Source organism: Hyla sarda, chromosome 1 (genome assembly GCF_029499605.1).
Source record: "Hyla sarda isolate aHylSar1 chromosome 1, aHylSar1.hap1, whole genome shotgun sequence".
Lineage (NCBI taxonomy): Eukaryota > Metazoa > Chordata > Amphibia > Anura > Hylidae > Hyla > Hyla sarda.
The window spans coordinates 402,286,564-402,358,652 of NC_079189.1; the positions used below are offsets into that span (position 1 = coordinate 402,286,564).

Sequence of the window (72,089 nt, forward strand, 5' to 3'; positions counted from 1 at the left end):
ACGGTCCGCAACTCACCCTCCTAAGGAAGGGATCGATCGCGAACACATATAACAGCGGGCTCAAAGGACAACCCTGACGGACTCCAGACCCCACTCCAAAAGAGTGGCCAGACCACCCGTTCACCAGTGGGAAACTCTCTGCCCCTGCATACAAGATCTTAAGCCAATTAACAAAAGTACTCGGTAAGCCATATCTCAGGAGGACGGACCAGAGGTACTCGTGGTTCACCCGATCAAATGCTTTGGCCTGATCCAAGGACAGCAAGTACCCCTTCCAGAAACCCGCACTACTCCGCTCCACTGCCTCCCTGACACTAAGGACAGCACTTAAGGTGCTTCGGCCTGGAACAGTGCAGTGCTGGGCCTCCGAAAGGAGCCGGGGTGCAAACTTCACCAGCCGATTAAACAGTATCTTGGCCAGAAGCTTCCTGTCCGTATTGAGAAGAGCTATGGGTCTCCAATTCTCAATACGGCTGGGATCTTTACCCTTTGAGAGAAGAATCAGGGCTGACCTCCTCATTGACTTTGGCAGAGTGCCCGAGGAGAGACACTCATTGAATACCTCAGTCAAGAGGGGAGCTAAAGACTCCTTAAAGGTCCTGTACCACTCAGATGTTAAGCCATCCGGACCTGGTGACTTCTTGGGGGCAAGCCCCTCGATCGCCAGTCTCACTTCCTCTTCCCTGATCTCTTCTGCCAAAACGCCAAGAGAGGGGTCTACCCCTGGCTCAGGAATGGTTTCAGCCAGGAAACCCGACATCACATCCCGATCCAGATCCTTCCTTCCCAAGAGGTGAGAGTAGAAGGATCTGACGATCTCCAAGATCCCTGATCTGGACCGATTCAGAGATCCTGTACTATCAATCAGTCCTGAAATGACTTTACTACTCACTGACATCTTACAGTTTCTGTAAGGGTCGGGCGAGCGGTACTTCCCGAAATCCCTCTCAAAAACCAAAGATGCGTGCCTATCGTACTGACACCTCATCAGCAAGGACTTCACTCTGGAGATATCCTCTTGGCTACCTCCAGTCGAGACAAGAAGCTCGAGTTTCCTCCTCAGACCCTGATACAGGCGATACCTGTTCAGGGACCTGAGGCTCGAGAGCTGGCGGAAGAACCCCGCAACCCGCTTCTTGAATATCTCCCACCACTCTGACTTACTACTACATAGGCCCAGTAAAGGTACCTGACTCTGAAGAAAATCCTCAAAGGACTGTCTTATCTCCGCTTCCTCCAGGAGGGACGAATTCAGCTTCCAATAACCTTTTCCCATCCGGGGGGTTTCTGAAACATTCAGGGAAAACAAAATCATACAGTGATCGGAGAACTCCACCTCAACCACGGACACTGCAGAAGAGACGGCTTCCTCCTTTAAATAAAACCTATCTATCCTAGACCTGCGACTACCTTGATGATAGGTGAAACCCGCGTGGCCCGAGGGGCTCCGGATGTGGGCATCCTCTAGGCGAGCTTCTCTAGCTATGCTAATCAGCGCCACACTATCGCAAGTCAGCGGACTATTGGAGCCTCTCCTATCTTGGGACCTCGTGACATTATTGAAGTCCCCTCCAAAGATCACCTGCCGACTCGTAAAAAGAAAGGGCTTAATCCTCATAAAGAGATCTTTACGGCCCCGCTTACTTTGCGGGGCGTATATGTTAATGAGCCGGAGCTCTTGTCCCTTCATGAAGACATCTAAGATCAGGCACCTCCCCATTTCTAATTCAATAACCCGTCGGCATTCAACAGGAGCGGTAAAAAGGACCGCCACCCCACTATACGGCTCAGCCGCAAGAGACCAGTTGGAGGGACCGCGCCTCCACTCTCTTCTGGCTTTTACCAGAGAGGCTAGATCTGACAACCTGGTCTCCTGTAAAAAGAAAATGTCGGCTTCAACGCGGCCAAGAAAATCAAAGGCTGCGAATCTAGCCGTATCCGACTTTATGCTGGCACAATTAATAGATGCCAGCGTCAATGGGGTGAGTGCCGCCATACAGGGTGATTAAATTAGACGGCCACACCCTTTACTTTTGTTTTCCCTTCTTTTTTGCCCCCTCATCCCCCGAAGAAGACGAGAGGGCAGGACCACTCTTGGATCTTTTTTTCGATTCAGATAGATCCATATTATCCCCGTCTCCGTCCGGCCCCGGTCTAGCCCTGCCCTCTGAGGAAGGTGCCTCAATAGGACAGGGCCCAGTTCCTCCCAGAGGCTCTTTCTCCCTAGGCACCTCGCCCTCACCCCCCCCAGCCAAGGAGGGGGAGGAGATGGTATCGAGGACGAGGTACCGGTTTGACAGGTCAACCAGAGGGGGGGCAGTCAGGCTTCCGTTTTGAACCTGGCCCGTAGTACAAGGAACAGAGGGCTCTGACCTCTTCTTTCTCCCTTTCCTTTTGCCCTTGTCTTTCTTTTTAGGCCTCTCCCCACTCTCCTCATCCACACTTTCATAGTGGGAGGAATCGGAAGGGTCGGCCATATTGCCTTCCTCTCTGTGAAGCCTCCTGATCTCCCCATCCAGCACATCCTCCTCCAGGGCTTCAGCGGTTACAGGGCCGCATTCAGGAGCAGAGGCCAGAGCTACCCCCGTCACCTGGGCACTCTCCAGCTCCCTACTCCTTCTACGATTTTCCTCCCGCCTTAGTTTGGCGGGGCCCTTTTTCCTCCTCACGAGCCCTGTTGCACCCCCATCCCTGCCCATACCCTCCCCGGCCGAGGCAACTTCACAGCTCTCCTCAGCCGGAGCGGCCGCTGCACGGGCGAAGGCGCTAGGACAACGGCTAAATGGGTGCCCAAGGACACCACACAGGTGGCACCGGATCTGCCTACAGGATGCGGCCAGATGTCCCACCCCACCACACAAAGCGCAGACCTGTACAGTACAGGCTGCACTAAAGTGGGTGGGGCTGCCACACCTGTGACAGACCTTAGGCTGCCCCTGGTAGAAGACCTGGATCCTATCACGTCCAAGGAAGGCGGCTGACGGAATGTGGGCAACCGTACTCCCTGAACGCTTGAGTTTGACGGAAAACGTCCAGGCCCCGGACCAGATCCCGTGCTCATCCAAGTTTTTCTTGGGCATGTCCGTCACATCCCCATACCGTCCGAGCCAGGTCATGATGTCATAACAAGAAAGTGACTCGTTACGGGTCAAAACGGTCACCTTCTTGACAGCATTCTGACGGGAAATCGCCTTTACGGCGAAATCCCGCCAGCCGGGCTCGTTTTTTGCCACTTCGTAATTCGACCAGAAGAGTTCGAGCCCCTCCGGCCGAACGAAACTGACGTCAAACTCAGACGATCCGTAGGGGTGAATCAGGGCAAAGATGTCACTCGCCCTGAATTCCATCTGAAGGAGGAGCTCAACCACTTTAGCGCGAGGTGGGCACGCATCCTCGCCCCTCCAAATCAGACGGACCACATTCCTACGGTTATTGTCCTGCCCGGTTGTCGGGAGGGACCAGACCACCTCCCCATTCCGCTCTCGGAAAGCCCCCAAACCGTGCCTCTCTATCCAGAAAGACAGGTCGACCTCACCCCTTCCCTCTACCTGGATCGACCTGTCACCCCTGCGTAGAGCCTCCAGGAGGCGCTGTTGCAAATGGCCCCCAGGGCCGGACGGAGACGGGGACCCCCCTGAACCCCCGGCAGCGACATTAGCATAGCTCCTGGGAGCAGTCACTGCCGGGGGGGCAGCCGGACCAGACCCAGAGCCAGAACCACTTACAACACCATTCACACCACAACTCTCAACCTCTTTATTTCCAGCCATACTATTACCACTCCCATCAACATTCACTCCACTGACACTCCCACATACACTCCTCTCACCCACAACACTACTACACCCATCAATATCACATCCTACATTCTTGTCCTGACTAACAAATTCTGGGCTGGCTGGGACTTGTAGTATGGCTGGCTTTAGTAAAGCCCTTTGTGCTGGCTTAGCCGCTGCTGGGGTCGACGCCGATGGCTTCTCCTTCATGGCTGCTATCACATCCTGATTCTGGGACTGCCCCACCGGGCGCACCCCAGCTCCTCCCACAGCGCCAGCACCTGCTTCACCCGACTTCACAGGCTCTGTGGATAATCCCGGCGCCCGGACACTCCCCCCCCTCACAGGGGAGTGCCTTGCAGTGCCGGTAATGCCCACAGTACTCGGGGAACCGCCCCCCGAGCACCCAGGGGCATAACTCGCGCTGCCCACCATGAGCCCATCCTGCCCCTCCCTACCAGCAGGATGGGCGGGCTTCACATCTATTGCGTCTGCAGCTTTTACTGACGCCATGCTGTATCCCCCATGCTGGCTCCGTTCCACCACAGAAACGGAGTCTGGCAGTTTAGAGGACCCAGCAGCCTGAACCAGCTTTGCAGCTGGCCCAGACTGCTGGAAAGGACGGAACACATAATGCACAGTTTCCTGGGTCTTCTGTTTTTTTGCCTTTCTTTTTACTAATGTGTCATCACACTGGTCATCACCAAATGTAAAATTCTGGAGGTGGGCTGGGGACTCCTGCATCACTATAGCCCTCAGCAATCCCCCAGCCTCACTCTCCACATCATCATCCTCACTATCGCTTAGCGGTAGTGCCACCTGAGCCGGCTCTATGTAGCTGTCCTGAGTCTTAGTGGTCTGGGTGTCACAGGGAGTAGGGTCAGGCAATACATCATCCTCCACAACCTGTACACTTTCCTCCAACTTCTTCTCCTCCACCTCCTCCTCCTTTACACCAACACCACCATCCTCTCTTTCTTCACCGCCACTACTCTCCCCATCATCCACCTCCACCTTACCTGGGGATTTCATGGCGGCAAACCGATCCCGGTTCTCCATCTTCTCCCTGAAGAGACCGCTTCCCTCCAGGATCTCTGCTCTCCTCTCCTCCATCTTTGCAATGTCTTTCTTCAGGGCTGCAATCCTCTTTTTCTGTTCCAGTTTATTCTTTTTGGACCCAGAGCATGCCAGATTCTGGGCTCCACGCAGGTCCTCTCTCATCAACCTAAGCTCCCTACCGCAGCGGTCGTATTCCGCAAACCGTGCGGTCATGCGGGAGCAGTAGGTCTCGCTGGATTCTTCGGGCCCTCTCTCAGCCCACAACTCAATACTTTGCCTCCTCGCCTTCCTTCCACTGGATCTCTGGCTGGCACCCATTGCCGGAGGAGCCGAGCCTGCATTGCTGCAGACTCTGCCAGATCTTCTTCCTCCGGCCGGAAAAATGGCTGTCGCTGTTTTCTCTCCACCCCCCGCCAGCCTGGAAGAACGGGGAGTGGAGGCCAGGGGCTCCATGCAGGGAAAACTCTCCCAAGGAGCCTGCCACACCCCTGGGAAAGGTTGGTGAATCACCTGCTCTGCCTCTGGAACTCTGGAGAAACACAAAAAGGGACACACCCAAAGCTGCTTCACACACAACTGCTCCTGGCTACTGTGTTCCACAGGAAGCGCTCTCTGCTGACACCTCTGTCTATGTCAGGAACTGTCCAGAGCAGGAGAAAATCCCCATAGCAAACATATGCTGCTCTGAACAGTTCCTAAAATGGAGCCAGGAGAGAGCACTGTGAACAGACAGAAAAGGAATCTAAAAAGAAAATAATTTCCTCTGTAGTATACAGCAGCTAATAAGTATTGGAAGGATTAAGATTTTTTGATCAAAGTGATTCACAAATCTGTTAAACTCTTTGGCACCAGTTGTTTAAAAAAAAAAAAAAAAAAAAAAAAGGTTTCCACCGGAGTACCCCTTTAAATCTATTGCATCATTCTGGAGTTATGGAGAGAAATCCTCATATGTCAATGAGGTTCTTTGTGCACTCTTCTGCCCACATGCACTGGCCCTGTCATACACCCCCTTTCTAAATATGTATTTTCTTTTCTCCAGCATGTATGTTGCCGATACGTGCCATGATCTCCTCATCACGTAAGGCCACGAACCGTAAGACTTTCCGGCAATAAAGCATGTGTTGGTTTTACACACATAACTTGTTATTTAAAAATTCAAGGCAATAATGATGTCCGATATGAACATGTTTAACAGAAATGATAGTTTTCGTTTAATGGACTTTCACTATTCTCCAGCGGTAAAAATGACATTTTTCTCTATTCTCCTCAATGCCTACTCCATCACCGTGCTTGGAAACATTGTCATCATTTTCATCATTTCTACAGATAAACATCTACATACACCAATGTATTTTTTTCTCATCAATTTGTCTATCTTAGATATTTTGGTAACCAGCACAATAACGCCAAAGTTCCTTTCCCTCCTGGCAAATGGAAATGGAGTCATCAGTTATGCGGGCTGCATGATACAATGCTACAGCTTCTTCTTCTTGGGTTCTACTCAGGTAATAATTCTAGCAGTTATGTCTTTCGACAGGTTTATGGCTATTTGCCATCCTTTACGTTACATGGCTGTGTTGAGCCCTAAACTCTGTCTGTATCTAGCGTTAGGTTCTTGGGCATTTGCTTTCATGGACACCATAGCCCCAACTATACTAGTAGTTCAGCTTACCTTCTGTGGCTCTAACAGAATTAACCATTTTTTTTGTGATGTAGAACAACTCTTAAAACTAGCCTGCACGGACACCCAATATCTAAATCTTCTAAATTTCATGTTGTCTGCAGTCATTGTGTTTGGATCACTTATATTTATCATTGTATCCTATGTAAATATAATAATTGCAATATTAAAGATTTCCTCATCAGGTGGGCGAGGGAAATCTTTCACAACCTGTTCCTCTCACCTCTTAGTTGTGTTTATATTCTATGTTAGCACAGCGTTTATGAGCTCCCGATCTATTAAGAGTTACTATGTCGATTTTAATAAATTGGCCATAATTCTGAATTCTATAGTGACACCGCTCTTGAATCCATTTATCTACACCCTAAGAAATGAACAGGTAAAACGTGCTGTAAAGAGTTTCTTGTGCAGACAAATATACAGTAATGAGACCTAAATATTAAAGGGGTTCTCCAGTGGAAAACATTTTTTTTTTTATCAACTGGTGCCAGAAAGTTAAACAGATTTGTAAATTGTGTATAACAGAGAAATAGAAAAACGGAGCAACTCACCACACCGACCCAGGTATTCTTATGCAAGTGGTTCTTTATTCCATGTCTTCAGCCATAGAAAACAACAGGGAAGAGTGAACATAGGTTGCAGGGGTATCCTCTCGGTGACGGGAACGTTTGGCGCTTCGTCAGACCGGGATAGTGAGGTCACAGGAAGGGGTGTGCTTTAAAACAGGTAAGGCCCAGTGACGCTGCAGGTAAATTGCAGGTCATTGGCTCTCTACTCAGGTACAAAAATATATTACAAAAATTGTTGTACAAACATTAAAAACAGCTTCCTATCATGCGAATAAACAGTACGGTATCATTACATATTATAATAGCGCTCCATACTCCGGTTTCTCATTGAGCCCAAGCGGGCCAGTGGCATCCGTCCGAATAATCCACCTGGCTTCGCTTCTCAGGAGTTGTTGGTGTCTATTCACACCTCTAGGGGCATTGTCAACACGTTCTATCCCTGCATATTTTATATCCTCAGGGTTATCATTATGATAAGCTCGCATGTGGGCGATTAGGCGGGGTGCCTCTATTCCGGTGGATAATGACTTGAGGTGTTCTCTAACTCTATGATAAAGGGGTGGATAGTTTTCCCCACATAAAATCGCCCGCATGTGCAGACTAAACAATAGACTACATAACTTGTCTTACAGGTAAAAAATTTTTTAACTGGATGTTACACCCACCTAGCTTGATCATATTGCCTTTTAGATTATTTCTGCATTGTTTACAGGAACCACAAGAAAAAATTCCTACAGGTCTGGAATCTGTTAGCCAGTTTGTGTTGAGTTTTTTTCTTTTTTTTCTTTTTATTATAAAAATCCTGAAAAGTTATGTTTTTACGATGTGTAATAATTGGGTTTACTGCTGTTAATGATTGAAGATCCTCGTCCTGCTGTAACATGTACCAATGTTTGCGGATCGATTTCTTAATTATCTCATTCATATTAGTATTTTTGAAAGTGAAAGTAAACCTATTATTAACTTTTATACTTTTATGTGAGTTAGTAAGGGTATGTCTAGGGATTTGGTCTACAGTTTGTCTAGCATCTTTGAGTACTTTCTCTGGATACCCTCTTTTCTTTAGTCTATCCTATAGAGCATCTGCTTGTTCCTTGTATTTGTCTGGATTATTATTGATTCTCTTGAGTCTAATAAATTAACTCTTTGGAATCGCATTTTTTGTATGTATGGGATGGGAGGAGGCATAGTGTCTTATAGAGTTTCTGGATGTAGATTTTCTAAATCCTGACGTGATAATACAATTATCAATGATGTCTATTTGTACATCCAGGAACTCAAGTGACTTATTACCAAAAATAGATGTGAATGTCATGTTCATGTCGTTTTCATGGTTAAGATACTGAACAAATGAATCGAACTGTGCCTCTGTCCCATCCCATACTACGAAGATATCATCAACAAAATGAAGGAAAAGTTTAATGTATTTCACATAGGCATTATTAACAGTAAACACATAATTTGACTCCAAGATGGCTAGATATATGTTCGCAAAGGAACAAGAGATGGGCGTGCCCATGGCTGTTCCGAGCCTTTGTTTAAACCACTGTTCTCCATGTTGGAAGCAATTATTGTTTAAAATAAATGAGGTAGCTTCTGTAACGAAATCTATAAGGGCTGGATATTTGTCAGAGATGGCCAGAAACTGACGAAGAGCCTGCACACCCGCACCCTGTGGGATGCGGGTGTACAGGCTCTCTACGTCAATTGATGCCAGAGTGTAAGTTTCCTGCAAGTGAAAAGTATCCAATGCTGAAATGAGTTCTCCGGTATCTTTTAGGTGTAACGCCGAGTGCTCCGGGTCCCGCGGCTTCCCCGGAGTGCTCGCAGCATCTTGTTAACAGCAGCGCTCCGGTCTCTGTCTATGACCGCGAGCGCTGCTGTGTTCATACCGGCGGGGACACGATCCGTGTGGCGGGTCAGGCCCGCTCACGGATCGCGCCCCGTTCCACTCACCCTCCTCCGTCTGTCTCGCCCCGGCGCGCGCGGCTTCGCTCCCTAGGGCGCGCGCGCCGGCTTTCTAAGATTTAAAGGGCCAGCTCACCGCTAATTGGTGCCTGGTCCAATCAGTTCAATCACCTCCCTACACTATATAAACTCACTTCCCCTTCCTATCCCTGCCGGATCTTGTTGCCTTGTGCCCTGAGAAAGCGTATAGTGTGTTCCCTAGCCTGTGTACCCAGACCTACTGCTGTTGCCCCTGACTACGAACCTTGCTGCCTGCCCTGACCTTCTGCTACGTCTGACCTCGCCTCTGTCTAGTCCTTGTGTACCACGCCATATCAGCTATCAGTGCGGTCGAGTTGCTACTGGAGGATACGACCTGGTGGTTACCGCCGCAGCAAGTCCATCCCGCCTTGCGGCGGGCTCTGGTGAAAACCAGTAACCACTTAGAAGTGGTCCTCTGGTACAACCTGCGTCATCGCCTCACTGGTCCAGAGGATCCACTACCAGTCCTGCCGGTACGTGACATTAGGTATGATGGAATGTGAGGGAGAAGTGGAGATATAAACCAATCTATATAACCAGACAGATATGAAGTGGGAAACCCTATTCCGGCTACTATGGGACGGCCGGGAGGAGGTGTAACGGCTTTGTGAGTTTAAGTTAGAATGTACCATTTGGGTTTGGATGGGGTTTCAGGTAAAAGCTTCTCTGCTGTCTTATCTGTTAGAACATTGAGGCTAACATATTTGTGTAGTAAAGTGCGCAGATTATCCATGATTTTGCGAGTGGGATCACTCTTCAACTTTTCATAGACCGTTATGTTTCCAAGCTGGAGCTCAGCCTCGGAATCATAATCTTTTTTATACCAGAGGACAACGGAGCCCCTTTTGTCATCTCGTGACATAACTATGTCCTCTCTTTCAGCTAGCAAATTTAGGGCTACTCTCTTTCTTAGAGATGTTATGTTTAATCGGGGGATATATCAGAGACTTGACATCTTGACACACTGCTCTGTGAAAAAGATCCAAAGAGCTACCTGGAAACACTGGTGGGTTGAAATGGGAGGGGTTTCCCTCTAAAAAGGGGTCCTCCTCTCCCACATCATTACCATCTGCCTGTTCATTTTCCTCGGTTAGTGACAATAAAGTGTGTATGACATTCTCATCTTGTACGGAGTGTCCTGAGATTACTCTGAACCCTAATGGACCTATCGCGCATTGTGCCTCTTCCTCTTTTTTTCTTACGTTGTCTGGTTTTCTACCGCTTTTATTTTGCAAAGAAAAAAAAATTTCAAAGCTAATCTACGAATGGCTTTAGCCATATGCTCCTCAAAATCACAATAATTAAATGATTCCTGCAAACCGAAATTTAACCCTTTGCTTAACACTAATATAAGATCTTCACTCAAAGTCATGTTCGTTAGGTTGACTATAGTATTTTCATTTTTTATCGTCTCCAAGTCACAGTCTTTCTCTTTACTGCCTTTCCTCTTTCTTCTTCTGCCCCCTCTCCTGGTACGTGATCCAAAGGGGATTTCTGCACAGTGGTATTTTTGGCCGGAGGTTGTAGCCTCATCGAACAGGCTTGAGTCAGACTCCGTAGTGAGAAAGTCACTTTTTTTAGGGACTTTCTTTTTTTGTTTATTGAAGTTTTTCTTTCTACTGTTATATGTTTTTTTCTCAGACGGATTTGTTTGCTGACGTCCCTTATTCCATGTAAATTACTGTTGAGATTCAAAATCCAGTTTATCAATGAGGAACTTGTCCCTTTTCACATCTTTAATATTAGATTGTAATGTAGAGATTTTTTTATTTAATGCAGTAATACATTTCTTGTATGCTTCCTCAGTCTGGTTCTCAATTCACTTTTCATTGTGCAAAGTAGTTCTGTTACTTCAGTGTATTCGCTTCTATTTTTGATTAGGACCATCTGTTGAAGGTTTAATGCGTGTTGTAGGTGTTGGTCATTCCATTGTTTCACAAAGTCTGCATCTTGCAGGAACTGTGTAGGAGATTTGTAAACTCTTAACCCTCTCGGGGTCCTCTTGTTGTCTGTGTAAGCTTGTAGAGAGCTTATCGTCCAGAAGAGACGTGTTTCACGTTCTGCCATGGAGGTGACTTTATATTCTAAAGTCTTAGTACTGTAGACTTTAATGATGTCTTTAGTTTCGCATGTGGTGAAAAACACCCCCGCGTCAGCTCTCCCTGCTGTAACAGTACAGGTTTGATCCGAGTCTGCAGTGTCTGTATCCATAGTTTATGTGCGTTTTAGTCTGCTGGACAATCTCAGGTGTGCACTAGAGTCAAGAAACAGACCAACAATAACACTCAAGTAAAGAAAGACTCGGCACCACCTCTATTCGCACTTGGGATATAGCAATATACTCGGTTTTCCTATATCTTCCCTTGCAACTGCTGGAGGGACTTCAGTGGTGCTCTACGTTTAAGGCAAGTCCATTCATATGTGTATAACAGAGAAATAGAAAAACGGAGCAACTCACCACACCGACCCAGGTATTCCTATGCAAGTGGTTCTTTATTCCATGTCTTCAGCCATAGAAAACAAACAGGGGAGAGTGAACATAGGACGCGGGGGTATCCTCTCGGTGACGGGACCGTTTGGCGCCGAGGCGCTTCGTCAGACCGGGATAGTGAGGTCACAGGAAGGGGTGTGCTTTAAAACAGGTGAGGCCCATTGACGCTGCAGGTAAATTGCAGGTCATTGGCTCTCTACTCAGGTACAAAAATATATTACAAAAATTGTTGTACAAACAGTAAAAACAGCTTCCTATCATGCGAATAAACAGTACGGTATCATTACATATTATAGCGCTCCATATTCCTGTTTCTCATTGAGCCAAAGCGGGCCAGTGGCATCCGTCCAGATGATCTACCTGGCATCGCTTCTCAGGAGTTGTTGGTATCTATTCACACCTCTAGGGGCATTGTCAACACGTTCTATCCCTGCAAATTTTATATCCTCAGGGTTATTATTATGATAATCTCGCATGTGGGCGATTAGGCGGGGTGCCTCTATTCCGGTGGATAACGACTGTAGCATACAGCTGCTACTTTTTAGCAGTTGTATGCTACAGAGTAAATTCTTTTCTTTTTGAATTTCTTTTTTTCTTGTCCACAGTGCTCTCTGCTGACACCTGATGCCCATATCAGGAACTGTCCAGAGTAGGAGAAAATCCCCATTACAAACCTATGCTGCTCTGGACAGTTCCTGACACGGACAGAGGTGTCAGCAGGGAGCACTGTGGACAAGACAAAAAAGAGATTAAAAAAGTATTTCCTCTGTAGCATACAGTTGCTAAAAAGTACTGGAAGGGTAAAGATTTTTTTAATAGAAGTAATTTACAAATCTGTTTAACTTTCTGGCACTAGTTGATTAAAAAAAAAATGTTTTCCACTGCAGTACCCCTTTAAGTAGCAGGGAACACTGAATAAACATATCACATACACAGAAGTAAACGCTCTTAGAATTCCTTAGCTTTTGTCTAACTTGTTTGTGTACGTTAGAATTGCTCTAGCATGTTGTATATTCATACTGCACAAAGCTACAGTACTTTTCTTTTTGTTTTAGTTTGGTTGTTTGGTTGTATTTGGATAATTTCATGTATTTGCATTAATAATTATAATATTGTTGGTTTGCTGTCATATAGGGGCCCATGGATGCCCAAACCACTAATCATCTTAAAAAAAACTAAGTTTGGAAAATTTAAATCAAGGCACTGAAGTGACAGGTACAGAAAAGTGGAGCAGGGATGGATAACTGCATCTATACATGGATTACAGGGCAAAAGATAGTCCACATAAAAATAGCAGCACCATCTTCAAGGATATATCCAGGAATAAATGGTGTAACCACATACACATTACAATAAGGTAATATAAGAGATATACATGCTTAAATTGACAGTGGACAGACAACTAAATACATAAGAGAAATAAGCTGAAAACAAACATCCTGCCATGTGTGCTGCCAACCTACCAGCTCCATCCCCAACGTACGTTTTGCCTCGTCACGGGGCGTGTGCTTCAATTGTTTTTAATAAGATTCTCTTGCACCCTTTACACTGCAGAATTTCTGCGTAGGACGTTCCTCCATGGGAATTCCTTATTCCCCACTACAGCAAACATGTACATTCTATTTGGAGAGGTCCTAGTGCCAGCATCTGCTGTCCACGGGCAGAGATTCCATGTGAAGCTGTTGTCAAATGTACCCAGCATCTTTCAACTATACTTAGTTTGGATCCCAGCTCTTCTTGTCCCACCTCTCTTAGTTCTGCAAGTGCCCTGTCCACTATGTCTGGTTGCTAATAGCTACTGCTAGTTAGTGCTTACCCAGCTTGAAATTGCCCCTTGCCTCTCCTTTGTTTTTCAAATACAATTGCTCTGTCCCTCTGTTAGCATACTACGTTCGGCCTGTACTATATGTCCCCTTTGCTCTGACTGTTTAAATTCTTCAGCATCTACTTTGTGGACCAGTCAGTTTCTTAATGCATTTCAATGAGAAATTTGATGTGAGTCTCAGAGAAGTACGTGTTGTATAGATAGTGACTTCCAATCCACATATTGCAGGCAGTCAGAATGCATGTCATGTGGTATAGCTCATATAAGAGATAATAAGTGTGCCTATTTAATTAAAAGACATTACTAAAGGTAAAAAAACAAACAAAACAAAAAACGTTTTGGATATACTATGGTCACCTGTTAAATATTTATATCATATTTGGGTCTGGTAAAGATGAACAGGAAGATCCGCTTACCGATGTTAATCTGGATGGCCCAGCCTTCAGCAGCAATAGACAGAACAAAAGTTAGGCCAGCAATGAGTAAAATCTTTCAGTTTATTGAGGAACTTCTACAAGTCACATACAAGTGACTACCAGGATAGAAGCAACAAACTTGCATACTTGCATAGTGATATCTCTACGGAACAAGGTAACATAGACCGCATCGATCTATTTATAGTGGACTTCATAAGTGTGTAGAGGTGGGGGTGTGCCTAGCTTCACCACTATTGAACGTCCTCAAAACTGCAGATTTGAAACAAACAAATCGCATAATATGAATACAATCATAGATCTAAAAAATGTTAGTTTACCTTAGGTGGAGAAACAATAGATACATGTTAGCCATAGATATTTGAGAATAGGACATAAATGTGTATATAAACACTATTAAATACTATAGTAAATCCCAGAGAATGCTAGAGTCAGCATTAAGGCATAGGAAGATCACAATTATATAAACACAATAAATGTGCTAAAAATATTGCAAAAAAATATATATTACAAAAAATGTGGATTGCAATAAACCATACCGATTGTCCATTGCTAATAGGGGAGGGGGAAAACATGACATAAACCAGAATGACATGTAATACATGTATAACATTAAGTTGCTCAGTATTAGTACCATTCAGTAAAGATGCATATTATTGAATAAGACATCTAAATTGACCTTCAGAGGAAAATCTGTCTTGAATCCATATTTCAGTAGCCATGTATTATATGTTGCCATATTACCAGATATCTGAGATTGGTTTATAGTTTTGGGCAGAGCAAACACTTGTGTGTGTGTAAAATATTACTATTGTTTCACTGGTTGTAATTGATTACAAGTATAATATTTCCTGACCATCTACAGGGGGGGGGGGGGGGGGGGTTCTGCCCTCCTTTGTTTAAAGGTGATAGGGATAGTTGTGTTTTTTTTTGGGCTAAATGTTTGTACCATGTGTCACGTATGGGCAGGGAAGGCGTGCTCGCTAAGCCCACCTTTCCCCTGTCCCTGCCTACTTGTCCGCCTATCCTAAATGATAGGCCGGCAACTGGTCGACAATCCCTTCCTAAATAAGTGAGGGGAGTCAAATGTCAACACAATAAAATACAATCCTGCCAGTTGTCAGGAGCAACAGGGAAACAAGCAACTAACAAAGACAAACTAAACATACACACATAAAGTCAATGTCAGTCAAACCGAGTATAGCCAGGAGTGGGAAGAGGTGCCAAATCGCTATAACAAAAGAGAAGTCAGATAGGAAGCCAGAAGTCAAGTTGCCGGGTATACAAGGGAATAAGGAAATGCTAGCTTCTCAGGTAATGACCAGTTTCACAGGCATCTTCCCAGTGTCTGATGCCTGGTAATATAAGGAGAGGCACATGTGGTCAATCAGTAGCTAGCCACTCAGACAGCAGGACGTAACCCGGCAACCTTGCGACAACACCTTGTCAGCACCTGTTAACCCTGCTGGTGCTGACAGTACCCCCCTTTTAGGAGGGGCCACCGGACCCTTAAAACTGGGTCTAGGCTTGTCTGGGTGAGAATCGTGGAATTTCTAAATTAGAGTGGCCGCATGGACAAAAGAGGCCGGAACCCACGATCTCTCCTCCGGACCATAACCTTTCCAATGAACTAAGGAGTCTTAGCTCGGGCACACACATCACAAGAAGCAACAAAAGCTTTCACATCTCTGTTCAGGGTTGACCGCCAAAATCTCTTTTGAAGCAATCTCCTTGTACCATGGATACCAGGATGACCTGCTAACGGCGAACAATGAGATTCCTCGATTATACGGAGGCGAAACTGATTAGGTACAAAGATTTTGCCTCTAGGAATCTCTGGAGGAACCAAACCTTGATTACTCAAAATTTCCGATGTTAAATCGGCAGATACTGCAGAGATAACCACACCTTCTGGAAGAATAGTCTCAGGATTAGAGTCTATAGGCTGAGAAGCACTGAAACTTCGAGACAAGGCATAAGGTAAAAGTTCAATAGCACAGACATAATCTCGGTGTGGGGGCAAAGCAGAGGAGGCCTCCTCAGAAAAAACGTCACAAAAATCAAATAAATTCAGGTTGAATACTTTTACTCACACCGAGAGTAGCAAGAGAGACAGTAATGCATTTGCTAGAACACTCATATCCCCACTTGATAAGTTTCCCTGAGGTCCAATCAAAAACAGGGTTATGATTTCTTAACCAGGGTAAACCCAGAATCATATCTACAGACAAATTTTTAAGTACAAAAAAGGTGTTTTTTTTCAAAATGCATAGAACCGACCAATAATCCCACTTCGGGTGCAGAAAAACTGACACAACCCCCTGACAAGGGTGTATAATCCACTCCAGAAATGGGAATCGGGTCCTCCAACCGTCTCAAACGTAAATTTAAAGACTTAATAAACTTTAGATCCACAAAATTAGCAGCAGAACCAGAATCAACAAAAGCTTTACCAAATATTTTTCTCTTTTGAAAACATATTTGCACTGGTAACAAAATTTTTGAAGATAAATTCGGAGGTACCTGTGCGCCTAAATGACCTCACTGATTATTTAGGCGCTGAAGTTGGCGTTTGACGCAATTATGGAACCGATGTCCTTCGTCTCCACAAAAGAAAAATCTTCCGAATGGATTTTCTCTGCTGAGGGGAAAATTTCCCTATCTGCATAGGTTCCTCGGCAGAGACATGAGGGACAGGAAAATATGGAAACATGGAGGAAGGAGAGTGAGGAACAGAATTAAAAGTCTGCTCTCGATTTCTTTCTTTCATACGTCTGTCAAGTCGTATAGCTAATGTCATGGCTTGTTATAATGAGTCAAGTGATGGATAACTTACAAAAGCATCCTTAATAGCGGCAGACAATCCTAGTCTGAACTGACACCTAAGGGCTGGATCATTCCAACCTGAAGCCGTGCACCACTTCCGAAAATTCGCACAGTACTCCTCTGCTGTTCTCTTTCCCTGCTTAAGATTGACTAGCTGCGATTCTGCAAAGGCTGCACGGTCTGGCTCATCATAAAGAAGGCCCAAAGCAGAAAAGAAAGCATCCACTGAACTTAATTCAGGAGCTGAGGAAGGTAAGGAGAAAGCCCACTCTTGAGGGTCTCCTTGCAACAAAGACAATATAAGTCCTACTCTCTGATCCTCTGTGCTAGTACACTGTGGTCTCATGTGAAAATATAACTTACAACTCTCTCTGAAGACAACAAATGTCTTTCGGTCACCTGAAAAACGGTCAGGAAGATTAATTTTAGGGTCACTTGAAACAGCTGGAGGACAGACCACTGACTGACCATTAGCTGTCTCCTGAGCCTGAACCCTCTTAGCAAGAGAATGCACTAACTGGTTTAATCCCTGCATTTGCTCTACTAAAGCAGTCATTGCTTCTATCATAGCAGATGCAGATAGTAGTTTGGGCCTGTGAAAATGTCACGTATGGGCAGGGAAGGAGTGCTCACTAAGCTCACCCGCGCCCCTGTCCCTGCCTACTTGTCCGCCTATCCTAAATGATAGGCGGGCAACTGGTCGACAATCCCTTCCTAAATAAGTGAGGGGAGTCAAATGTCAACACAATAAAATACAATCCTGTCAGTTGTCAGGAGCAACAGGGAAACAAGCAACTAACAAAGACAAACTAAACATACACACATAAAGTCATTGTCAGTCAAACCGAGTCTAGCCAGGAGTGGGAAGAGGTGCCGAATCGCTATAACAAAAGAGAAGTCAGATAGGAAGCCAGAAGTCAAGTTGCCGGGTATACAAGGGAATAAGGAAATGCTAGCTACTCAGGTAATTACCAGTTTCACAGGCATCTCCCCAGTGTCTGATGCCTGGTGATATAGCGAGATGCACATGTGGCCAATCAGTAGCTAGCCACTCAGACAGCAGGGCGTAACCCGGCAACCTTGCAACAACACCTTGTCAGCACCTGTTAACCCTGCTGGTGCTGACACCATGTTTTACTAATTGCACAACATAATTTGACCGACCCATGATCTCTTTTTGAGGTGTTTTACATGTCCACCTCATAGGATCAACCCTGTTTATAGTGTTTTTTTTATCCTTCTTTTTTATATGTAAAGCGTTTGCATTTAGGGATGAGCGAATCAAATCTGACAAATCCGAATTCATTACGAATTTCAGGAAAAATTCAATTCACAGTGAATGTGAATATCGCCGTAATTTGATTGCTCCAGGGCATCTAAAATTGTGGATAAACACGTGAGTGTAAATGAAGACTTGGTACACTGTTTATGGTGAACACATCAATGTAAATTTTACTAAGCAATCCAAAATGGTAACCTTTTCCGTCCAAATGAGGACCTTCCTCAGACCTATCGATAATATACAAAACAAGTGGTACGTGAGAAACAGATATCTAGTAATGTGAAGTTAAAGAAGTAGTCCAGTGGTGAACCCAGTGGTGAAAAACGTATCCCCTATCCTAAGGATAGGGGATAAGTTTGAGATCGTGGGGGGTCAGACTGCTGGGGCCCCCTGCGATCTCCTGTACGGAGCCCCGACAGCCCCGACAATACAACTCTATAGCAGAGCCGAAGCGCTGCCTTCGGCAATCTCCGGCTCTGCCATAGAGATGTATTGAGGGGGCGTGTCGGCCACCGCTTCGTGCGGAGGTCGACACCCGCTATCTGGCCGGAGAGCCTGGCCCCAGTACAGAGAGATCGCAGGGGGCCCAAGCGGTCAGACCCCCCGCAATCTCAAACTTATCCCCTATCCTTAGGATAGGGGATACGTTTTTCACCACTGGACTACCCCTTTAAGTGAAATAAAGGGTAAACTAGAAAATTCTAAATAAATAAAAATCAAGGATCTCATACAGATAATATATGTAAAGAACTTCACAAATAGCAAAAAGAAATTGCAATCATATACATATGGTCACTCATGCAGTTCAATAAATGACATTCAACAGCACTGCACCTTGTAAGAAAGTAAACAATTTCCCCACAGAAAAATATAGTAAAGTGATGGGTAAACCACCACCCAGCTAGACCCCTCTTCTGGAAGACTTTTTTTCTCAATCCTGCAGATGCAGCAGCAGCACCACCATCACTTGCTCCTGAGCTGATCACACAAACAGGCCTGCTGACATCCTCATCATCAAACTTCTCATTGTCCACATGAATCGTCACCAAAGGGATGTACACCACCACTAGTAATGGCAAGTGTTGTCTTGTCCACCCTCCAGTGTAACATCAGAGAGAGTGTTTGGCTTGGTAGGCATCCTCCTAAACCCTAAGCGAACAAGATTGTCTGCCAGGAACATGCAAAAACTCATAAAATGAATTTTGCTTGGCTCAGTTTAAAACTCCTGTGCCTGATGCCACTGATTAGACACGACTACCACCACTACTACCGCCATAAAAAAATCATAGTGGAAAATAAAATTGGTCTACAGCTGGGCACATTCTATTAAAGCTGTCAACTACTGCGAAAAGTTGGAAGCAGCTTGATATAGAATATTATTTATTATTAGTGAAGTCCAGGCCTTCAAGAATTTAGGCCGTCATAAAAAAGTGCAAGATCAATAACCAACAAAGTATTGACTGGGAGTTATGGTTGAATATTCTGTCATTGATTCCATGATTTTTCCCCCAACTTGACCTGGAAAATCTTATGCATTTCTGTACAATTAAAATTATTATTATTTTTTTTTTTATGGATATTTCCCAAAGCCACAATACTTAAACATTGATTGAATCATATATGTGATCTGATATACAGTAAATGAGCAAAGTAAACATCCTTTAAGTGTGGTCACTCCATAAGCCACAGCTTAGCTATTATGTTGCTGAACTGCTCCTGCTCTCACAATCTGAGCTCACCCTAAGTGCTTCTTACACCCACGCTTCACCTTCCCTTTAAGTTCTAGTACGGTTCAATTTCCTGAAAGAAGAGAGGGTGATACAAGCACTAACACAGGTTCACACATTAGTAACATAATAACAAAGTAACATAGTTGATTAGGTTAAAAAAAAAAACAACATCCATCAAGTTCAACCTATATCCCTACTGTGTCCCTATTGTGTTGAAGGCAAGAAAAAACACAAAAAAAAAAAAACCCTTATGAGGCTGATGGCAATTGCAATATACCAGGGGAAAATTCCTTCCCGACTCCAAATATGGCAATCAGAATAAATCCCTGGATCAACATTCTGTTCCTATTTATTTAGTATCCATAACCTATAATATTATTACTCTCCAGAAATGCATCCAGGCTTCTTTTGAACTCTTTTGTTGAGTTCACTATGACCACTTCCTCTGGCAGAGAGTTCCATAGTCTCACTGCTCTTACAGTAAAGAACCCCTGTCTGTGGTGGTATAGAAACCTTCTTTCCTCTAAACGTAGAGGATGCCCCTTTGTTATAGATACAGTCCTGGGTATAAATAGATCATGGGAGAGATCTCTTTACTGCCCCCTGATATATTTATACATAGTTATTAGGTTACCTCTAAGCCATCTTTTTTCTAAACTAAATAAATAGTGATGCTCGCGAATATTCGCAATTCAAATTTTAATCGCGAATATCGCATTTTCGCAAATATTGCGAATATAGCACTATATATTCGCAATAAGGAATATTTGCATTTTTTTTGTTTACAGTACACATCACAGTGATCACTGATCATCCCTCTCTGCTCTTCGCATATGCGCATATTCACGAATATTGAGCCCTCCCTTCTTTAATGGTATAGGGAACTAATGGGCTAGTGCATTAACTCTGTGAGTTTTTCCTCAGTGAAACCAATTAGCCCATTGTGGTCTATGGGGATCTCATGGTATGTAAAACTGTAAGATAAGTAGGAGGGACTTGGTGGTACAGTGTATGGGAGACCTGTGCGGTGGTTCGAGTCCTGGGGTGGGACGGAGTGTTACAGTGTTGTGGTTTAACATTTTTACTCGTTAAGTGAGTGTTTGAACCGTGGGAACTAGGTTAATGGGGTACCAAATATGGGTATTGGGGTTAATTGAAACTGGATGTAATGTGTAAGGCTGGCTATGAATGAATGAATGGTAGGTTAAGGAACATAGGGGGAGATTCATCAAAACCAGTGTAGAGGAAGAGTGGTGCAGTTGCCCATAGCAACCAATCAGATTTCTTCTTTCATTTTTAACAAGGCCTTTGAAAAATCAAAGAAGCAATATGATTGGTTGCTATGGGCAACTGGGCAACCTTTATTCTGCACAGATTTTGATAAATCTCCCCCTATGAGGGAGATTTATCAAAACCTGTCCAGAGGAAAAGTTTCTGAGTTGCCCATAGCATCCAATCAGATCGCTTCCTTTATTTTTCAGAGGCCTTTTCAAAAATGAAAGAAGCAATCTGATTGGTTGCTATGGGCAACTCAGAAACTTTTCCTCTGGAAAGGTTTTGATAAATCTCTCCCATAGGGGAGATTTATCAAAACCTGTGAAAAGGAAAAGTTGTCCAGTTGCCCATAGCAACCAATCAGATCGCTTCTTTCATTTTGCAGAGGCCTAGTGAAAAATGAAAGAAGCGATCTGATTGGTTGCTATGGGGAACTCAGCAACTTTTCCAGGAAAATCTGCTGAGTTGCCCATAGCAATCAATCAGATCGCTTCTTTCATTCAGCAGAGGCCTTGTGAAAAATGAAAGAAGCGATCTGATTGGTTGCTATGGGCGACTCATCAGCTTTTCCAGGAAAACCTGCTGAGTTGCCCATAGCAACCAATCAGATCGCTTCTTTCATTTAGCAGAGGCCTTGTGAAAAATGAAAGAAGTGATCTGATTGGTTGCTCTGGGCAACTCAGCAGCTTTTCCAAGGAAGTAAAGTTTAACCACAACACTGTAACACCCCGGGACTCGAACCACCGCACGGGTCTCCCATACACTGTACTGCTGAGACCCTCCTGCTTAGCTTACAGTTTCACATACCGTGAGATCCCCACAGACCACAATGGGCCTATTGGTATCAATGGTGCCCAGTACTGTACACAGCATTTCATGTGTGATTTGACTAGGGCTTTGTACAGTGGTAAAACTTTTTCTTTGTTGTGGGCATATATGCCCATTTTGATGCACCCGTTAATTTGTGATGTTCCAGTACAGGATATGGTCCTGTACTACCCTTAGGCCCTGTCAGATTGAGTCCCTCAGTGACCTGGGGGCTCCCCTTCAAGGTCTCCCCCCTGTTGGTTTTATAAAGGTTTGTATCACTTTAATGCCTAGACAGGATCCCTATGTATAGTTAGTATAGAGGACCTGTGGGAGGTCTCAAGGACATGTGATGTCTGTCACATATTGTGTTATCTTGTCACATGATTTGTTGTCACATGTCCTCCCTGAGAGCACCAGCTTAACCGCAGCTTGACCAATGAGCTTTAGTCCAGCACTATATAAGGGGGTGCCCATTATAATTCTCTCTCTTTGCTACCAGGTCTTCTGCTGCAAGCATCTCTCTTCCATCTAAGTCTTTGCTGAGGCAGCAGCAACCAGAGAGCTCAGTGCAAGTGATCAGCATCTGGAAGGCCACAAAAGCAACCCTTATTCCAGTAAGTCTCAAGTCTATGTCTGCTGTCACTGAAACTAGTCAAGTCCTGCATATAGTCAAGTCAAGTCTAATTTCAATTTAAATTAACTACAAGTATATTGGTCCAGCAAGCTGCAAGGTCCTTTTGAGTCCTCACCACCTCTCTGGGAAATCTGGCCTTAGCTGTGAAGATAATTACACCTGTCTTGGTAACTAAGCAGGGTGATGTTTGGCATTAACCCTTTAGACACTGTAATAAAAGTTGAAAACTGAAGTTCAAATGCCGGTTGCCCAGGGATGCTGATGGGGACCACCACGACAAAAGAGTCTCGATTAGCTGAGATGATGGGCTATCTGGTCCGATTGGCACTCCATAACTGCAGGCAACAGCCTGTAATAATGCAGCGCTAATAATATTGATTAGGCAAAACATTGTTCAGTGTATGCAATCGAGAGATTGCATGAAATAGCCCTCTATGGGGAGAAAAAAATAGTAAGTAGAGTATAAAAAAAAATAATGTTAATAAATGTGAATAAACCCCTTCCCTAAGAAAAATGTAATTCACCCCCCTGTTCACATTTTTCAAATAAAATAATGTAACAAAAAAAAACAACATATGTGGTATGTATAAATGTAGTAACTTTTAAATGTAGGAACTATTAATTTCGTAAACTTAAAAAAATAATAATAATAAAATAAAACAAAGTCCAGAATTGCGCATTTTTTATTACTCCATATAGCAGAAAGAAATTAAAAATAACAAATCACGACACAAAAAATAAGCCCTCATACAGCCCCGTATATGTAAAGATATTATAGAGGTCATAAGAGGACAATTTTAAAGGGGCATTCCATGCAAAAACTTTTTTTATATATCAACTGGCTCCGGAAAGGTAAACAGAATTGTAAATTACTTCTATTAAAAAATCTTAATCTTTCCAATAGTTATTAGCTTCTGAAGTTGAGTTGCTGTTTTCTGTCTAACTGCTTTCTGATGACTCACGTCCCGGGAGCTGTCCAGCTCCTATGGGGATATTTTCCCATCATGCAAGGGATGTTCTCCCATCATGCACAGCTCCCGGGACGTGACATCATCATTGAGCAGTTAGACAGAAAACTTCAGAAGCTAATAACTATTGGAAGGATTAAGATTTTTTTTTATAGAAGTAATTTACAAATCTGTTTAACTTTCCGGAGCCAGTTGATGAATAAAAAAAAAGTTTTTGCCTGGAATACCCCTTTAAGTATAAAAAAATTCTTACAAAAAGTTAAAGGGGTACTCCAGGGAAATAAACCCATAGCCCATCTTTTCCCTCTTACCAACCTATTTATTTGTCTAAATATTACTCATTAATAGTGTTGCTCGCGAATATTCGCAATGCCAATTTTATTTGCGAATATCGCATATTCGCGAATTCGTGAATATTTGCGAATATAGCACTATATATTCGTAATAACAAATATTTGTTTTTTTTATTATTATTATTATTATTTTTTCACAGTACACATCACAGTGATCATCCCTCTCTGCTTCCAGCTTGTGTGGTATAAAGAAGGCTCTAATACTACTGTGAGAGACCGCCGGGCGAATTTTCGCATATACGAAAATTTGCATATGCGAATTTTCGCTTATGTTAAATGTTATATATGTTAATTTTCGCATATGCAAATTTTCGCATATGCAAATTTTTTATATGCAAATTTTCGCATATGCAAATTTTCGCTTATGCTAATTTTTGTATATGCTAATTTTCACATGTGCGAAAATACAACGCGATTATTACGAATATGCGAATTTAGCGAATATATGAGGAATATTCGTCCATATATTCGCGAAATATCGCTAATTCGAATATGGCCTATGCCGCTCAACACTACTTATTAGCTATAAAAAGCAGTTTCCCTCTTTCAGCTGACACTTACATGCAGGGAGTGAGAGAAAGACGTCAATATCAGATCCACCTTGTCTTTGTGCAAAGCCTTCACTGAGAGTAGCCCCCACACTCCTGGAAGACAAAAAAAACATGATTTCTGTCTTGTCTGGCTTCACAGCCAAACCTTCCCTCCCCCTTACCCCCTTACCTCTTCTCCCTGTGTGAGGATCTTGCTGTGAGATAAACAGCCTAACGTCTCCTCAGCACTAGTGTTGAGCGGCATAGGCCATATTCGAATTTGCGAATATTCGCGAATATATGGACGAATATTCGTCTTAAATTCGCGAATATTCGCATATTCGTTATATTCTCGTTTTATTTTCGCATATGCGAATATTCGCGTATGCGAAAATTACCATATGTGAATATTAGCATATGCAAGCTTAACATACGTGTAAATTCGCATATGCGAAACTTAGCATATGCGAATTTACGCATATGCGAATTTTAGCACGCCAGTCTCACACAGTAGTATTACAGCCTTCTTTACACCACACAAGCTGGAAGCAGAGAGGGGTGATCACTGTGATGTGTACTGTGAAGAAAAAAAAAAAAATGAAAAAAAAAAAACGAATATTCGTAATTACGAATATATAGCGCTATATTCGCGAAATTCGCGAATTCGCGAATATGCGATATTCGCGAATAATATTCGAATTGCGAATATTCGCGAGCAACACTACTCAGCACATAAGGCTGCTCTTTGTCTGCTGTATATCTAATCACTGACTGCTGCCATTCAGAGCATAGCATGATTTATTTCTGGGGGAAGGATAGATTGAAAGAAAAGACATGTACAATGTGTGCTGCTCACTGTGTTTACAACAACACAGCATGCACACAGATAGTAAAAGCATTTGTCTGGCAGCCATTACACAGAGCCACACTGACTGTTGGGAGTTGTAGTCTGGGCTAAAAGCAAGGAAAAATAATATTCAGGAGACAACAGGGGCCACAGGAGCTGACAAAATCACATGGATAATTACAGGGCATACAGCAGGTATTGTGATGGCTTTAGGGGCATTTTTATTTTTCTTAACTTTCCTGGAGAAACCCTAATATTTTTTTTTAAGTAGTAAAATAAAACAAAGCCCACATAAAATGAGTATTACTATAATTATATGAACCTATCAAATGCTTTGGAAAAATCAAGCTACCCGTTCCAGCTCTCCTCCTCATATCAGTTAATCAGGTTAGTTTGAAACTATCAAGTTAGTTTGACATTGCATATGTGTTGCAGAATTTCAGTTGAAGAATGAGCACCAAACTTGGTAGCAAAGTATGATCCAAATTAGATGAACAAGTTTTAACAAATCCTATTCACATACAACTTTAACATAGAGATGACAAAGCAATATACTATATATTTCAACAAGATACAACACATTACTTAGAGGATTCAACCACACACAGCTTTCTCCTTCTCCCTGGGCACCAAGCAGATGTGGCCTGTAATGAGAATGTATTTATAATATAACCCCATCATCAAGTAGCTACACTTTCTCCTGGATCTACACTTATTATCTTAACCACAACCAGCAGCTAACCATTAGTATATACATATAGAGACTCATGCATAAACAGCTTATATAAGCTTCTCATCTAGGAACATGTGCTAGACACAGAATACACAGAAAGTGCACTGACACATACTTTCACCTGGAATAACTATATTTACATATAAAATCTGTTGTAATGTTATTGTTTTACTTCTATCTATATTTACACACGAAGGCATACATATACTGTAATCTAAGGTATTTTCTCATCTTCATTTTTCAGCTATGCAAAAAAATCGAGCCTAGATAGAGAAGACATAGGCTGGACTTGCTTGGGCTCTTGCTGTGAGGTGCCCATGAGGACAATGAGAACAGTAGTTCAGGCAAGCTGAAGACAGTTCTGTGTGAAAAGCTCCTAAACGCCACATGGAGCACTAATCACCTTGATGCAAACTAGATCTGCTTCAGGGTAAGTTCTAGAACCTGCTTGTAAGGCTATGTTCACATGATGCAGTGTCCGCACAGAAAATCTCTGTATGGACATTTCACTGACAGAACAGTGTCGGCAGGACTGTTCTGAAATGCGCTGTCTCATAGATGCCAAAGAATTTCCATGCGGATTCCACAAGAAAGAATAGACATGTATATTCTTTCTGCAGACACTGGAATTTAAATTTCCACACCAGAAATATATGGCGCGGAAATTCTGCAGTGTGAACAGTGCAAGCAGAATCCCATTGAAATCAATAGGTCTCTACTGCTGCGGAATCTCCATGCAGACTTCTAATGAGGAATTTTGCAGGGAAATTCCATTGTGTGAACAAATAGCCTAACAGGCTTTAGATTGAGCATGTCAAAGATGCGTATTGTTGATTTTAACCCCTTAAGGACGCAGGACGTAAATGTACGTCCTGGTGCGGTGGTACTTAACGCACCAGGACGTACATTTACGTCCTAAGCATAACCGCGGGCATCGGAGTGATGCCCGTGTCATGCGCGGCTGATCCCGGCTGCTGATCGCAGCCAGGGACCCGCCGGCAATGGCCGACGCCCGCGATCTCGCGGGTGTCCGCCATTAACCCCTCAGGTGCCGGGATCAATACAGATCCCGGCATCTGCGGCAGTGCGCGATTTGAATGAATGATCGGATCGCCCGCAGCGCTGCTGCGGGGATCCGATCATTCATAACGCCGCACGGAGGTCCCCTCTCCTTCCTCCGTGTGGCTCCCGGCGTCTCCTGCTCTGGTCTGTGATTGAGCAGGAGATGACCGATAATACTGATCTGTTCTATGTCCTATACATAGAACAGATCAGTATTAGCAATCATGGTATTGCTATGAATAGTCCCCTATGGGGACTATTCAAGTGTAAAAAAAAATAAAAAAAAATGTAAAAGTAAAAGTTAAAAAAAAGTGAAAAATCCCCTCCCCCAATAAAAAAGTAAAACGTCCGTTTTTTCCAATTTTACCCCCAAAAAGCGTAAAAAAAAATTTTTATAGACATATTTGGTATCGCCACGTGCGTAAATGTCCGAAATATTAAAATAAAATGTTAATGATCCCGTACGGTTAACGGCGTGAATGAAAAAAAAAAAAGTCCAAAATTCCTACTTTTTTAATACATTTTATTAAAAAAAAAATTATAAAAAATGTATTAAAAGTTTTTTATATGCAAATGTGGTATCAAAAAAAAGTACAGATCATGGCGCAAAAAATGAGCACCCATACCGCCACTTATATGGAAAAATAAAAAAGTTAGAGGTCATCAAAATAAAGGGATTATAAACGTACTAATTTGGTTAAAAAGTTTGTGATTTTTTTTAAGCGCAACAATAATATAAAAGTATGTAATAATGGGTATAATTTTAATCGTATTGACCCTCAGAATAAAGAACAAACATCATTTTTACCAGAAATTGTACGGTGTGAAAACAAAACCTTCCAAAATTAGCAAAATTGCGTTTTTCGTTTTAATTTCCCCACAAAAATAGTGTTTTTTGGTTGAGCCATACATTTTATGATATAATGAGTGATGTCATTACAAAGGACAACTGGTCGCGCAAAAAACAAGCCCTCATACTAGTCTGTGGATGAAAATATAAAAGAGTTATGATTTTTAGAAGGCAAGGAGGAAAAAATGAAAACGTAAAAATTAAATTGTCTGAGTCCTTAAGGCCAAAATGGGCTGAGTCCTTAAGGGGTTAAAGGAAAACTGTCACCAAGTTCACCCACACTAAACCCAATACACTGGGTTATAGTGTGGGTGAACAGGATTCAAATGAGGGGTCATTTACTTAGTTTTGTCAACTGGCTGGCGAGATATATGCTTCAAAATTTCCAGGATTTCTATATTGAATAAGTGCACTGCTGGTGTCTCCTGCGCCCGTGGGCCTCCTCTCTCTCCCGCAGTAGAGCTCCTAAGGCCACCCCTCCACTTTGCATATTCATTAGCTTTAACTCCACGTCTGTGGAGTCACAGCTCACGTGATCGGAGCACTCTTTGCGGAATTACATCACACCAAAGCCCGCTCTTTCCCTCCAATCACCCTCCTCTACCTCCGCCTTATTACCGCCCCCTCCTACCAACACTTGATGATTGGTTCTCATACAGAGTGCAACCAATCGCCGTGATCCCCTTCTTCCTTGCTTGCACCCTCGGAGTAGAGAGCTCCCTGTACGCTGTACTGATAATGTGAGAACTGGGGAAAGAGCGGCACATGCGCTCTGAGACAGAGCACTGCGATCATGTGATCATGTGAGTTAAAGCTAATGAATATGCAAAGTGGAGGGGCAGTCTTAGGAGCTTTACTCCGGAAGAGAGAGAGGCGGCCAGAGGGCGGGGAGACTCCGTCAGTGCGCTTATTCATTATAGAAATCCCGGGAACTTTAGAAGCATATTTCTCGGCAGCCAGTTGACAAAAATAAGTGACCCCTCGTTTGAATCCTGTTCACCCACACTATAACCCATTGTATTGGCAGTGACAGTTTTCCTTTAATGGGATTCTGCTGCACTGTGCACATGGCTGAATTTCTTCGGGAGTAAATCCTGAATCCCACGTTCTCAGAAAAAATAGACATGTCTATTCTATCTGCAGATTCCACTTGAAAATGCATTGCCGTCTACAAGACGGCACATTTCTGAGAGGTCCTAGCTCCCGCCACAGCATTCAAATGTGCCGAATGTCAGCCTGTATTTTCTAGGCGGACATTCTGCACATTTTCAGCCTTGTGAGCATGGCCTAAAGGAGAATTATCCTGGGCAACAGGTTAATATAGATGACCTTTCATGTTAAAAGCATTGGCAAATACATGTATCTATAATCTTAATAATAGTCTTGGTTGTCACTAGCATTAAGTCTTAGTCAATATTTTGGCTGAGAGTATCGTTGAGAGCAAGAAAAAGAAAGTTTTTAATTCCGGTTGTTGGAGAGAATTCTTTGTTATCAGCCAAGTTAAAACATATTCCAGTTTGTGAGAATTATACAGAATTAAAACTATTCACCAGGTAGTTTGTTGCTATAACTTCTACTTTGTTGTAATAATTTGTAGTAAATTGTGATAAATGTAGAATAAGGATATTACAATTTGTGATCATAGCACCGCTTAGTGACTATTCTTATAAACTGCAGCAGGGTTTGCAGGAGATTACATTGGCCATATGACAACATGTCATAACATTAATTAGTGTGGGTAAAACAAGCAATGCACAGTAACTTGGCCACTGATCTACAGATCAATTATAAAGCTATCATTTAGTAATGCAGGGTAAAGCAGTAGGCCCCATTCATGTACCATTTTTGCCATACTGTATAAATGTGTATATATAGTGCGAGTTCCCTATGGTTCCACTGTAGGAAGGATCAAGAATACCAATAAAAAAAAACTCCTGCCCCCAGACCTGCACCTTCATATTAGACCAGCGGTGTCTCTCTACCCCACAGCTGGATTCCCCTGCACCTTCTCTAAATCCCAATGTCAACTATGGCTGTGCTTTCCCTCCTCACTGGGAAGCTCCAATGACACAACTATCCATAAATGAACAGTATATCTAAAAAGTTACTATGCTTAATGGGGTACTCCGCTGCCCTGCTTCGGAAACTCTGCTCCCCAGCGTCCAGAAGTTTCTGGTTCCGAACGCTGTGTGAGGGCTTCCATGTTCAGGGCCGCCCCTCGTGACGTCACGCCCAGCCCCTCAACGAAAGTCTATGGGAAGGGGGCGCGACGGCTTCCCATAGACTTTCGTTGAGGGGGCGGGCATGAAGTTACGAGGGGGCGGGCGTGAAGTCACGAGGGGCGGCCCTGAAGCAGGGCAGCGGAGTACCCCTTTAAGCCTAGATAGAAAGCAACTAGAGTGATAAAAAAAATGGATAACAAGAAGGTCTTAGAGGACTTCTGGCACTAGTAAGGGCCAGATACCAGCCTCAGAGCCTGTCTAGTTGGTCAGCGCTGCCATTTAGGCCACTGAAGTAATCTGTATACTTATCTGCTGGGATTCCAGATAGCTTTTGGTCTCTGTACCTAGGAAGCTCCAGTGCGGAGATAAAAAAACAATTGAAGTACTCCAAAAGGTGTTGCTGACTCCACTCTAGACCTAGCATGATATAGTGTGGGGGAGTGTGCTACTATATAAAGGTGATATATCCAACTGTATGCCAATACAGCAGTGTATGTTGCAGGCTTACTTTTAACGTTTACACTTGGTTTACAATGTTTTTAGTTTTTTTGTCTGTATATACCTTTAACATTTCAGCTCGTAGAAGAAATGAAGTCGGCACTCACCATGCTCTTCTATCTTCTTTTCTTTATTGAAGGATACTTACGTATAACATATACAGGACGGGAGAAGGTACATAGGAGGGGGGGGGGGGGGTACCACTAGGCTACAGCACTGTTTCGGTCTTTACAGAGCTTACCGGGCCTGTGCCTGTACCTTTAACATAATGATGTGAAAAGACAATGCAACTTGGGGCATGACAGACACCATGCCCTAGGCCATTAACTAGTTTTTGATGCAAGAAACTAATTTCCATGTCAAAAACCATGTGGGAGATAGTGATCCATGTGAAAAAGTAACATCACTTCTTTCCACGTGGTTCTGCTCTGAAGCACATACCCTTATTTGCAATGGTATACAAAGCCACAAGCTTTATCAGACAGCAAGCTAAGCTCTGCTACATCTGTATATAAATCTTATATGGAAAATGAAATGTTAACAAGACAGTGCACTTCTACAGTACTTTCATGCTTAGCCTATGATTCAGAACAGTTTGTATTCTGTCACACTTACGACAATTTCTATCAAATCCCCCAACATACATAACATGGTTCAGAATGTCCAGTTTCTGTGTAATAATAGACTACATCGTGTCTGCTATTTTCTGTGAAAAGCAGTGCTGGGTAAGCTGATGGGAAAGAGGTTTTGTTGGCAGGATCTTCTGCAAAATTCTATTAAAAGTTCTTTTCTTTATCAACGTCACTCAGCCATCCGAATGCTGGTTTGTGACATAGATAAGGGGTGGGCTAGGAACTGAAAGGAAAAATGCCAGACATTGTGAAACAAATAAATGTTGGAATTTGAATATAAGTAAATAAGAAAAAAAAAAAAAAGACATGTCAAGGGAAAACACATTTTTCTATTTTCTGTAATATACCCCAGGCTGAATTTGACGGATGTTTGCTATGAGGAGGCTGGGAGAGGCGAGTGGAAACATTCCTCTCCATGCTGTCTAAGCATGAGTTGGGCGTGACACTCAAGGAGCATGTCTCAACTGGAGACTAGAAGGACCGTCCAAAACCATGGGAGGACTCATGGGAAACAGACCAAGACAGAGATACTGGAGAACAAGCAAATGAAATGAGACTCGGAAAGAAAGGCAGCAAAACAAACAGCTTCCTTATTAAATTATTCATGTACTAAAAGTAAGTATAATGTTCTCCTTCATCACTTCTATTTGTCTAACCTTGTGTCCACATTATAAATTGTATTACACTGTACATTCTACACTGTATTTCAGTGACAGAGAATCCACCAAAGAAAAACTTGTTGAGATTGAGGGTACCCTAACTCCAGGTACGTGACTACGTATTATTTCCCAGGGCAGTGTAACCGATGTATATGATGCATGTCAAAGATGAGTAAAGAAACAGCTTGTCTTATCATATGTACCGAATAAAGGACCTTCAGTTTTCATTCAGGCTTCTTCTGCTTAGAAAAAAAATAGAATAAAGTGCAAGTAATTAGTTAAAGAATGTGCATAATATATATAAATCCTAAACAAATGATACTGATATGTGTAATGCAGTGGATGTAATACAACCTTCGCAGTAGCATGTAAGATGTGATTAGATAGATACTCATGCTTATCTGCAAAGTATCCCAAGAAATAATAATTATGTAGTCAAGTTTATTAATAATGACCATTACAACTGGCCACTAGGACCACCTAAAAGAAAACAAATAAATAAATATCATATATAATATAAGCCAGTGTTTCCCAACCAGGGAGCCTCCAGGCGCTGTTGCATGGCATGATGGGAGTTGTGGTTTTGCAACAGCTGGAAGCACTCTGGGAAGTTGAGGTGGTGTGGAGGTTTTGGCTTCAGTCACATTGTTACAAATTCTGCTCAGCCATGATTACATTTTTGTTTCTTTAAAGATGGATGACAATATTGGACACAGTGACTATAATCTATATTCCCCAGAGCTCTGAATAAAGTCTTTGCCTGGTTATGCAGTGGGATACGGAGTTAGGAGGAATCACTGAAAAACTAGGATGATTTGTCATTCAGGATTCTGGGAAAGTTAGGTCACAGTCCTTGCCAGTTGTACTAAATGGTGGCCATACTGATTGATACTCAAATGTCCATGATGCAAAGATAATGATTGAACTACTCTTATAAAACCAAATGGTTTATATTTAGGGAGTATAGTTTAACTGGATCACGCTTATAAGCCCTCAGAATTCTGGGACTGGGATTCTTCTGCAAAATAATGAGACATACTATCAACCTTTAAAAAAGTGATGTAGTAACAGAAAACAGCCGGTCATTACTGTAAAGCTTCTCATGTCTGCGTTAGTTATTAGATCCCACGCAGCCCAGAATCTGCATGACAGTCATGGATTATTTATCTCGCCAGAATAACGTGTAACATGGGCAAACTACTATGATTAACACAGTGTACGTCAGGAAAAGTCACAAAGGGTGTAAAGTCCTTTCCCTGACTGCAGCAATCTCTGGTTTAGCAATAGTATTGACTCATTTTGTACATATTTTAATGTTATACAGACTTTAGGAGACAAATGGAAGATAGACTGAGCAATATTTTTAAAGAGTCATTGTCATATGAAAAAAATGTTTGACTTGTCGATCATTTCCGATACCGGCTGCAATTGGGAGTTATCAGCCAGGGAAGCAGACGGCAGTGTTCTCTGATGGCTGGCCAACCAATCGATCCGTACATTTCTCTGCATAGACTTCTATGTAAAGAAATGGATGATCTCTCTGTCGGCTGGGGAGTGGAGTGCAATGCAAGCCTGCTTCCCCGGCTAATAACCCACGATCACAGCCATTCTCAGGAGTGAGACTCAATGTGATCAACAACTTTCTGACATGTCTAATCAATGTGAAATGTTGTTTTTAATTATAGTAACACTAGAGGTTTTCCATGGACTTCTACCATAGATGCTGAGGCCCAGGCATTAGTTTGGTCTGTTTGGTGAGGCTCCAGTAGAAAAAGTTTGAGAAGCCCTGATGTATAATATAAAATAATTGTGTCACTTGACATATTAAAGGGGTACTCCACTGGAAAACATTTTGTTTCAAATCAACTGATGCCAGAAAGTTAAACAGATTTGTAAATTACTTCCATTTAAAAATCTTAATCCTTCCAGTACTTATCAGCTGTTGTATGCTCCACAGGAAGTTCTTTTATTTTTGAATGTATTTTCTGTTTGACCGCAGTGCTCTCTGCTGACACCTCTGTCCATGTCAGGAACTGTCCAGAGCAGGAGCAAATCACCATTGCAAACCTCTCCTGCTCTGGATAGTTACTAACATGGACAGAGGTGTCAGAGAGCACAGTGGTCAGACAGAAAGGAAATTAGAAAAGAACTTCCTGTGGATCATACAGCAACTGATAAGTTCTTAACAAGTAATAAAAAAACAAGTAATTTACAAATCTGTTTAAAGGGGTCATCCAGGAAAAAAACAATTTTTATATATCAACTGGCTCCAGAAAGTTGAAGTTGTTCTTTACTGTCTAAGTGCTCTCTGTAGACACCTGTCTCGGGAACTGTCCAGAGTAGAGGCAAATCCCCATAACAAACCTATCCTACTCTGTGCAGTTCCCCAGACATGCAGAGATGTCAGTAGAGAGCACTGTTGCCAGACAGAAAAGAACAACTCAACTTCCGCAGCTGATTATTGGAAGGAGTAAGATTTTTAAATAGAAGTAATTTACAAATCTGTTTAACTTTCAGGAGCCAGTTGATATATATAAAAAGTTTTACCTGGAATACCCCTTTAACTTTCTGGCATCAGTTGATTTGAAAAATGTTTTCCAGTGAAGTACCCCTTTAACTTTTACTAGTCCTGGGATTGCAATCTTTATTTTAATCCAGAGTATTTCAAAACCATGGCAAAATTCTCAGCATACAATTCATGCTGGTTTGATGGGAATTCAGAAGCTGAATTTTTAGCCTGTGACCATGCCAGAAGGGTAATAGGAGGATTGGAATCTGCAATAAATCCACAGTTTTGTGGATTTTTCTGCGAAAAATGTATAAAGTTTATGGCAGCAAATTTCCATCAAAGCCGCATGATTTATTGTTTATTTTTTATTTTTTGCTGTGGCTTTTACTGTTCAAACGCCATGGAATATCAGTTGCAGCAAATTCAGAGCAATTGAAAGTTCAGAAAGTTGCAGAAATTTTTGCAACAAGCCTGCTGTGTGTGAATGTACCCTACAGGTTAACAGGTTAGGAAAAAACAGACATTATGCACCTGCACCTATGAAACTATAAACTTTCTGCATTCACATCACTATTGTGCCAACTGTGGCACTTGTCCGTATCATATCAAAATGGGATGCTGACAAATATGTATGTAGAAAAAGGGAGAGAAGGAGCGCTCCATGGTGTATTATCACCAATAATGACAAACGCCAAATGTGGATGAGCGCTTACCATAAAATGTTGTGCAACGGCCAGCACAACATGGAGAAAGGTATATATCAATAGCCCACTGCTGCCATTCCACAAATAACCAGAAATACCACAATCCACCTCCAAAAATGGAACTTCAGGTGCTGAGGGACCATAGAATAGTGTAGACAAATAGCTTTATTCCCAGCATGCAGCGCGTTTCACACAGAGGATGTCTTCTCTGATTGGAGTCATTCACATTTTCTTTTTTTTCATTATCTGGTCTGGGGCACCATGAAGACTTCTCCTGGCCAAGACTCGTCTCCACAGAACCAGTAAGAAAATAGCAGGACGCTGCCTGCAGGCTGTACACACCAACACAGGAAGCGGCACATCCCCCCCTGCTCCGCTCCTCTCTATCAGTATGAAGTGACGTCACGTCATGACGTCGTGACGTCACTTCATACTGATAGAGAGGAGCAGAGCAGACGGGGATGTGCCGCTTCATGTGTTGGTGTGTACAGCCTGCAGGCAGCGTCCTGCTATCTTCTTACTGGTTCTGTGGAGAAGAGTCTTGGCCAGGAGAAGTCTTCATGGTGCCCCAGGCCAGATAATGAAAAAAATAAAATGCGAATGACTCCAATCAGGGAAGACGTCCTCTATGTGCGAAACGCGTTGCATGCTGGGAATAAAGCTATTTGTCTACACTATTCTCTGGTCCCTTAGTGCCTGAAGTTCCATTTTTGGAGGTGGATTGAAATATGTATGTAGACAGGTACAAGCCCTGTTGACTAATGATTTGGACCTTGTGAGCTAGTGAATTCATTTGAGCGATTTACCGAATCTTCTGACTTTTATTGAAAAGTAGAGTGTGTTGCTGTTTTTAGTCACAGTACAAACATGTATAACCCTTACATACTGACCAACTAACTATGTTCAGGCCATTGAAGTCAATGGGGCCTGTGCCTGTCTGTGTACTTACACATCCCACTTTGATAGGTTCCCAATGTATAAGTGTCACAGAGGGCACAATCAAATGTACACCTCTGAGACATAACATCCCCAATCTCATTATATCTCGAATTATAGATCCTTACTTGTTAGGGTCTAATGGCTGTAAATGTCACACATATCTTTATGGCTTCTACAATTTTTGGAATAGAAATGACATATTTTCTAAATTTAATTTACTAGATGACAAAAAAAATTAAATGTTGCTTGTTTTCTATGCTTTTGCACACATGATTTTGACACTTTTTGGTGAAATTTTCATCAAGTTTTTTGCATATTTTTCCAACAATGCTGCATCCAGCAGTTCTACAATAAAAAAAAAACTACAAACATAAGGGTAATAGGGGTCAATCACATTTTAAGACAATAAAAGCAGCTTATTATGCATAGTGTGTTTTTTTTTTTTACATGCATTTAAAAAAATTTATGTAAATAATATTCAGAACATCAACTCGGTATTCACAGTATTTTCTTTAATGGTTTTGGTCTAAGCACTGTTATAATCTGTCCATGACACATCCGTGCCTAGAAAACTACTGATATTTGTTATTTTTAATTTCTATATATAGCAATTCTAAATGCATTTATAGTCCACAAACGTGCTGAGAAAGCCATTTCAAACTCTCACCCCTTGTCATTAAAGGAGATCTGTAGTGCTCTTAATTTATAAGTTATAGATCATGGGGGTCCGAGCTCTGGGGCCCCCGCAATCTCCTGTACGGGGCCACGGCAATGTACAGGAAAGGGGGCGTGCCGTCCCCGCATGAGGCAGCAGCCGGCACGCCCCTCCATGAATCCCATAGAGATACATGGAGGGGGCGTGCCGGCTGCCGCGTCATGCAGGGAGGGAATGCCCCCTTTCCTGTACATTGCCGTGGCCCCGTACAGGAGATCGTGGGGGGCCCCAGCGCTTGGACCCCCTGCAGTCTATAATTTATAGATTATAAGTTCAGAGCACTACAGATCTCCTTTAAGAGTTTGTAAGAGGGGGTTGTGACAGAATTTTTATAAAAAATAAGTGACTTAATTCTTCTTCTCACATATAGGTACTGAATGCTTAATGGTTACTGTTCACAAAAAGACAAAATGCTTAACCCCTTAACGACGAAGGACGTAAATGTACATCCTGGTGAGGTGGTACTTAACGCACCAGGACGTACATTTACGTCCTATGCATAACCGCGAGCATCGGAGCGATGGTCGCGTCATGCACGGCAGTTCCCGGCTGCTGGTAGCAGCCAGGGACCCGCCCCCAAAATGGTGGACACCCGCGACCGCGCGGATGTCCGCCATTAACCCCTCAGATGCCATGGTCAATACAGATCACGGCATCTGCACCATTGCGGTACTTTGAATGGATGATCGGATCGCCCGCAGCGCTGCCGTGGCAATCTGATAATCCAGCATGGCTGCCGGAGGTCCTCTCACCTTGCTCCGGCCATCTCCCAGGGTCTTCTGCTCTGGTCTGTGATCGAGCAGACCAGAGAAGAAGATGACCGATAATGCTGATCAGTACTATGTCCTATACATAGCACTGAACAGTATTAGCAATCGAATGATTGCTATAAATAGTACTCTATGGGGACTATTAAAGTGTAAAAATAAAAGTAAAAAAAGTTAAAAATAAAAGTTAAAAAAATGTGAAAAGCCCTCTCCCCCAATAAAAATGTAAATTGTGTCATTTTCCCTATTTCACCCCCAAAAGTGTAAAAAACATTTTTATATACATATTTGGTATCGACGCATGCGTAAATATCCCAATTATCAAAATAAAATGTTAATGATACCGTATGGTGAACGCAAAAAAATTTAAAAGTCCAAAATAGCTGTTTTTTTTTATAACATTTTATTCCCCAAAAAATTAATAAAAAAAAGTATTAAAAGTTTTATATAAGCAAATATGGTATCAATAAAAAGAACAGATCATGGTGCAAAAAATGAGCCCTCATACTGCCGCTTATACGGAAAAATGAAAAAGTTATAGGTCTTCAAAATAGGGGGATTTTAAACGTACTAATTTGGTTAAACAGTTTGCGATTTTTTTTAAGCGCAACAGTAATAGAAAAGTACATTATCATGGGTATCATTTTAATTGTATTGACCCAAAGAATAAAGAACAAATGTCATTTTGACTGTAAATTGTACGGCGTGAAAACGAAACCTTCCAAAATTTGCTAAATTGCGGTTTTCTTTTTAATTTCCCCACACAAATAGTATTTTTTTGGTTGTGCCATACATTTTATGGTAAAGTGAGTGATGGCATTACAACAGACAACTGGTCATGCAAAAAACAAGCCCTCATACTATTCTGTGGATGAAAATATAAAAGAAAACGTAAAAATAAAATTGTCTGTGTCCTTAAGGCCCAAATGGGCTTCATCCTTAAGGGGTTAAAGGTTCACAGTGGGTGGGATGTTGCATTTAATCATCTTTAAAGCACACCAACTTGTGCAGCTTTCGGGATAGTCTCTTATCAGAGATCAAAGGCCTGTGTGATGTGCCACCAATCCCTAAAAGAGTTATGTTGCACCCAAGATAGCTGCTGGCTCTAGCCTAAACCTATTGTACTGCTGGGGGTCTCTAAAAGCCAGACCATTTGCACAGCCTAGCATTTCTAGGGGTTCCTTACAGGGTTGCTCCAACCACATACAGTATGTGTCTACATCTGCGTCCTTCTGCAGCTTCCTTTTAGCCTCAACATATCCCCATGTCACAAGATGATCAGCTAGTAAAAAAGCAAAACAAATATGATTTCACAATACTCTGTTGGGAGATGTTAATGCTATCAGGCCACTGGCCTCCCAATTGTTACAAATTTTACAAATTGGAGTTCTTAATGAAATTCATATAAAGGTATGGATGGAAACATCTGTAGGTTAACTTGAGGCCCCACTGGGTCCTTGTAATGACAAGGCTACCTACCTTTCATGAAACTGTTTGTTATCCACAGCTGTATGTACAAATGTGCATGTTGTCTAACACTTTGCACAGCTGCATTATGGTCTTTAAACATCAGGTCTTGGACCAAAAGTTAAAGTCCAACACCATGTAAGGGTACCATCTCTTTTAAAACCACTCACTTGAAATGCATCCCAGCAGCAATGTTGCAACACAATTATAACTAGTACTTGACAAAGGTGGAAACACCTCCTGTTATCTGCATTCTGGAGGAAGTTATGCACTTACTGTCTTGTCTACTACCAAGTACCTTTGTACATTCTTCCTGCTTTTCCACTGACACCACTACAAACTATGCTTTCTTTTTCATTTAGGCCTCTTCCTAGGGCTCAGGGCAGCCAATCCTTGCCATCTGCTGATTCCAAACTCTGGGCTTGCAGGTCCTTGGCTCACAATGTATCAATATATCTCATTCTCTTACACACTCTCTCGAAATACAAACCCACTGGGTTCCTTTCTGTAAGCTTTACTGTGCACGCTCCTCTGGTTTTATGGATCCATGGATCCCACCTCTAGATCACCCTAGCAATCTTGTAACATTTTTTCTTCACAGCTTCTCTCAAGCTCTATGTCATATGCTCTTTTCCACTCAACCCACTCGCTTTTTTCATACAATTTGTATGGCGTTTGTGTTTAGGAAGACACTACATAGTACTGTGAGTTCATAATTGAAAATCATTTTACCATTTGAAATATCTTTTAAAATTAGACTTCTTGTCATCTGTCTGGGAAGTTGACTTTCCCATAATCCAAACTTACTTATCTTTTCCTTTTGTTTTCTCATTTAGGTAGAGCCATTCCAAAATGAACAACTGTGTCAACAGTTATGGGAATGATACCATCCTGAGTTCCCAGGCTTCCCGCATGTCTGGTGCTATATTTCTGGGCCTGGCAGCATCCTTGGGCTTACCTGGGAATGCCTTCATTATATGGAGCATCTTATGGAAATTGAAAGGCAGAGAAAAATCTGTAACCTGCATACTTATCCTTAACTTGGCAATAGCTGATGGAACAGTTCTTCTACTGACTCCTTTTTTCATAGCATTCTTGGCTCAAAAGACCTGGATATTTGGCAGAGGTGTATGTAAAGTGGCCTACTACCTTTGCTGCCTTAACATGTTTGCAAGTATTTTTATTATTGCTTTAATGAGCATGGACCGGTTCCTAGCTGTCTTCAGGCCTCATATGGCCCAGTCACTCCGTAAAAGGGAAATGGTAATAAAGGTTCTCTTAGCCATATGGCTGCTAGCAGGGGCCTTGGCTCTTCCAGCATTTGCTTTCAGAGAGGTGATTGAAAATCATCAGATGAATGCAACTATTTGTGAGCCTTGCCACACAAACCGGGGAGAGGCTATTTTTCACTACACTTTTGAGACATTGGTGGCTTTTTTGCTGCCCTTTCCTTTGGTATGTTTTAGTTATATGTTGGTGTTAACAAAGCTGAAATCAAGCCGGATTGGACAAAGATCACGAATTGAGAAACTGATCGCTGCAATATTGGTAACCTTTGCAATCCTCTGGCTTCCTTACCATATTGTCAATGCAATTCAGGTGACTGCCAATCTGACATCAGGAAGCATATCTGATAAACTGGCAATATTTGCTAAAAAGAGCAGAGCTGGCGCTACTGCTTTAGCCTTTTTTAGTGCCTGTGTTAACCCTCTGTTGTATGCCTTTGCAGCATCGGATCTATTCAGAATATTTGGCGTAGGTTTTGTAGCAAAGCTTCTAGAAGGGACAGTGGCAGAAATCCAAAAAAGGGTCAGATCCCAACGTGACCTTGTAAAAGGTCTTGTAAGAGTTGGAAGTCGGGGAGAATCAGTAGACCTTGAAGTGAGAAATGGAATAAAATTAGAACCTTTAAATTGTAAAATGTAGCCCTAGACAAGCATATTGGACAAGCAGGATATATATATATATATATATATATATATATATATATATATATATATAGCTGCTTCTGTTGGATTTATTTAGAATCTGACTCATATATGCCTTTATATGAAATCAGGGGGAAAAGAGGTACAGTAAGGCCCCACAAACCTCTATGGAAGCTCTATTTCAGCCCTATACAAAATGAATCTATAATATGACCATGTGTATAAAGGGAAATTCTGTTCAAAACTCATTAATGACTTATTCCACTGAAGCGAATTAGAGCTGAGCTGCATTAACCCAGCATGTCCACTACATAATCTATAGCCATCTGCTTCCAGCTATTTCCCACTGTGTATGCTGGTGTTACTGCTCTAGAAAGCAGCTGATCAGGTATTAATACCCCACTGATCAGATATTGATGATTTATTTGAATCTAAACTTTTTGGGAATTGCTGAGTGGCCAGGCATATGCTGTATGCCTAGCCACTTGGCCCCTTATTGGTGGTGTAAAAACACATACCCGTTTCCTGCTCATGTCTGTGACCACTTAAAGTACGCGGAAGGAAACCTCAGTCAGGGACTGGGGCAGGGGGTAAATTCTATTGCTACTAAGCTTCTTACGCTTGCTGGGCCAAGAAAGTATTCACTCCTCAGGGGCATAGCATCCCCTATGCTTAGTATGTAGTCTCTATGGCACTCTAGTGTAGGTGCCATATAATCTACTAAGAGAACCAGGGATTCATGTTGCTTTGTTTGGAGTTCCTGCTCCTGTACAGTAAGCAGCAATGCTTTAATAATTGTGACTTACAGTAGGGCCCCAAAGAGGTAAGAGGGGGTAATGTGTAGGGCCAAATCCAAATCAGTGTTCTGATTCTAGCCAAAGCTTCTTGGGAGGTTTGCTCATCTTTAGGTCAGGTCATGAACAATAATGCCCAGAAAACCCCTTTAATATGTATGTACACCTTGTAAATATACCCCATAAATTATTTTTCTACAGCAGATATTTTATATCATTAGCATAATAATTTCAGTGTATTATGTTTTAATAGTTAAGGTAACAATTGCACTCACAGTGACACAATAATTGTTTCTAAAATGGCATATTCAAACTACGTATAGGTATGTACCATGTGGTCTTTGACAGTTAGACCAAGTTTTTGCATGAAGGACCAAGATATCCAAGCTTCTCCTCTGAATGTAACTTAACATGAAATGAACAATAAATAAACAGTATAAATACATTCATTTAACTTTGTTGCTTCCTATGTTCATTTCAGTTTTGAAACCTATACTGGAAAAATAATCTTTGATTCTCTGGCATTAAGAGAGGGAAATATGCACCAAGGCAAAAAACTAAATGAACATCTGGTGATGGTGGATCCTGTCAAGTAATATCTTACATTTGTGGACAGGAGAACCCAGTGTGACCTTTCACAATCCACTATAAAATTGCATAAATATGATCTCCTTCCTTCAGAGACTGGGATGCAGGGAAGTATTCCAACATGCAAACAACTTCAAACTCTTCCAAGATAACCACTGCCTTGCTAAAGAAGCTGTAGAAAAGTGTAAAGGTTATGGACTGGCCAAGCATGTCTCCAGACCTAAACACTATTAAGCATCTGTGAGAAATCCTAAAACAGTAGGTGAAGGAACACAAGGTCTCTAACATCCACCAGCTCAGAGATGTCATCATGGCAGAGAGGACTCCAGTAGCAACCTGTGAAGCTCTGGTGAACTATACCCAAGAGGCTTACGGGGTACTCCGGTGGAAAGCTTTTTTTTTAAATGAACTGGTGCCTGTTAGGGACCAACCGGGGGACAGGGAGAGTGAGGCCTAAACTGACCCTAAAACCATCTCTCATACCTGCCTACTTACCCATCCACCCTAAACAGTGAATCGACAACTGGGCACTGGTCCCTCCCTGAACTAAAGTGCTGGGGCATAATAAAAACACACTAATAAATAGTCGGTTACCAACCAGAAAACTTACAGGAAAAAAAAAAACTCTATAGTATATAGGTTCAGAGGACACAGATCAGTGAGCCGCACAGAGGACACCACCAATGGACATGAACAGAGGACACTAAAGATCGTTGGACATGGACAGAGGACTCAGTGGTCATGAACAGAGGTTTCTATAGATCTGTGGTCATGAACAGAGGTCACTATAGATAAGTAGACATGTACAAAACTCAAGAGATCAGAATACAAGAACTAATAACAAATAGAGTTCAAAACACCAGACAGGAAAACGGTTTAGTCAACAGACTTCAGGAACAGACAAGAATATAGCATAATCCCCCAGAACGCCCAATGGACTCCAAGTCCATGGACCAGAAACAGGGATCTATAGCTAAACAGGAATGATCGTAATCCCCCAGATAACCTCCAGTAGAAACAGGAATGTCTTTATACTAGAACGCAATCTCCCAGAGTCCACCTTGGAGCACGGAGATATCTTGTACTAATTCTCAATTCCCCGGATTCCCCATGGACAAGTATCGGGGATATCTAGATACGCAGGATATAATTATAGAACACTGTTCACACTGAAGACAAGACAGGAAACTGCAAACCTTCAGGAACATCCAGTAGACTCCAAATCCCCATGGACTAGAAACAGGAATGCCAGATAGGACACTGTTCACATTGAACAGGTACAAGTACAAAGGACAAAGATCAGATCAACCAAATAGAATATAAATATAGGATGCTGTACACACTGGAACACAGAACCAGGATACCAAACAGGGATAACATAGAGAGCATACTCAGACATAGTGTGAACAGACACATAACATAAAGGATAATAAATCCTAAAACAGACTAAACAAACACAGCTTAAAATCTACTAAGAGCATGCCAAAGCATGGCTAAAACCAGAAAATACAAAGTGCATGCTAAAACAGATATAGTAGATTAAAAGCTCAAATAAGAAGAGTTTCACCCAGCCTCCATTAGCCGCCTGGCAGGATATAATGATGTAATCACCAGCAACCAAAGGCTAGCCCGGGCTGACATTAAATAGACACACCCAAAAGGCTATTGGCTAAAAGAGCCTGGGCTGAAACAGCCAGAGACATTTAACTCTTCCCTACCCAGGGAAGATAAAACTGCTCACACACAGCAAAACCAATAGGCTGTGTGTGAACACAAACCAATACAGACATGACAGTGCCAGAAAGTTAAACAGATTTGTAAATGACTTTTATTAAAAAATGTTAATCCTTTCAGTACTGTTTAGCAGCTGTTCGCTAGAGGAAAATCTTTATTTATTTTTTTATTTTATTTTTTTGTGTTGTCCATTGTGCTCTCTGCTGACACCTGATGCCTGTATCAGTAACTGTCCAGAGCAAGAGAAAATCCCCATAGCAAACCTAGGCTGCTTTGGACAGTTCCTGACACAGACAGAGGTGTCAGCAGAGAGCACTGTGGACAACACAAAAAAGAAATTCAAAAAGTAAAGCATTTCCTTTGTAGTATACAGCTGCTAAAAAGTACTAAAACGATTAAGATTTTTTTTATAGAAGAAATTTACAAATCTGTTTAACTTTCTGGCACCAGTTCATTTAAAAAAAAAAAAGTTTTCCACCGTAGTACCCCCTTAAAGCAGTGCTGGAATATAATGGTGGTCAGGCAAAACATTGACATATTAAGCCCAATTTGGGCATTTCCACTTCGGGGTGTACTCACTGTTATTGAAACATAGAAACATAGAATGTGTCGGCTGATAAGAACCATTTGGCCAATCTAGTGAATCCTATCAATAGTCCCTGGCCCTTTCTTAAATTAAGTATAGCCTTATGCTTATCCCATGCGTGTTTAAACTCCTTTACTGTATTTGCAGCGACCACTTCTGCAGGAAGGTTATTCTATGCATCCACTACTCTCTCAGTAAAGTAATACTTCCTGATATCCTTTTGGAGATATGGTCTCCAGTTCTGCGCACAATACTTCAAGTGAGGCCTCACCAGTGTCCTGTACAGTAGCATGAGCACTTCTCTCTTTCTACTGCTTATACCTCTCCCTATTAGTGATGAGCGGCAGGGGCCATACTCGAATTTGCGATATTTTGCTAATATATTGACGATTATTCATTCTAGGTTTGCGAAATTCACATATTCGCTATGTTCGTTCACTTTTTTTTCCTGCAAAAATTAAAAAATTAACGTATATATAGCACTTAATACTAAATATTCACAAAATCGTGAAGTGCCGATATTCACAATAAAAATTCACATTACGAATATTGGTGCTCAACACTACTCCCTATACATCCAAGCATTCTGTTAGCATTTCCTGCTGCTCTATGATATTGTCTTCCTACCTTTATCGTCTTGCCAAGGTTTACACATTAAACCAAACACAAAAACACGGGAGCTCACCCTCTATATCAGAGCACATATCAGGTTCCAAAGCAGTATATCCCAATAGCCATATCCATAACAAAAGGAGAAAAAGTGGATATACTAAAATGCAGTGCACACCTGTCAATAACAACAATAGTCTGTAAAAAATATTAATCTTTATTAGCAAATGATATACAAAAATACATGGATACAAAAAGACAATGAAAAACAATAAAAATTGCTCTAACTAGAGCAACCTCCTACAAAAACATGGGGAGGATATAACCACCCTCAAGAGGGCACATGTATATAAATAGTAGGCAGATAATACTGTTCAGTTCGTCTAGAGCCCCAACCTCAAGTGTATACCATACATGTGGCAGAAGAAAACAATGACCTAGTGTACAGAGTCAAATTACACAGTATAACATCAAGGCAAAGTAATGCTGCCCTATACTTTATATACAGGCTGAACTGGCTACCCAACAGAGCATAAGTATAGAAATGAATGTAAAAGTAAGGCATGCAAACCAGTGCAGGATACCAGACAGGGGATTAGACAGATGCAGGTATGAAAAGGTCCCAACATGTGCCCCCCCAGAGAGCACCACATCTTCCGTCGCTGTTAGGCAACTTCCTCAGGGGTGTGTTTACACATTAATGGCTGTGTGTTGAGTTATTCTGAGGGGACACAGCATTAAATATTGGCTGTTCAAACACTATTTTACATTGTAGCAGAGTCTACAGTTTTGTCACATGAAAAGATAGAATGAAATATTTTCAAAAATGTGTGGGGTGGACTCACATATGTAAGATACTGGTATGGTCCTAATAAAAGGGTGATGGGAACAGACATTTCTGCCAGCCTCATAACAGTCACATGTTTTTACAATATAATCAATTGTCAGGTAGTGTTGAGCGGCACAGGCCATATTCGAATTCGCAATATTTTGCGAATATATGGACGAATATTCGTCATATATTCGCTAAATTCGCATATTCGTAATATTCGCATAAAATGTTTGCATATTCGACATTTCACATATGCGAAAATTCGCATGTGTGAAAATTAGCATAATCGGAAATTAGCATAAGCGAAAATTTACATATGCAAATTTTCACATATACGAAAATTCATACGCCAGTCTCACACAGTAGTATTAGAGCCTTCTTTACACCACACAAGCTGGAAGCAGAGAGGGATGATCACTGTGATGTGTACTGTGAAAAAAATAAAAAATAAAAAAAAAGAATATTCGTAATTACGAATATATAGTGCTATATTCGCGAATATTCGCGAATATGCAATATTCGCAAATAAAATTCGCATTGCGAATATTCGCGAGCAACACTATTGTCAGGTACTTTAAAAAGAATTGCATTGTCTGAAAAGGATTTGTTGTTATAATGACATATGTATGTACATTTTTTGTTTTTGATGATGATCTTTTAAAGTTTGCTTTGTCCCTTGAAAAGTATAAAATTCCTACTGACCACTGAGCATCACATAGAGCGCTTTCTTTTTCTATAAAGGTCACTTCTCAGCATTCATCTAAATGTTGTAAGTGGCAGGATTACAAGAAAAGAAAACACCTCTATTGTAAAACAAGAGGAAGATAACACTAGATCAAACCAGAGATAATAAGTGATAAGGACAGGTCACCTCCTCTCTGTCACTGCAAATTGACTTTTACACAAGGCACAGAGCATTCACACCAGTCATCTCCAGACCAGTTTCCTGAATCTATATGGTGCCTAATAATGTTTGAACAGCTATTTACAAAGCTGAACAGCAATTCAGGCAATATGTCTGCTCCCACAAAAATACACAGCAAATAGATTAATAAAAAAATCTACACTCAGAAACTAAAAACATGAGATGGAAAGAAAATGTATTGATAACTGTATAAAACTAGACATAAAATACATAGATAAACTATAGGTGATGCATTTTCTCAGTATCAGATGTGATTCACGGAGCATAGCAAGCAGACAATCTCCCTCTGAAAGCTGTTAAGAGTGGAAAATGGCTCACTAATGGAGGAACCTTCATGGGATGGCTCCCTGTGATAGACAGATTAGAAGAAGCTGAGTTACTTACAATTTTGTGCTACAATTCCCTATTCCAGGATGCAGTGTGGAAGAACACATGGCGTAAAAATCCCATTGCAAGCCCACTTATAGATAAGTAGTTGCAGGAGGGCACTTATTAAACTTATCCCTTCTGACGTTAGATGATTCTCTTTCCCTCTCAGTGGTGGATATGATCTCCCCTCAGTGTGGCCTGGAAGTAGATTTTGTGCAATGCGTAATGCTTTGAACAATGCTTTGAAGATTACACTGTGCACATTCCAGGCAGGATATTTATGATGCTGATCCCCTTTGAAATACAGGTTGGGGCCACAGGATGAACTGGTCCACCAAAACAGGATACGTGAAAGGTGGCCATGGGAATGATATTTGTCTGCCTTCTCTCTACATAAGGTTGTTGCAAATAGTCTTATGTTCCAGCACCAGAGAAGAGATGGAGCAGAAACCAAGCTAGCAAAGCTTGTAGAGGATTTCCTATCCTGCAAAGTTATCTCATTTGAACAGAATAGGGGATAAATGTATTGTGGCAGTGTGGCAAGGAAAGGGTGTATTTCCTTGGCTCACCCTGCAGAAGCTCTCACCTGCTTCTTAAGTAATGAGGCAGGAAGGAAGGGAAGTGTATATGAGATGGAGACTCAGTCTAATGTGGGCTCTTCCTAGGAGACAGCATGTGGGCTGTAGGGAAGAGACAGAGCCTGCTGAGGAGTACACAGCCCGAGCTATGAGGGGCTCAAAGAGAGTGATATTGTGAGTAGAAGGTTGCAGGGGACATAAGTTTAACCGGCTGAGGGAAGCTCAGCGGTTGTTAGTCAGGACAAGCTGATCTGTTTAAGTCAGTGACCAGACGGTCTAGGATTTTGTTTTGTTCCTACTTTTTTTGTTGATTTCTTACCCTGCAACCTGTCTAATAAAACTGGCAAGGTGCCAGATTTGCATTATAAGCGTTTGTTTGCTGGTTTATTGAGAAGAAACGCATCCTGTGGCGTGGTCCAGGACGATCCCAGAGCTAATCCCCAAGACGGATCGTCACATTTTGGTGGAGGATGCGGGCACGCTGTTGCTAAGGGCAACCCATTGCCAAGGGCAACCAACAAGCGAGTTGGAGAGGAGCTGTTGCTAGGAGCAACCCCCTGCAAGATTGCAAGTCGGAGGAGCCCAGCAGAGGAGTTCAAGCACAGTTTGGTGTCTGTGGAGGAGCGTTGCTAGGGGCAACGGATCGAGAATTTTTTTTTTTCAAGAAAATGGGACAACCTCGAAAGGCCGTTGCTGGGAGCAACCGACGTGGGCCACAAGCTGTGGTCGCCAAGACGAAGCCGAGGTCCCATGAGTTGTCGGTGGGCGGAATCCCACTGTGGGTGGACTTGGATTGTTGCCAGACTGTATCTCGGATTATGCCAGAAATAATTCCATTTGTGAAGTCCCACCCGGAGCCCGGTAAGACTGTTCAAATTACCTTTGATACATGTTTTGGGACAGTAAGCCATATGATGGAGGTATGTGCGGAACTTACAGTGGAAATTGTACTGGGCAGAGACTTTCCGTATTTCTGGCAGCTGTGGGATGAGGAGAGTGCACCTGAGAGTTCGCACACAAAGGTTCCGGAAGTAGTGAGGACTGGGGGGTCTCTACTGGACTGTGTGAATGGGGCTGTATATTGTGAACCCACGCAGGCTGATAATGTTTTTCTTGAAACACTTATGTTAATGTGTTCTGATGTAAAGAGTTCTATTCCCACCTCTCGCAGGACAAAAGAAAACCTGTGTGAGCTGGAAATAGAAGGTAAAAAGATGACTGTTTTGTTAGATCCAAAATGTGTAATAAGTCTGGTAAAGACCAGCAGCAGAAAGCCAGACCCCGCTATAGTGTCTATACAAGCCGGTATTTGGGGTTATAAAACAGTTAATGTGTGTATTTCTACTCCCTATGGTACCATAAGTCACAAGGTTGCAATAGAGCCTACCTTAGAGTATGAAGTAGTGCTGGGGAAGGATTTTCCGTTTTTTCAGCAGTTGTGGGAAGATAGTCAGGTGACTGGAGCAGGAACACCTGATAGGCTCACAACACTTGGTTTTCACCACATAGCAGGGGACAGTAACTCAGCTGAGGACAGGGAGTGTCAGCAGACCCTAGGTATATGTCAGGTGGGAGTGTGCCAGACCACTAGGGGAGCTGAAGAACAGTCCACGAGTCAAGTTAAAGTGGTGACTGGAATAGAAGCTCCAGAGATGGCTGTGGAAAAACCAAAACTCCAGAAAAGAGTACCAGTGGAGCTGGGGGCTGCACTTACGGTCACAGACAGAGTCCTAAGTGAAGGAGACTGTGACAAGACAAAAGAAAAGTCTGCCAAGAAGCCGAGAGACAGTTCAGAGGAACTGATCAGGAATCTCCCTGACTCGCTGGTGCCAAGAGCCATTGAAGTTGTTGCTAGGGGCAACAAACTTACCGCCAAGGGATTGCCGGTCCGACGGGAGTGTTTAGCAAGAGTCTCCAGAGTTGCCAACGTGGTGGGAGAGGAAGAGTGCCAGGTGTCAGTGGCACCTGTTGTGGATGATAATAATAAGGCACAAGTGGCCGCAACCCCGGAAAAGGGGGAGACTTCATCTAGAGATGGAGAAGAGCTGGGTCGAGTGTCTGACAGAGGACCAGAGGATGTCTCAAGGTCTAACAGCGAGAGTGAGGAGACCGCTGTCAGTAAAAGGTCTCGGAAAAGACGAGCTGGCCTTGGGAAAAAACTGGAGCAGATCCAGAATCTGGAAGAATCCCTGCAGATGGTTTCTGTGAAGTTGTTGGAGAAAGAAAAAGAGGTACATCGCTTGCTGACTTTAAAAAAGAGCAAGAAGTGAGGCTTCAGCTGGAAAAAGTAATGGAGCATCACAGAAGTGAGTTTGTGGCTCTGCAGGATGAACTGTCCCGCTCCCAGGGTCTTGTGACCAGCAAGGAGAGTGAAGTGCAGAGTCTGGCCAAGCGGATGTCCTTCCAGGAAGAAGAAGTGAGTCTTCTACATGGTGCATATTAGGCTCTGCAGAGTGATCACAAGGCTAGCCTGGTAGCCATGGAAAAAATAGGAAAAGAGAAGCATGAAATGAAGATGGAAGCTGAAGCTCTTGCCAGCAATCTGGAGAGTGTCTCTAAAGCTAAGAGACAACTTGAGGAGAAAGTCAAGGTGAAGAATGCCCTTGCACATGCTCTTCAATCTGCTCGTCATGACAATGTCTTGCTCCGTGAGCAGTATGAGGAGACCCTGGAACAAGTTGAGACTCTGCAACATGAAAACAAGAACTTGCAACAGGAGATCTCAGGTCTATCTCAACAGATTGGTGAGAGTGGAAAATCTATCAATGAGTTAGAGAAGACCAAGAAACAGTTGCTGGACAGTGAGAAGGTGATCTCTGCACAACTCAAGAGTGAGCAGCTGAGATATATAAAGCTGGAAGATGACATGAAGATCTTAAAAGAGAGCCTGGAAGCGCAGAACGAAACGCGCAGAAGGTCCCACGTAGCTGCCTTGGTTTTGCTGGGAGCACAAATCTACGAGCAGGTGGCTGTGCTGGCGGACAATGAACAATTGAGGAAACAATTGCTGTCTTCGGAAGATACTGTCAGGGACTTGACAGAGTTACTTGACAGTGAAAGGATGAAGTCTGCTAAGCTCCAGTGTAAGCTGCGAAAATGTGAGAAAAAGGAGGAGGACCAGGAAGTCCTAAAAGAGAGCAAAGACCAAGATATGGCGGAATTGGCTCAAGAAAGGCTTCTGGGGCCGAAGTTACAGGATACAGTTATGCTTTCTCTGAATGCCAAAAAGTCCTCTAAAGCTAAGATTGAGGTGAAGTCCCCTGAAGCTAGTACTGAGCTGAAACCTGGTGGGAAATCCTCTGAAGTGGAGACTAAGGAGAAGAGAGGTGGGAAATCCTCTGAACCTGAGCAGACCAAAAATTCTGAAGGTAATGCTGAGGCAGAGAAATCCTCTGAAGCAGAAGCTAAACCAGAGTCAACCTCAAAAGCTGTGAGTAAAGAGAATGGCACAACTGACGCTACAGGTGAAGAGAAGAGTAAGCCTGAAGAAGCTGCAGTAGAAGCTGATTCTACACAAGAATCTGAAGGAGCCAAAGACTCTGAAGCCAAACCTGAGGAAGCTGGTGCCCCTGAAGAGAAAGCTGGAAGGGATGAGGTGAAACCATGTGAGAAATCCACTGAAGTCAAGACTGAGGTGAAACCAGGTGGGAAGTCCTCTAAAGTTGAAACTGAAATGGACCCGTGTCAGAGGTCCCCTGATGGTACAGAGAACAAGACAGTGGTTGGTGAAGCCACTGAGGCCGAAAGATTCTCTAAAGCAGAGCAGAGGTCCGGCAAGCCAGAAGAAGACAAAGGTTCGAAGCATCGGTCCTCTCACTCCTTAATTTCAAGAACCCTGCCCACACCAGGGTGAAGAACCTGGTACTGGAGAGGTGTGACCGAGAGACTTGCAGTTGGTGGCTGTGTAAAAGTCCGGAAGAAAAAAGTCAAGGACTTCAGAGACTGTGGGACAAAAGTTGTCCAAGAGAAAGGAAAGGCAGATGGTTTCTGCCTTTCAAATACATGTGCTCCTTCCCGGTGGTCTGAGCAAAGGGGGGGGATATGTGGCAGTGTGGCAAGGAAAGGGTGTATTTCCTTGGCTCACCCTGCAGAAGCTCTCACCTGCTTCTTAAGTAATGAGGCAGGAAGGAAGGGAAGTGTATATGAGATGGAGACTCAGTCTAATGTGGGCTCTTCCTAGGAGACAGCATGTGGGCTGTAGGGAAGAGACAGAGCCTGCTGAGGAGTACACAGCCCGAGCTATGAGGGGCTCAAAGAGAGTGATATTGTGAGTAGAAGGTTGCAGGGGACATAAGTTTAACCGGCTGAGGGAAGCTCAGCGGTTGTTAGTCAGGACAAGCTGATCTGTTTAGTCAGTGACCAGACGGTCTAGGATTTTGTTTTGTTCCTGCTTTTTTTGTTGATTTCTTACCCTGCAACCTGTCTAATAAAACTGGCAAGGTGCCAGATTTGCATTATAAGCGTTTGTTTGCTGGTTTATTGAGAAGAAACGCATCCTGTGGCGTGGTCCAGGACGATCCCAGAGCTAATCCCCAAGACGGATCGTCACAGTATACAGTGCATGCAAACTGAACATGGGAAAAAGGAGGAGAGAAAAGCTTATGTGAACATGGCTAGTACAGTATGTCACTGCTCAATTTATGCTCAGTGTTTTCGCCATGAATGGAGTGGCAATGTGCCCACCTATCCTACCACTGTGGGGGGCAGCAGTAGGATCCCCTACGGTAAGATGGTTACCTGCCAGCCTGTGTGATAGCCCCTTAAAAAAAATGTAGCTTTACTAAGTAAAATTACATATTCTGCCTGTTCTATACTATATTTACATCAGCTTTTCTTTCCTCCTTTCTCCCATGTCTCCCATGTAGCATGCACTTGTATATGTTACGCCGAGCGCTCCGGGTCCCTGCTCCTCCCCGGAGCGCTCGCGGCGTTCCTCTCTCTGCAGCGCCCCGGTCAGACCCGCTGACCGGAAGCGCTGCACTGACACTGCGGTCGGGGATGCGATTCGCATAGCGGGAGGCGCCCGCTCGCGAATCGCATCCCAAGTCACTCACCTGTCCCGGCCCCCGGCTGTCTTGTCCTGGCGTGTGCGGCTCCTCTCCTTAGGGCGCGCGCGCGCCAGCTCTCTAAGATTTAAAGGGCCAGTGCACCAGTGCTTGGCCTGGCCCAATCAGCCTAATTAGCTTCCACCTGCTCCCTGGCTATATTACCTCACTTCCCCTGCACTTCCCTGCCGGATCTTGTTGCCTTGTGCCAGTGAAAGCGTTTAGTGTTGTCCAAAGCCTGTGTTCCAGATCTTCTGCTATCCACATTGACTACGAACCTTGCCGCCTGCCCTGACCTTCTGCTACGTCTGACCTTGCCTCTGCCTAGTCCTTCTGTCCCACGCCTTCTCAGCAGTCAGCGAGGTTGAGCCGTTGCCGGTGGATACGACCTGGTTGCTACCGCCGCAGCAAGACCATCCCGCTTTGCGGCGGGCTCTGGTGAATACCAGTAGCATCTTAGAACCAGTCCACCGACACAGTTCACGCCAATCCCTCGCTGACACAGAGGATCCACATCCAGCTAGCCGAATCGTGACAGTATACACTTGCTCAGCAATAGAATCTAACTTTCTTAACCACATCCTCCAACTCATACACATTACTCAGTCATCTACTCTCCCTCTTTATTCTCCTAGTCCTAGCTACAGCAGATATTGAATAGTAAAAATATTTTTTTAACCCCTTAAGGACCAAGGGCGTACAGGTACGCTTTTGCTCCCTTGTACTTAAGGACCAAGGGCGTACCTGTACGCCCGTGGGAATTCCGGTCCTTGCCGCGCGCCAGGCGGGGACCGGACCACCCCGATATCGATCAGCAGGTACCCCGCGCCAATGCCCAGGGGGGGTCATCAGACCCCCCCATGTAGGCGATCGCCGAAAAACGCAAGTGAATTCTCCCCCCCCCCCAGGATCGCTGCTATTGGCCGGACAATTGCAGCCGGCAGGGGAGGGGTTAACGGCCCCTTCTCGCGGGAGCGAGAGCTGCGAGAAGGAGCCAGGGACCCCCCCTCTGTGAAGATCGGAGCCCCTCACAGAGGAAGACCCCCCTTAGAGCAGGGAGAGAGTACAGCCCCAAGGACAGGTAGGGTTAACCAGTAAAGTAAAAAAAACAGTGTAAAAAAAAGTTTACAATTTTTCCCCCCCCCTGACCCCCTAATAGGACCTAAAGGGTCCGCCACAATTTTTTTAGTGTGACCCGGGCCCTCTTAGGGATTCAGGGCACTGCATTTGGCCCCCCATTTTTTAATTTTTTGCCGCAACACTTCCCCCCCCCCCCATACAGATACAGTTACACCAATCACACACACTACATACTCACCCCCCCACACACACACACACACATACTCCCACCACCCCCGCCACCAACCCCCCCACCACCGTAGAAAAAAGGCGATGGCTCGCCAGACATTGTCGGCAGCGGAGGCATACGCTTTTCTTGCCTCCAACTCCGAATCTGTCAGTGAGAACGATGAAGATCCTACATTCCTGTGTTCTTCATCGTCCTCCTCATCATCTAGTACTGATGATGAGTCACCTATACGGCGGCGGAGACGCCTCCAGGCGAGGCCACGCACCCCCCATGACAGTGGCCCAGTGGCCCAGTGGCCGGCACTAGTGCGAGTGGTGATGCTGCTCGTACTAGGAGTCCGACTCCGCAGACAAGTTTACCGGAGCCCCCTTCCGGTGAACCTGTCTGGAGACCCCCAGAGGCTTATCAGCCTTATCCGAATTGACAATTCTGGATTCACTGAAATTGACTATTTCAGTTATTTTTTCAGTGACAGTTTTGTCAATCACATGGTGGAGCAGACGAATCTGTACGCCAGGCAGTTCATCGCCCACCACCCTGATTCTGTTTTGGCCAAGCCCAATGAATGGTACACCATTGATGCAGCAGAGATGAGGACATTTTGGGGCCTCTTGCTGCATATGGGCCTGGTCAAAAAACCAAGTGTCAGACAGTACTGGAGCGGGGACATCTTCTACCAGACCCCGCTTTACAGTATGGTCATGGCACGGAGGCAGTTCGAGGCCATTCGGAAATGCCTGCATTATGCAGATAATGCGGCATGTCCGCCCCGAGGTGATCCTGCCCATGACCGGCTTTACAAAGTGAGGCCGGTCATCGATCACTTTGGGGCCAAATTTTTGGAGGCCTACGTACCCCTCAGGGAGCTCTCGGTTGATGAGTCTCTTATCAGTTTTAAGGGGAGACTCATCTTCCGCCAGTATATTCCCTCGAAGCGGGCGCGGTATGGCGTGAAGCTCCATAAACTTTGTGAGAGTACCTCTGGGTACACTCTCAAGTTTAGAGTGTATGAGGGACGAGATTCCCGTATTGAACCCCCAGATTGTTCCCCCACTCTGGGTGTTAGCGGGAAAATCGTTTGGGAGCTTGTGCACCCTTTGCTGGATAAGGGTTACCACTTGTACGTGGACAACTTTTATACCAGCATCCCTCTCTTCACATCCCTTGCCGCCAGATCCACGTCCGCTTGTGGGACCGTGCAGAAAAACCAGAGAGGCCTCCCTCTAAATTTTCTGCAGACATCTATGCCCAAGTCCCGTGCCCTTACCCATGAAAACCTGTTGCTGGTCAGGTATAAGGATAAGAGGGATGTCCTTATGCTGACCACTATTCATGGTAATGGCAGCTCACCTGTCCCTGTGCGAGGTACCACAACACCGGTCCTCAAGCCCGATTGTATTCTGGACTTCAGTCGGTATATGGGGGAAGTTGATCTTTCTGATCAAGTCCTCAAGCCATACATGGCCATGCGGGAAACACGGGTATGGTACAAAAAAGTTGCGGTCTACTTGGTACAGGTTGCCATGTACAACGCTTTTGTACTGTCCCAGTACGCTGGCAACACAGGGACATTCCTCCAGTTCCAAGAAGAAGTCCTGATCTTTGGCGACCGGGAAAGAGCAGGCCGGACTTCCCAAGGAACTGGAGTTATAGGTGCCAGGATCGTCCTAGGCCAACACTTTCCAGGTGAAGTCCCCCACACTGGAAAGAAGGGACAATCCCAGAAAAAATGCAGAGTGTGTAACAGGAGGAGGATTCGGAAGGACACCACCACTCAATGTGACACTTGCCTCGATCATCAGGGCCTCTGCATTAAAAACTGCTTCAGGGAGTATCACACTTCCATGCAGTACTAAATTTTCCCTTTTCATTTTAATTTTCCATAATTTGACCCCAATGTACAAAGTCCAGAGTACATTCCAAATTTTAACACCATAAAACCACTAAATTGCCCAAAAAAATCTCATCTAAAAAAAAAAAAAACTGATAAGACCTCTGGGGGTATTATTTTCTCTGGGTCATGGGTCACTGAGTCACTATCATCGGGGACTTTTTTCGTTGCCTCAAATGCGCAGCGCTCTCTCTCCACCTGAGCGGGGTGCGCATTTGAGGCAACAGGTTAGGGACGGCCACACACGTCACATTCCCAGAATGATGATTCAGAACATAGGGTTTGGGGCGGGCATATTTTTTAGTTTTGGCTATGCTCTGGGTCATCATTCTGGGAACATAACCTGTTTTATAATTTTATGTCCCACTGTACCCCATTTTAGTTATTTAGTGTACCCCAGTTATTTACCCCATGTAATGCCCCTTGAGGGGGGGTCCCACTGTTCTGGCTCCATAGGCCGCAACGCAGAAGCTCAAGGCCCTGAATGCGACCTGCTCCTCTCAGACCAGTGTGCAAGCTGTTTACGCCCAGACTTGAGGTATGTCCTTACTTCAAAGAAATGTATTTACAAACTTACGGTGACATTTTCTCCTTTTACCACTTGTGAAAATGAAAAATTTGGGGTAACCCCAACATTTTAGTGTAAAAAAATAAAAATTTTCATTTTCACATCCCACTTCATGAATATTTATCAAACATCTGTGGGGTGTTAAGACTCACTGTACCCCTTGTTATGTTCCTTGAGGGATGTAGTTTCCGAAATAGTATGCCACGTGTTTTTTTTTTTTTTTTGCTGTTCTGGCACCATAGGGGCTTCCTAAATGCGACATGCACCCCGAGCAAAATTTGCTCTCAAAAAGCCAAATATGACTCCTTCTCTTCTGAGCATTGTAGTTTGCCCGTAGTGCACTTCAGGTCAACTTATGGGGTACCTCCATACTCAGAAGAGATGGGGTTACAAATTTTGGGGGTATTTTCTGCTATTAACCCTTGCAAAAATGTGAAATTTGGGGGAAACACACATTTTTGTGAAAAAAAAAAGTTTTTTTTTACATATGCAAAAGTCGTGAAACCCCTTTGGGGTATTAAGACTCACTTTATTCCTTGTTACATTCCTCAAGGGGTCTAGTTTCCAAAATGGTATGCCATGTGTTTTTTTTTTCTGTTCTGGCACCATAGGGGCTTCCTAAATGCGACATGCCCCCTGAGCAAAATTTGCTCTCAAAAAGCCAAATATGACTCCTCTTCTGAGCATTGTAGTTCGCCCGTAGTGCACTTCAAGTCAACTTATGGGGTACCTCCATACTCAGAAGAGATGGGGTTACAATTTTTAGGGGTATTTTCTGCTATTAACCCTTGCAAAAATGTGAAATTTGGAGGGCACACAAATTTTTGTGAAAAAAAAATGATTTTTTTTTACATATGCAAAAGTCGTGAAACCCCTGTGGGGTATTAAGGCTCACTTTATTCCTTGTTACGTTCCTCAAGGGGTCTAGTTTCCAAAATGGTATGCCATGTGTTTTTTTTTGCTGTTCTGGCACCATAGGGGCTTCCTAAATGCAACATGCCCCCCAAAAACCATTTCAGAAAAATGTACTCTCCAAAATCCCCTTATCGCTCCTTCCCTTCTGAGCCTTCTACTGCGCCCGCCGAACAATTTACATAGACATTTGAGGTATGTGCTTACTCGAGAGAAATTGGGTTACACATACAAGTATAAATTTTCTCCTTTTACCCCTTGTAAAAATTCAAAAATTGGGTATACAAGAACATGCAAGTGTAAAAAATGAAGATTGTGAATTTTCTCCTTCACTTTGCTGCTATTCCTGTGAAACACCTAAAGGGTTAAAACGCTGACTGAATGTCATTTTGAATACTTTGGGGGGTGCAGTTTTTATAATGGGGTCTTTTATGGGGTATATCTAATATAAAGACCCTTCAAATCCACTTCAAACCTGAACTGGGCCCTGAAAAATAGTGAGTTTAAAAATTTTGTGAAAAATTGGAAAATTGCTGCTGAACTTTGAAGCCCTCTGGTGTCTTCCAAAAGTAAAAACTTGTCAATTTTATGATGCAAACATAAAGTAGACATATTGAAAATGTTAATTTAAAAAAAATATTTGGAATATCCATTTTCCTTACAAGCAGAGAGCTTCAAAGTTAGAAAAATGCTACATTTTCAATTTTTTCCATCAAATATGGGGATTTTTCACCAAGAAAGGATGCAAGTTACCATAAAATTTACCACCATGTTAAAGTAGAATATGTCCCGAAAAAACTATCTCGGAATCAGAATGATAAGTAAAAGCATTCCAGCGTTATTAATGTTTAAAGTGACAGTGGTCAGATGTTCAAAAAACGCTCTGGTCCTAAGGTGTAAAATGGCCTGGTCCTTAAAGGGTTAAGGCATACACCATAACATATGTCCAAAAATTTTATGTCTGGAAAAATAAATACCATACTCTTTTTTTTCTGAAAATAAAGGATGGAAAAATTGCTGCTTTTTATTAGTATTTCCTGCCATTAAAAATGCCATTTTTCATGTAAACTTGGACAATATTTACTAGCTATTTCTTATGAAAATTGGATGATTTTTTTTATATCTAAAAAATACCAGCTGTAAACATTGAGTGAGAATGGACATACCCTCTGTTTACTTTTCATTAGTTCTTAGATGTGATTCAGAACTACATTGTTGGATTCAGGTCCCTAGAGCCCTGCTTAATCTACTGTATATCCCCTTTGATGACACACTCTGTCAGAGTAATGTACTTTTGGCACTATCTGTATGCACTGTACTGTCTGGAATCCTATGTATTGGTCAGGTACACATGTACTAATTGCACAATTAAAGGGGTTATCCCACAAAATGGATTCTAACACTATCCATGCAAAAGACAGCTGTTCACCAGTGTCATTTTTAATCCTTTTAGCAGATTTTCTCAGCTCTCTGCAGCTTTGCTCTCTTCACTTTCTGTAATCAGCCCGTTTGATCATGTTACCAAGAAGCCACAGTATTCATATTTATCAGAGATGGGCGAACTTTAGAAACATTTTATTCAGCCAATTTGCCGATTTTTCGGGTTGAATTTATTCGTGGAAAATCTATATTAAAAACAACTTTTTCTGGCCTACAGAGAGCCTCAATAGGGGTGTAGAACACTTTGCTTTGTTCTAATAGCATATAGAGTGTGCTGGAATAGTGAAATAATACTGTTATTCAGAATGACATGCAGATTACAGGTATCGCTATTAGAATCACTGCCGCAGAGCGGTGAAATGACAGAGCCTGCAGGTGGCATCAGTATGAGGAGACCATATAGTGGCTGAATGACACAGTGTGGAGGGGTTGGCAGCATAAGGAGACCATGTAGTGGCTGAATGGCACAGCCTGGAGTTGGCAGAAGCATGAGGACACCATATAGTGTCTGAATGGCACAGCCTGGAGGTGGTTGAAGCATGAGGAGACCACATAGTGGCTGAATGGCACAGTCTGGAGGTGTTGGCAGCATGAAGAGACAATACAGTGGCTGAATGACACAGCGTGAAGGTGTTGGCAGCATGAGAAGACCATATAGTGGCTGAATGACACAGCATGGAGCTGGCAGCAGCATGAGTAGACACTAGGGCTTGACAATCCCTAAGATTAAAAAGATTCATTTTGAAATGTAAATTTAATATTTATGATAGCTAGTGCTACAATAAAATATTTTTAGGTCCTGGCCCAGTAACATCAGTAAACCATATATATTGGCTGAATGACACAGCCTGGAAGTTGCTGAATCATGAGGAGACCATATAATGGTTGAATGCCACAGCCTAGAGGTGGCTGAAGCATGAGGATACCATATAGTAGCAGAATAGCACAGCCTGGAATTGCCAGAAGCATGAGAAGACCATTGAAATTTAAGATTTTGAAATTTAAATGTAAGATTTTGAAATTTAGGATTTTGAAATTGAAATTTTAACTCCCAAGTTTTAGAGCCCCTGCGTGTGGGTACAAAGAAACAAATTTAACAAGGAGTTACATGTCCCATGGCAGCACAATGACAGAGCCTGGAGGTGCCATCAGCATGAGAAGACCATATTGTGGCTGAATGACTGCCTAGAGTTTGAGGCAGCATGGGGAGACCATATAGTGTCTGAATGGCACAGCCTGGAGTTGGCTGAAGCATGAGGAGACCATATAGTGTCTAAATGGCACAGCCTTGAGTTGGCTGAAGTATGAGAATAGACCACATAGTGTCTGAATGGCACAGTCTGGCGTTGGCTGAAGCATGAGGATACTATATAGTGGCTGCATGGCACAGCCTGGAGTTGGCAGAAGTATGAGGAGACCATTAAAATTTAAGATTTTGAAATTGAAATTTTAGCTAACACTCCCAAGTTTTAGTGTCTCGGGCCCCGGCGTGTGGGTACAAAAGACCAAATCTAACAAGCAGTCACATGTAACATGGCGGGACAATGACAGAGCCTGGAGGTGTTAGCATTAGCATGAGGAGACCATAGAGCAGCACAATGACAGAGCCTTGAGGTGGCAGCAGCATGAGGGCCATGCCAAATGAGGGTTGAGTCTGAGGAATCCACTGGGGGTGTCTTGATGAAGTGGATGACCGAGTAAACCGATCAATCATGGCTGCTGAGTTGCTGGTCAAGACACGACTGCTAGCTGACACCAGGAGCTCAGACCTCTCGCTCAGACCTCTCGCTGGTGTACGTATGTGGTATGCAATTATGAGGGCAGAAAAATGCGCTACAGTATGCTTAAAAAAACAAATTTTTGTAAAATACTGTAAAAACTTTCACGGTATCTAGGCCCTTGACAGTTTAACAGGTACAAAATAGTACACTACTTAGATATAGGTATGCACTTATGAGAGCAAAAAAATGTGCTACAGTACGCTTAAAAATACGTATTTTTACTTGTGTTCCAGATCTCAAAATTTCTTTAGAATCAGAAAATGTCAGAATACCACCAAAACCACCACCATTGAAAATAATCAAATGATACCTACGTTCTCTGAAGAAAAGGATCCTTCATTAGATGACAATATAAGTATTGTGTGTTTTTTTTTCTCTGTTCCACCTCTAGGGGTAGGAGGAGTAGATTGGGCACAATTGTATAAATCTTAGCTTGGGACTCTTATTGAGAGCTTGCTCTTCTGAGTGTTGCTGTGTAAGAGGGGGCGTGAAAGAGGAGTTTCAAAAACAGGAGTTTGAAAGCAGGAGTTTGAAATCGCTGTGAGTGTTAATTTCTGAACCCACAAGGTCTACAAAAAATTTTAAGTGTAATTTTGACTGTCTGTTTTTGCCTATACATTTGTGAAATCCCCATAACTAGATGGCCTCCATGTTGGAAAATGCAGTCCAATTTACATCCTGTTCAATGTATGCAATCCTTGAACAACAGTTTGAGGGGGCATATTGTTGTGCGAGATGTGTGCTAGTTGTCCGTTTGGAAGCCCAGATCCTGCATCTAGAGGGGCGACTGGCAACAATGAGAAGCATTAACAACATGGAGAGGAGTCTCCTGCTCACTGAGCAGGCACTCTCGGGAATAGAGGTGGGGGAGGACAGTGGGACGGAGTTGCAGGACAGTCAGGCAGTTAGCTGGGTTACAGTTAGAAAGAGGGGTAGGGGAAAAAGTGTCAGGGAGGCTAGTCCTGAACTGGCACACCCCAACAAGTTTGCCCGCTTGGCAGATGAGGGGGATGCCATTACAGAGCTAGCAGAACTGCAGCAGGATACCACCTCTGACCGCCAGGGGGGTGTCTGCTCCAGTAAGGAGGGAGGGAGGAGTACAGGGCAGGCCAAACAGGTACTAGTGGTGGGGGACTCAATTATTAGGGGGACAGACAGGGCAATCTGTCACAAAGACCGGGATCGCCGAACAGTGTGTTGTCTGCCTGGCGCATGAGTTCGGCACATCGCGGATCGGGTTGACAGGTTGCTGGGCGGGGCTGGAGAGGACCCTGCAGTCATGGTACATATTGGCACCAATGACAAAGTAAGAGGTAGGTGGAGTGTACTTAAAAATGATTTCAGGGACTTAGGCCGCAAGCTTAAGGCAAGGACCTCCAAGGCAGTATTTTCTGAAATACTACCAGTACCACGAGCCGCACCAGAGAGGCAGCGGGAGATCAGGGAGGTAAACAAGTGGCTCAGAAGCTGGTGTAGGAAGGAAGGGTTTGGGTTCATGGAGAACTGGGCTGACTTCGATGTTGGTTATCGGCTCTACCGTAGGGATGGGCTGCACCTCAATGGGGAGGGTGCAGCTTTGCTTGGGGAGAAGATGGCTAGAAGGGTGGAGGAGTGTTTAAACTAGGGACTTGGGGGGAGGGAACCTACAGCAAAGAGGGGGAAGATAGTGTAGATAGAGAGATGGGAATTATAAATGTACCTGGGGGTGGAGCGGAGAGAGGGGTTAGAATAGTTAATAGGAATAGGCTTCATAGGAAAATAAAACTTACACCCTTGAATCCCATTAAGCCCCAATAACATAAAGGATGGAAATGTAAAGTGTATGTTCACAAATGCCAGAAGCCTAGCAAATAAAATTGGGGAGCTTGAGGCCTTGATACTGGAGGAACATATTGATATAGTTGGGGTCACTGAGACATGGCTGGACTCCTCGCATGACTGGACTGTCAATCTGCAGGGGTTTACATTGTTTGGCAAGGATAGAATGAACAGAAAAGGTGGTGGAGTCTGTCTGTATGTAAGAAGTGGTATGAAAGTCAGTGTGAAGGATGCCATAGTGTGTGATGATTCTGAGGAGGTGGAATCACTGTGGGTAGAATTACAAAAGGAGGGAAATACTGAAAAAATAATACTTGGTGTAATCTACAGACCCCCTAATATCACTGAAGAGATAGAAGTTCGGCTTCATAAACAAATAGAGAGGGCCGCCCGGGCAGGTACAGTGGTAATAATGGGAGATTTTAACTATCCAGATATAGATTGGGGTCCGGGGTTGGCTAAAACTACAAAGGGGGGACAATTCCTAAATTTATTGCAAGATAATTTTATGGGACAGTTTGTGGAGGACCCAACAAGAAGTGATGCCTTGTTGGATCTGATCATTTCCAACAACGCAGAGCTGGTTGGTAATGTAACTGTGAGGGAAAACCTTGGTAATAGTGACCACAATATAGTTACTTTTGACTTAAAATGTAGAAAACAAAGACAGGCGGGGAAGGCAAAAACATATAACTTTAAAAAGGCAAACTTCCCTGGGCTGAGAGCTGCACTACAGGACATAGACTGGGTGGAGGTGTTGTCAAATACTGATACAGAAGGTAAATGGGACATCTTTAAATCAACTCTAAATAACTATACAGCTAAATATATACCAAAGGGGAACAAATATAAACGATTAAAACTAAATCCTACATGGCTGACAAATGATGTTAAAAGAGCAATAAACAACAAAAAATAGCCTTCAAAAAATTCAAATCTGATGGGTCAGCTATAACATTTAAACAGTACAAAGAGCTTAATAAAATCTGTAAAAATGTAATAAAAACAGCAAAAATTCAAAACGAGAGACAGGTGGCCAAAGAAAGCAAAACTAATCCTAAATATTTTTTTAGGTATATAAATGCAAAAAAAACAAGGACAGAGCATGTAGGACCCCTTAATAATGATAATGGGGAGGTTGTCACGGGCGATCAAGAGAAGGCGGAGCTACTGAATGGGTTCTTTAGTTCTGTATACACTATGGAAAAAGGAGCTGACATTGGCCAGGTCAGTGCTGGTAACACATCATGTAATGTACTGAACTGGCTTAATGTAGAGATGGTACAAGGTAAGTTAAGTAATATAAATGTAAGCAAATCTCCAGGGCCAGATGGATTGCACCCAAGAGTTCTTAGAGAGGTAAGTTCAGTAATATCTGTACCCCTGTTCATGATATTTAGAGATTCTCTGGTGTCTGGTATTGTGCCAAGGGACTGGCGCAAGGCGAATGTGGTGCCAATCTTCAAAAAGGGCTCTAGGTCTTCCCCAGGAAACTATAGACCGGTAAGTTTAACGTGCATTGTGGGTAAATTGTTTGAAGGACTTATAAGGGATTACATACAGGAATACATAGGGGATAATTGTATTATAAGTGATAGCCAGCATGGGTTTACTAAGGATAGAAGTTGTCAAACCAATCTAATTTGCTTTTATAAAGAGGTGAGTAGAAGCCTTGACAGAGGAATGGCTGTGGATATAGTGTTTCTGGATTTTGCTAAAGCATTTGATACTGTCCCTCACAGATGTCTGACAGGCAAGTTAAGGTCTTTGGGTTTGGAAATTTTAGTTTGTAACTGGATTGAACACTGGCTCATGGATCGTACCCAGAGAGTGGTGGTCAATAATTCGTACTCTGATTGGTCCCCGGTAATTAGTGGTGTACCCCAAGGTTCAGTACTGGGCCCGCTGTTGTTTAATTTATTTATCAATGATATAGAGGATGGTATTAACAGCTCTGTTTCTATCTTTGCAGATGACACCAAGCTTTGTAGCATGGTACAGTCTATAGAGGATGTGCATAAGTTACAAGATGACTTGGATAGACTAAGTGTCTGGGCATCCACTTGGCAAATGAGGTTCAATGTGGATAAATGTAAAGTTATGTATCTGGGTACTAGTAACCTGCATGCGTCGTATGTCTTAGGGGGGATTAAACTGGCAGAGTCACTGGTAGAGAAGGATCTGGGTGTACTTGTAGATCACAGACTACAGAATAGCATGCAATGTCAGGCTGCTGCTTCCAAAGCCGGCAGGATTTTGTCATGTATGAAAAGAGCCATGGACTCAAGGGACAGGGACATAATACTCCCCCTTTATAAAGCATTGGTACGGCCTCACCTGGAATATGCTGTTCAGTTTTGGTCGCCTGTACATAAAAGGGACACTGTGGAGCTGGAAAGGGTGCAGAGACGTGCGACAAAACTAATATGGGGCATGGAACATCTTAGCTATGAGGAGCGATTAAAGGAGTTACAATTGTTTAGTCTTGAGAAGAGACGTTTAAGGGGAGATATGATAAACGTATATAAGTATATTAAGGGCCCATACAAAAAATATGGAGAAAAACTGTTCCAGGTTAAACCCCCCCAAAGGACAATGGGGCACTCCCTCCGTCTGGAGAAGAAAAAGTTTAGTCTCAAGGGGCGACACGCCTTCTTTACCCTGAGAACTGTGAACTTATGGAACAGTCTACCTCAGGAACTGGTCACAGCAGGAAAAATTAACAGCTTTAAAACAGGATTAGATACATTCCTGGAGCAAAATAACATAAAATCCCATCCCTTCCCCAATATCGCGCCACACCCCTACCCCTTAATTCCCTGGTTGAACTTGATGGACATATGTCTTTTTTCGACCGTAATAACTATGTAACTATGTAACTATGTATGTAACTATGTGTTCCAGTGACATTAGCTCATTGGAGGAACAGGTAAACATGATACAACTTAATTCTGCAACTGAAGAACCACAACAAAGAATGAATGACTTAAAGCCTACCAGAACTGAGGGACTTCAAAATGGTAAATCTACCACCTGGAATAGTCAGTCAATTCCAATAGCCGGTGGTCAGTGTCGACAGTTCCCTGTTTCTGCTAGTCCTTGGCAATATTGCTTTTATTACTGGTATCAAAATGGCAATAACGCTGGGAGGATCCCTACATGTTTCTTACAATGCACAGGGAACCAATCCTTATAATCAGTCATCTGCATTTGCAGTGCCTATAATACAAACCAGATTTACTCTGATTTCAATGGACAGATTCAGGCACAGATGTATTCAGTTTCTGGCCCCTTTGGTGCCAATTTGCCATATAATTATGCAGATCCATCCTCTTCTTCAAATCAGAATCCAGTGCCAAATCCATACTCCTAGGCTAAGTTTCCACTTGGCTTTTTTTCTTGGGAGTTTTTGGAAAACTGCAGTGGCAGTTTTCCAAAAACTGCCAGAAAAAAAAAACAAGTGGAAACTTAGCCTTACAGGCATGCCATGGAGTTCTCGGCAATAATAAAGAAAGCAATATGAAATATGAAACAAGACAATGATCTCTGGATTCAATATCTGAATTTTTAATTGCAAAAACTTTGCAGTTGACTACTTGCAGTAGTACAATTTATGCCAATGACATTTGTAGTTACTGGCACATTTCTTAACTGTGCTAACTTTTTTTTTTTGCATTATATTATCTAAAATTAAGATGTCTTGCTAGTATTTCATTTTTAGAAGCAAAATACTTATTTTTATATATTTTTCAATTTTTTTTATACAAGAGTTTTCCTCGGGGGAACTTGCTTAAAGTGTCTATAACTATTTTATATATTTGTTTGTTAGGAGTCACAATATATGGTTGTGTTGTTTTGTAATTGTTATTTATATTTGAAAGTTTTTGTGATTTAACCCCTTTACTCAACAGCTTGTTTTGACCTTAATGACCAAGGCAAATTTTCAAAATCTGACATGCGTCCACTTATTTGGTAATAACTTTGGAACGCTTTTACTTATTAAAGCGATTCTGAGATTGTTTTTTCATGACATATTTTTACTTTAAATTAGTGGTAAATTTTGATTGATATGTTTAGCATTTTTTGTAAAAGAAAACAACATTTTGCAAAAAAAATTAAAAATATGCATTTTTCTAGATTTGATATTTTCTGTTTGTATGATAAATAGTCATGCCGCACCAAATTAATAATTAATTCCCATCTACAATATGTCTACTTTATGTTCCCATCATTTGATAAACATTCTTTAACTTTTTTTTAGAATGTTACAGGGGTTATAAGTTTAGTTGCAATTTTCCAGATTTTCAAGAAAATAGCAAAATCCGATTTTTCAGGGACCAGTTCAGCTCTGAAGTGGAATTGAGGGGCCTTTATGTTAGATACCCCCATAAATCCCCCCTTTTTATAAACTGCACCCCTTAAAGTAGTCAGAATGACAATAAAGAAGTGTATCAACCCTTTAGGTGTTTCGCAAAAATAAAAGCAAAGTGGAGGAATAATTGTAAAATTTTATTTTTTTGTAGATTTTTCATTTTAATCAATTTTTTTTCTGTAACACAGTAGGTGTTGACAAAGAAATAAAACTCAACATTTATTCCCAGAATTCTGAGGTACTTAGAAAAATCCCATATGTGGCCTTTGTGCACTACGTGTCTCTCACACAAGCATCAGACATGAAGGCTGTGTGGATTCTGGGGCATCCTTTTAGTTTAGGATATTTTGTTGGCATCATTTAAAATTACAGAGGCCTCGAGGTGCAAAAATATTTTTGGGAGACAAGTTGACGCTTTCATTGGTACCATTCTGGGGTACATGTGACACTCTGATCGTTGGTGGTATACATAAAAAAATCAATTCTGTGGTTGTTTTTTATTTTAATTTTTTAGGTTGTTCATCATGCGGTATAAATGACATGTTAACATTACACTGCAGGTTGATACCATTACGGCGTTATGGTGATATTTTTTTTATATGTTAGTTCATTTATGGCATAAAAACTATTTTTTTATTTTAAAAAAATCATGTTTATAAGTTATTTTTTCACTGATGAGTGTGAGGACTCTTTTTTGTGGGACATGTTGATGTATGTGGGGGACTATTTTTGGGGGTGTATTATACACATATATAATTTATTTTATTATTTTTTATATTTTTTCTAATTTAAATTTTTTTTCAAATGTTTTTGTTTTATTTTTTTACATTGTTTTTTACTTTTTTTTATTGTTTCCACTTTTTCACACTTTTTTTCACACTTTATTTTTATTTTTTTACTATTATACACATAATTCAATGGAGTGCACACTGATCACTCATGTTGCCATGACAACGAAGGCCACTGTCAGTCCACTGGTTGCCATGGCAACCATTGACACTCTCCTTACGCTTTGCAGAGCGCTGATCAGTGACAGAGGGAGCTCCCTCCCTCTGTTGCCCTAATAGACATTGCGGTCTTAGTGACTGCAGCATCTACAAGGTTAACCCAAGATTGGAGCGCAACTCCAATCCTGAGTACCCGCGGGTGGCCTCCTCTGATGGAGACCCCCTCAACACCAATCGCTTCACACGGTGAAGTGACGGAGGAGAGGGGGAAGGAGGAGATCCACACCAGATCCCTGCCATTGGTCCGTCTGTGCTGACGGACCAATAGCAGTGATCGCCGGCCTAGGACTGCTGAAATTGGTCCCTGGATGGCTTCAGGGAGGCTTGGCTGTGCAGCACAGCCAAGTTCAATAAACTGTCACAGTGCCCGGCCCAACAAAGGGAAAAAAAATTATGTATTTTTGCACAACACAAGCAGTACACAACAGTGCTGCAGCACACAGTTGCTGTGTAATAAACCCAAAATTGTACTCACAGACTATTAGGAATGGACTGCTGAGTATGTATTAAACTGTCTTCAGACTAGTATAACCAGCAGACCATTTGTGTTGGAATGAAGAGGGCAGAAAAATGCGCTACAATACGCTTAAAAAAACATATTTTAGTAAATATGGTAATTACTTTTGGCTGTCCTTTCACAGTATGTAGGCCCTTGACAGATTAACAGGTACAAAGTAGTACACCACTTAGATGTAAGTATGTGGTATGCACTTATGAGGGCAGAAAAATGCGCTACAGTGCGCTAGAAAAAAAATTGCCCACAACACCAGCAGTACACAACAGTGCTGCAGACACAGTCACTGGGTACTAAATCCAAAATTGCAAAAAGACTCTCTATCAAATACTATTAGGAATGGACTGCTGGGTATGGATTATACTGTCTACAGACTAGTATAACCAGCAGACCAGTTGTTGTGGAACAAAGACACAGATTTGCCCTAAAAATTATTTCTCCCTCCTCTGAAAACCTTTCTGCAGCTGAGACAACACACAGCTCTCTGCCCCTCTCTGTAATACAATGCTGTCCACAGTGACTGCAGTAAGAATACATTTCTGTGCAAAAACGCTGTGCTCTGTGTCCAACATTAGGCTGTTGTGACTAAGAGGTGAAACGCTGCTGCAAAAAGCTTTTCTGTGTAACACACAGACAGGCTGTCTGTCCTATCTCTATGCAGTGTAATGAATGAAATGACGAGCCGCAAAATGGCTGCTGAATATATAGGGCTGTAACATCACAGGGGTGACTGGCTGCTGATAGGCTGCATCCTGCATATGATTCAGGGTCACCCCGCCTACCTGCCTTCCCGCCTTGCCTTCCCAGCATTCCTTGCCCCATTCACTGACATGTGTATCTGCCATTTTAGATGCCCTATAGCCTGGACCGCAGTAAACGGTGTTTAATGAAGCAATATTGCTTGACAGAATCTAGGCAATATTCACATTCATTGCAAATCAAATTTTTCCTGAAATTCGTAACTAATTCGGGTTCGTCAGCTTCGATTCACTCATCTCTAATATTTATTCTCTCTCTCTCTCTCCTCTCTCTCTCTCTCTCTCTCTCTCTCTCCAGCGTTACTAACCCTACAGTGTTAAAGTAATGTGTGCCATATCTTTAATATTTACTATATGCCACATGGTTGTGAAATCAGTTTTTCCTGCATCCTGGTATGTGTCTCTACCTGTATTCTTTGCATTTTACCTTGGGTCACTTGTATTGAGACACAGTGTGTGTTTAACCAGTCATCTGCTGGAAATGAACTAGAGCTAAAGTACCATGTGCCATTGAATGACATAAAGAAAGTTACTAGTAGTAACTTTTATTACAGGATGGTAAGGCCAGATAAAGGCAAAAAGCACAGAAAGACCATTTTAGGCTAGGAACACAGTGCTTTTACTTCAGGGACATCTGTCTGCATCCTGCCAAAAAAATTTAATGCCAATTGCATATACTAGCAGAAAGCTGCCTGAATTCAGTCACACAGAGTCAAACCATTAAAATGATTATGGTCTGCTGCTGTCCACCACAGTATACATCCACATACCGTTCTTGGTGGGATGTCAATGGATACCTCTGACGGAAACACAGCGTATTCATAGCCTTACATAGTTTTGATGCAGTTTTTCATGCTCATTTGTTTGTCAGAAAAAGGTGTAAAAATTACAGTACAGCAAGGAGATGTGAATTTAAAAGCTCTCACTTTGTTCAAGGTTTCCTCTTTTTAAATCCATTCCTAGATTTAGCCGCATAAAAACTATGTGCTAAATGCAAAAAGGAAATGAAAAGTCTTGACCTCTTCCCACTCTGCACTGTACATATGCTGTATGCAGGTGCTGATCTGTTATAGTGGCCACCTAGTGCCATTTATTTTTCTCCAGGCCAATGTTTTTCATTTACCTTTACTTGTAGTGCTCTGTGTAGCATTGAGCACCATAGACACTATACCATGAGGACTGAAATTGTTCAAAATGCGTAGGGATGTGATTCATTTAACCCCTTCAGGACCAAGCCCATTTTGGCCTTAAGGACCAGAGCGTTTTTTGCACATCTGACCACTGTCACTTTAAACATTAATAACTCTGGAATGCTTTTAGTTATCATTCTGATTCCGAGATTGTTTTTTCGTGACATATTCTACTTTAACATGGTGGTAAATTTTTGTGGTAACTTGCATCCTTTCCTTGTGAAAAATCCAAAAATTTGATGAAAAATTTGAAAATTTTGCATTTTTCTAACTTTGAAGCTCTCTGCTTGTAAGGAAAATGTATATTACAAAGAAAATTTTTTTTTATTCACATATACAATATGTCTACTTTATGTCTGCATCATAAAAGTGACAAGTTTTTACTTTTGGAAGACACCAGAGGGCTTCAAAGTTCAGCAGCAATTTTCCAATTTTTCACAAAATTTTCAAACTCACTATTTTTCAGGGACCAGTTCAGGTTTGAAGTGGATTTGAAGGGTCTTCTTATTAGAAATACCCCACAAAAGACCCCATTATAAAAACTGCACCCCCCAAAGTATTCAAAATGACATTCAGTCATCATTTTAACCCTTTAGGTGTTTCACAGGAATAGAAGCAAAGTGAAGGAGAAAATTCACAATCTTCATTTTTTACACTCGCATGTTCTTTGTGACCCAATTTTTAAATTTTTACAAGGGGTAAAAGGAGAAAATGTATACTTATATTTGTAGCCCAATTTCTCTCGAGTAAGCACATACCTCATATGTCTATGTAAAGTGTTCGGCGGGCGCAGTAGAGGGCTCAGAAGGGAAAGAGCGATAAGGGGATTTTGGAGAGTACGTTTTTCTGAAATGGTTTTTGGGGGCATGTTGCATTTAGGAAGCCCTTATGGTGCCAGAACAGCAAAAAACCCTCACATGGCATACCATTTTGGAAACTAGACCCCTTGAGGTACGTAACAAGGAATAAAGTGAGCCTTAATACCCCACAGGTGTTTCACAACTTTTGCATATGTAAAGAAAAAAATTTTTTTTCCACTAAAATGTGTGTTTCCCCCCAAATTTCACATTTTTCCAAGGGTTAATAGCAGGAAATACCCCCCAATATTTGTAACCCCTTCTCTTCTGAGTATGGAGGTACCCCATAAGTTGACCTGAAGTGCACTATGGGCGAACTACAATGCTCAGAAGAGAAGGAGTCATATTTGGCTTTTTGAGAGCAAATTTTGCTCGGGGGGCATGTCGCATTTAGGAAGCCCCTATGGTGCCAGAACAGCAAAAAATACCCACATGGCATACCATTTTGGAAACTAGACCCCTTGAGGAACGTAACAAGGGGTACAGTGAGCATTTGCCCCCCACTGGTGTCTGACAGATCTTTGGAACAGTGGGCTGTACAAGTTTTCATTTTCATGGACCACTGTTCCAAAGATCCGTCAGACACCTGTGGGGGGTAAATTCTCACTGCACCCCTCATTACATTCCGTGAGGGGTGTCGTTTCCGAAATGGGGTCACATGTGGGGTTTTGGTTTTTTTGCGTTTGTCAAAACCGCTGTAACAATCAGCCACCCCTGTGCAAATCACCTCAAATGTACATGGTGCGCTCTCCCTTCTGGGCCTTGTTGTGCGCCCCCAGAGCACTTTGCGCTCACATATGGGGTATCTCTGTAGTCAGGAGAAATTGCGTTACAAATTTTGGGGGTCT

General features: G+C 42.7%; 2 protein-coding genes and 1 long non-coding RNA gene across 4 annotated transcripts; 2 read left to right on the forward strand and 1 right to left on the reverse strand.

The window, feature by feature from the left end:
* Positions 1-6,001: 6,001 nt before the first annotated feature.
* LOC130367903 (olfactory receptor 6M1-like) lies at positions 6,002-6,952 on the forward strand. Its single transcript, XM_056570917.1, has one exon. The coding sequence runs from the start codon at positions 6,002-6,004 to the stop codon at positions 6,950-6,952; it is 951 nt and encodes a 316-aa protein (XP_056426892.1).
* A 12,606-nt stretch (positions 6,953-19,558) lies between these two features.
* Positions 19,559-24,481, reverse strand: LOC130308471 (uncharacterized). The gene is made up of 3 exons (XR_008857450.1): positions 24,423-24,481; positions 24,264-24,346; positions 19,559-19,732 (listed from the first exon to the last, which is right to left on the reverse strand). It is a non-coding gene; the product is annotated as an uncharacterized LOC130308471 (long non-coding RNA).
* LOC130308445 (leukotriene B4 receptor 2-like) lies at positions 21,903-41,979 on the forward strand. 2 transcript variants are annotated; one of them, XM_056552247.1, is made up of 7 exons: positions 21,903-22,015; positions 22,247-22,361; positions 23,843-23,910; positions 26,057-26,242; positions 31,429-31,691; positions 31,787-31,842; positions 39,673-41,979. In XM_056552247.1, exon 7 carries the CDS (start codon positions 39,689-39,691, stop codon positions 40,760-40,762), a length of 1,074 nt encoding a protein of 357 aa, XP_056408222.1. In that variant the 5' UTR covers positions 21,903-22,015; positions 22,247-22,361; positions 23,843-23,910; positions 26,057-26,242; positions 31,429-31,691; positions 31,787-31,842; positions 39,673-39,688; the 3' UTR covers positions 40,763-41,979. The 2 variants fall into 2 exon arrangements, with proteins under 2 accessions (XP_056408222.1, XP_056408223.1); XM_056552248.1 differs by lacking the exon at positions 23,843-23,910.
* The last annotated feature ends 30,110 nt before the right edge of the window (positions 41,980-72,089 follow it).

What these genes read in the sequence shown, in the direction of transcription:
- LOC130367903 (XM_056570917.1), top strand. Translation starts at nt 6,002, where the DNA reads ATGATGTCCGATATGAACATGTTTAACAGAAATGATAGTTTTCGTTTA.
- LOC130308445 (XM_056552247.1), top strand. Translation starts at nt 39,689, where the DNA reads ATGAACAACTGTGTCAACAGTTATGGGAATGATACCATCCTGAGTTCC.